Raw genomic sequence first — 72,089 nt, 5'->3', positions numbered from 1 at the left:
TTGGAGGGGAGAGTCCCCTGCAGGTCCCCTGCAAATTTGGGGGCTCTATCTCAAACCCCCTCCCCTCCATGCGGCTTCAAATATACCCTATTTGCCATTGATTTCAATGGCCCATAGGGTATAATAGGGCCGTATATTCGGTAATAGCCGTGCATCTACCGTATATGCGGCTATTCCGAATGCGGTATTCAGGAGTATATGGGGATTCCGAATCCCCCCCCCCCCGTATACTTCCGAATCCGTGTCAATCTGAATTTTTTTTTTTTTTTGCACATCCCTAGTGGTGACTGGCTATGATCTATGTCAAGACAGACACTTGAAGGAATAAAAGAACCAATGCTAATCCTTTGCCCTCTGTTCACATGCCAAGGGTGCACAAACTATAACTAATTGCCACAGTAGATCCATGTGGTTAGCTGTGTTGGTATGAAGCTGTGTGGGTGTGCAGCAATAGAACAAAGCTAGAGTCCAGTGGCACCCTTAAGACAAGCAAAAGTTTTGTTCAAAGTTTGAGTTTTCATGTGCTAAGCACACTTCCTCAGACAAAATGGAATGGAAACAGAAATAACAATCTGATATAAAGAAGGTGGGTAGTAAAAAGTTGGTGTGATTCTATGGGTGGTTTCACATGAGAGATTTGACCCAACCTAGCCCCGCCTCCCATTCAGATTAAAAGTGCACAATCACACTAGCTGCCTTCCAAGCCACACCCATTCTCACTCCATCTCCAGACTCTTCCCATCTGCATTTAAAAGTTACCTGGATCATCTTGGTAGCATCATGGGCAATATTGATAAAGATCTTTATGTTTTTTTGCACAAGGATCATCCCAGAACACCAATTTTGTACACTTTGCCTAAAGTTCACAAGGAGGGATTCCCCCCTCCTGGGAGACCTATTGTCTCAGGGAATGACTCTCTTTTGGAGTCAATTTCGCATTATATAGATTTCTTTCTTAAGCCCCAGGTTCAACAGCTTCAATCATACATTAGAGATATCAGTGATTTTATTGGGAAAGTGGAGGGACTTAAAGTACCTTCAGGATTCTATATTACTGACTTTAGATGTGACCTTGTTGTACACGAGTATATCATTAGAGGAAGCCCGCATGACTGTAGAGAGATCTTTGGAAATCAGATCAGAGAAGTATCTGCCTACTTATGTACTGATGGAACTCACGAACATCATATCAGAAAAAAACTTTTTAAAGTTCCTAGATGAGTTTTATTGGCAAAGCAAAGGGGTTGTGATGGGCTCTACCTTTGATCCCAGCTTGGCCAGTTTGTTTATGGGAGAATTGGAAAGATCATCTATGACTGTGAACTAAATCCATTTTTTTGATGATGTTGTTTGTATTTTTGCTTCATTGATGATGTGTTCATGATTCTTAAAGATCCATCTTTAGTGGAACCTTTTATGGAGTAGATCAATAGGGTTCACCCAAATATACAATATACTTGCAAAGCCAGCCAGCAGTCTATTGACTTTTTGGATGTTACGGTATATTTGGATTCCGTGGGTAGCCTGGCAGTTAAACCCTTCAGAAAAAGCATGGACAAAAATTCATATCTTTCATTCAAATCCTTCCATCCCCGACATCTTAGACAAAATTTGCCATTCGGGCAATTTTTAAGGATTAAAAGAAATGCGACAAGTCAGAGAGATTATGTCAGGAACAGGAGAGAATGACGAGATTTTCACAGAAATGGATATTATGGATCAAAAACTGGCTAATTAATAGGAAGCAGAGAGTGAGTATAAATGGGCAGTCTTCGCAGTGGAGAACGGTAAGCAGTGGGGTGCCACAGGGCTCATTACTAGGTCCCATGCTCTTTAACTTGTTCATTAATGATTTGGAGTTGGGAGTAAGCAGTGAAGTGGCCAAGTTTGCAGATGACACTAAATTGTTCAGGATGGTGAGAACCAGAGAGGATTGTGAGGCACTCCAAAGGGATCTGTTGAGGCTACGTGAGTGGGCGTCAACGTGGCAGATGAGATTCAATGTGGCCAAGTGCAAAGTAATGCACATTGGGGCCAAAAATCCTAGCTACAAATACAAGTTGATGGGGTGTGAACTGGCAGAGACTGACCAAGAGAGAGATCTTGGGGTCATGGTAGATAACTCACTGAAAATGTCTGATCCAACATGGCTTCTCTTATGTTCTTACGTTCTTATTATGTTCTTATGTATACGTAAGTGTTTTAAAATTATGTTATACAATGTGGCGATACCTTTAAGGAAATGTGTGGCATGGACACCTGATACAGATTAGTCCTTTTAGTATGGGAGCTTTCCAGTATGCTCTCTGAGCTGCCAGAGACGCCAGTCTAAATTTTGACTTGAATAAGGAGGTTGCGATCTGTATCGCTTGGTGAGCTGAAAATATAAAAACCTGGAAAATGTGCAAAATTTTATTTTGAATATGATATATTCCTTTGAATTTGTATGTTGTTTTTAGAAATTCTGTTCCAAGCGAGACTTCCGGTTTTGGCTGCACGCTATTGAAAGCGGCTTGGACCATCACGTTCTGAGCCGCTTTTAAATCGGCACGTTGAGGCGTTGCCCCCAAAGGATGACTTGAGTCTGGGGCCCAGGAAAAGTCCCAGAAGGCAGGGGAATCTGAACAGTAGATCGGGGGGTGTCAGTGGAGGTGGCTGCTCCCCGATCCCATTTTTCTCTAGCCTCATTGCTCCAATCGCCATCTTTAAATGGCAAGAGGGTCAGCCACTGGCTTCTTTCTTCCCGTTCCTACACTCTATATTCTGGCTCTTCAAGCTTTGCAATTTCAAGATAAGTGACATTGATTTCTCTACAGATGTGTCTCTTTTTTATACTATCTTCTGGATGGGTAATATCGTTGAGAAGCAGGAAAAAGGAGAATCAGGAGTGAAGCAGATTCCAAGTGAGGCAAAAGACTGAGAAAAGGGGGGTGGGAAACTCTCCCTTATTCTTTTTCAAGGCTTGCAAAAGTTTCTGCCTAACCTGAACATTGAAAATACCTTCATGAGAGTACACCAACTTGTATGTTTATAAGAGACTTGATGGCTGAATATAACTGATCTATTTTAAACCTCCTTGGTGGAGAAAAATGCTTTGGATTTGTGGAAAGATGCTTGCTATCAAGTATACATGGATGTGAACTTTTAAAAGCTGGTGGGTACCTGATATTGATTTATGAGGCATTGTAGGATCTTTGACTGTAAGAAGACTATCTTTACAAACTTCCAAAGTGGATTTTTATCTATTTCAGTGGATGATATGGATATAACCTTTTAAGCTGGTTTTTATTTTTCTCTCTCTTCCTGCTCTTCGTTCATCTGTGGTTGGATTATTTTTTTGATATGGTTTAAATATTTTTGGGTTTGTATTTTTCTTTTTATGCACATTTCATTTTTTATTTGTTTGTGTATCACCAAATAGGAGAATTTTTTCCCATTTTTGTTTATTTTTTGCTCTTATTTTTGAGTTTGCTGGATTTCTCTACCCTTTGTTTGGATTATTGGTTTATGGTTTAATTTTGGGTCTCACTTTTGGGTTACAAGTAGTGCATTCAGCCCTGGATTACAAATTTATACCTTACAGCTGCTGAACTTTGAAAATATTTGAAAGACGTGGTGGTGAGCTGGATTGCATCTGAATCAGTATTGCTGGAAGACACCTGACAGTGAATTGCTGTGCTGGTAGTGAACTGGATTATTTTGTCTATTGGTTATCCAGTGAGGTGAACTGAAAAGTTGTGTTTATTATTATTCTTAGCATTGTTTTGGATACCACAAATTGTTGATAGAAGCTAGAAGGTTGTTTTCTTTTTAGAACTATTTTATAATAAGGACATTGTTTGGAGGAGATTAGCCTATCTGTGACAAACAGGAACATAGAGTTTTAAAACAAATATTGAAGAGGCCTTATTGAACTTGTGGCTGTGAGTGTGCTTAATTTAATAAGAATGGAAACTAAAGGTGGGACTGCTCCCAAAGAAACTGTCAAAAAAAGAAAAGAAAAAGAAACCAAAGAAGGAAAGCCACCATTTCTTTCACCTAGTGCTCTACCCGGGCCAGGGAAATTTACAACCATGCAAGGAGACATGAAAGAATTGCAAACTACTTTAATGACTGCTATAACACGGCTCACAAGTAAAGTAGACAATATTGGTGAACAGATGGCAGAGATTAAACAAGAGCTTTTGGAGAATAGTAGACAGACAGCTGAGACCAATAAAGCCTTAAAAGTACTAGAGGGCCAGGTGACGAAAAATATCCAAAAGGTTGAACATCTGGGAAAAGAACAGAGTATGCAAGACTCTAGACTCTTGCAGCTGGAAGTAGATAAAGCCGCCTTCTTGTTGAAGTTTCAAAATATACCAGAAGAGAAAAATGAAGACCTACAGAAAATGTTAAGTGAAGCATTGGCTGAAATTTTACAGGTGACTCCTCAGAGGATGGAAGAAGAGTTTGATCAAGTTAGGCAGGTGCCAACGAACTATACAAGACAAAACAAATTACCTAGTGAAGTTCATTTGAGATTTACAAGAAAGAAGACTAAAGATGACATTTTGAAACAAAAGAGATAGACCTATGATGATAGCTGGAAACATGGTGAAAATTCTAAGAGAGGTCCCTTGGCTTGTGAGACAAAGGAGGAGAGAATATCAAGCATTAACAGATTTTTTGAGAGGAAGAGAAATACCCTACATGTGGCTAATTCCAGAGGTCTTCTTTTTACGTACCAGGAGAACAGATACAGGAACAACTCCATTTTCAAAGCTCAGAATTTTTTGGAAAGAATGAAGAAAAAAGAAGGCAAAGAAGAGGAGGAGGAAGAAAGTTCTGGTGAAGAAGATCCAAATGAACCACGGAGATACCATACCATAGCATTCTAAAAAAGATAAGAACGATAATGATAAGCAAAACCCATAATGGCTTCAATAATTTCAATTAATGTGAATGGACTCAACTCTCCTGCCAAAAGGAGAAAGACATTCAAATATTTGGCAAAAATGGAAATGGACATAATTTGCTTACAAGAAACACATATCCTAACTAAAGATCAACATTATTTGAAAAATAAAAAACTTGGCAATTTATTTACAGCAACAGATATGTATAAGAAGAAAAGGGGAGTGGCAATATATATTAAGGATAAATTTAACCCACAATTGCAGTTTGCTTCAGGAGAGGGAATAATTTTATTAGTGGAAATTACAGTGGATAACAAAAAAAAATTACTTGCCAATATTTATGCTCCAAATGATCATCAAGAGAAATTTTTTCAAGATTTGCATCTTAAATTATCAAATTTGGAGTATGAAGAATACTGTCTAATAGGAGATTTCAATGCTGTTTCTGACAGACTACTGGATAAAAAAATGCACAAGCAGATGAAAAGTAAAGGTCTACAGCTGCCAACAAGTTTTTGGAAATTAGCAGAAGAAATGTATTTAGTGATGTATGGAGAACAAGATATTCCAACTCCAAATATTTTACTTACTATTCCTCTAGTCACCAAACTTGGTCAAGAATTGATGTGTTGGCTTTCTGCAAGTTTGATTAAAGATTTAGTGGACACAGAAATTCAAACAAGATTCATTTCAGATCATAGCCCTGTAATGATAAAGCTAAAAGGCCCACGGATGATAAGATCATGGAAGTTAAATACTTCAGTTTTGAAAGATAAAGACTTTCTTAAAGAATCCAAGGCAGAAATGGAATCTTTTTTTCAAACAGAACACAACACAAGAGGTAAAAGATGCAAGTAGTTTGGGACACTGCTAAAGCCTTTTATAGGGGCCTTGCGATTAGATACAGTATTAAGTAAAAGAAAGAAAGAATTGAAAATTTCCAAAATTTAGTTTCACAAGCTGGAGAAGCTGAGAAGAATTTAAAAAACAACCAACAAAATATGGATTCCAAAATAAGGTGAAAGAAATGCAACACAAATTGAATTTAATTCTTATAGAAGAGGTGGAGATTAAACTAAGATATGCTAGACAAAATTTCTTTGAACATGCCAATAAGCCTGGAAGGTGGCTGGCTTATAGGATGAGAAAAGAAAAGGCCAAAAGAATAATTACGATATTGAGAGATGAGAATAACAAAGAGAAAACTCAAAAGCAAGAAATACATCAAATCATGGAACAGTTTTATAAAAAATTATATGAAGACAAGTTCATAAAATAGAGTTCATAAAATAGACTTAGAATAATATGTTAATCAAAATAACCTTGGCAAATTTACAGAAGAACAACAAAAAATTTTAAATGAGCCAATAACAATAAGGGAACTTGGAGAGGCGATGACATCTCAAAAGAATGGTAAAACTCCGGGTCCAGACGGATTACCTGCAGAATTCTACAAAACTTATGAAGAGTTTTTACTTTTACCATTTAAACGCCTTATTGAAAAGATTCAAGAGGAGGACCAAATTCGAGTTTCATGGCAAGAAGCTACAATATCTTTGATTCTGAAAGAAGATAATGATTTGAAAGATATTAAAAACTATCATCCAATTTCCCTTCTAAATGTGGATTACAAAATTTTTGCTGCAATATTGGCACAATGTTTGAAGAAAGTTTTACAATCTATAATACACTATGATCAAGCAGGATTCCTTCCTAAAAGATATTTGAAAGACAGTCAGAACAGTTTGTAATATTTTGTAATATTATGAGAATCATCCAGAGAAGCAACTGGCTTTAATTTGTTTAGATGCTAAGAAGGCTTTTGGCAATGTTCGTTGGCATTTTATGATACAGCAACTGAAAGGCATGGAATGCAGTGAAAACATTTTGAGAGAGGTAGAAGCAATATACTCCTCACAAAAAGCTAGGGTGACAGTGGTGAACTAACAGATGTAATTAACATTCAAAAAGGTACAAGGCTGTCCATTGTCCCCTCTACTTTTTATTTTATCTTTAGAGGTATTGAATAATCAAATAAGGGAAGATGCAAGTATAAAGGGAGCTGTGATAAAAGATGAACAATATAAACTCAGAGCCTTTGCTGACGACTTAGTTTTCATACTAGAACAGCCAATGAACTCAATAGATTGTCTTATAAATAAAATCAAACTATTTGGCTATTGAGCAGGGTTAAAGATTAATTACCACAAAACATAATTTTTGACAAAAAATATGACAATGGAACAAATTCAATTCTTCCAGCAAAAATCAGGATTTTTGTATGAAAAAAGAATTAAATATCTAGGTGTTGTTATTTCAAACAGATGTAGCAACTTAAAAGCAGATAATTATGACAAACTACTTAGAGAAATTAAAAAAGACTTGGAAAAATGGCACAATTTGAATTTATCTTTAATGGGAAGAATAGCCTTAATAAAGATGAATATTTTACCAAGGTTATTATTTCTGTTTCAAACTATCCCAATATTTTTAAATAGTGGATTTTTTCAAGAGCTAAACAAGATGGTTGCTAACAAGATGGTTTGCCATATGTGTGGCAAGGCAAAAAATCTAGAATTAAACTAAAGACATTGCAGGACTCTAAATTAAGAGCAGGTATGGGCCTTCCAGACTGGTAATTGTACTATAAAGTATCTGCACTTCTTTCGATAAAAGATTGGATATTGTTGAAGGTCAAGAGACAATCGTTGTTAGAAAGACATGACTTGACTATGGGATGGCATGCATATTTGTGGTATCAAAGAATTGAAGGCCACTCCTATTTTAAGAATCACTGGTTTCAAAAATCTTTATATCATATGTGGTCATGGTTAAAGACTAGAATTTACCAAAAAATTCCAAGATGGGTTTCACCAGTAGAAGCATTTACACATCCAAATCTTTAAAAATCAAATTAGAGCTATAGGTATGATGACTTGTTGGGAAAAGATAATCAACTGAAAACCAAAGAAGAATTGGAAAATATGCACATTAAAATGAATTGGTGGATGAGAATGCAAGTTGAATCCAGATATGCTAAAGACAAGGCAACTTTAATACAAAAGGATACTTACTTGACAACATTATTTTGGGCCCACAAGAAAAGTTAATCTCCGAACTTACTTCAAATGAAGACACAAGATGAAGTTGTAAAGGACTGTATGGTTCAATGGGCAAATTTTTTTGGTTGTAATATTACATTAGAAGAATGGAAGAAACTGTGGAAGCTTAATGATAACTAACTAGGTCAGTAGCCTTCAAAGAAAATCTTTACAAGATGTTTTATAGATGGTACTTGACCCCACAGAAATTGTGTAAGATTTATACCAATATGTCTAACAAATGTTGGAAATTTACTAAACAGATTGGTACCTTTTACCATATGTGGTGGACGTGTGAGATGGTGAAAGACTATTGGAAAATGGTGCATGAAATGTTACAGAAGATTATGAAGACTCAGATCCATTTCAAAGCAGAACTATTTTTATTGAACATATTTCCTGAGGACTATTCTAGGGAGATGAGACATTTGTTGGCACACTTTATCACAGCATCTAGGATTCTTCTGGCGCAGAGATGGAAATCACAGGAAATTCCCACGTAAATGAACTTGGTGGGATAACTTCTAAAGACAGCAGAGCTGGACTTTCTATCCCAGCTGATGGCTGGAAAATCTGAGAAGAAGCAAGAAAATATTGGATGAAATTGTATGCTTGGTTGGATATTCAAGACTCATTCTCTGATGTGAACTGATTTCTTTTTGCTTTTTTCCTGTATTTTATATTATAAAATTTACCTTTTCTGGAATTGTCAAAATTATTAGATAATAACAAAAGACTTATACTATAAAATTTTAAAATGGGTTATATTTAGACAAAATAATATTTATTTATTTATTTATTTATTTAGAATTTATATCCCGCCCTTCCCACAAGTGGCTCAGGGCGGCTTCCAACATTAGATCCAACATAAATTAAACAATATTTAAACATGTAAGGGAATAACTTTAAAACAGATAAAACAGATAAAACCATAAAAATTAATAAATATTCCAATATATACAGAGATCTGGCAGGTTGCATTAAAATTCTCAAGCTAGGTGTAGGCTAACCGGAAGAGGGTTGTTTTACAGGCCCTGCGGAACTGAACAAGGTCCCGCAGGGCCCTCACCTCTTCCGGTAGCTGAAGGCCCTTTCTCTTGTGGATTTCAAGCGGGCTTCTTTCGGCCCAGGGACAGTAAGGAAGTTTTGTGATCCCGACCTCAGTACTCTCTGGGGAACATGCGGGGAGAGATAGTAGACAGGTCCCAAGCCATATAGGACTTTAAAGATGATAACCAGCACCTTGTCCCGGTCTCGGTATATCACTGGAAGCCAGTGCAGAGTCCGAAGACCCGGCTGAATGTGCTCCCACTTTGGGAGGCCCAATAACAGCCGGGCTGCGGCATTCTGCACCAGCTGCAATTTCCGAGTTCGGGACAGGGGCAGCCCCATGTAGAGGGCATTACAGTAGTCCAACCTCGAGGTGACAGTAGCATGGATCACTGTTGCTAGGTCGTCGCGCTCCAGGAAGGGGGCCAACTGCCTTGCCCGCCTAAGGTGAAAAAACGCGGACTTGGCAGCGGCTGCTATCTGAGCCTCCATCTTTAAGGAAGGCTCCAATAACACCCCCAAGCTCCTGACCTTGTCCGCCGCTATCAGCGGTGCACCGTCAAAGGCTGGTAGGGGGATTCCCCCTCCCGGGCCGCAGCGACCCAAGCAAAGGACCTCTGTCTTCGCAGGGTTAAGCTTCAGCCCGCTCAGTCTGAGCCACTCAGCCACGGCATGCAATGCCCGATCTAGATTTTCCGGGGCGTAGGTCGGCTGGCCGTCCATCAGTAGATAGAGCTGGGTGTCATCAGCATACTGATTACACCCTAGCCCGTACCTTCGGGCAATCTGGGCAAGAGGCCGCATGTAGATGTTAAATAACATCGGGGAGAGAACCTCCCCTTGTGGTACACCACAATCAAGTGTGCACCTCCGGGACAGCTCCCAACTGTGACCCTTTGTCCTCGACCGTCAAGGAAAGAGGAAAGCCACTGTAAGGCCAACCCCTGAATCCCCGCGTTGGCGAGGCGACCCTTCTGTAGCCGATGGTCGACCGTGTCGAACGCAGCCGACAGGTCTAACAACATCAGCACCACCGAGCCACCCCGATCCAGATGCCGTTGAAGGTCATCCACTAGGGCGACCAGCACCGTCTCCGTCCCATGTCCCGGGCGACAATTTATGGGACAATTTATGTAAAGAAAATATTGTAGAATCATCCTTGTGTTTTTTGAAAGTATTTTATGTAAAACAAGGTCAGAATGTATTGTGCTTCCATCTTTCTTTTTTCTCTTATCCTTACCCCTATTTTTTCTGAAATTAATAAATTTTTGAAAACTGATAAATTCTGTTCCAAGCAATGGATGTGCACAAGTTGAAGCATTTGTGGGAAACGGAATGATTACTGGTTCACCATTGCGCTATTCTCATCTTGGATACAATAATTACTGAACTTACCATCAACCATAAAGAACTGTGTCATCAGTCACCATATTCCAAGCACAGGAAGGACACGACGAAACAGAGCGGTGGCTCTTTAAATACGGACATTTGTTGCAAGCAGTGGAACAGCAGGATTTCCTAGTATCAATTCGAGTCAACAGTGTTTCAAACCTGCAACTGTGTTGCTTTTGAATTCATTTTGTTTATTTGTGCATACTAGATATAAAATTGGTTTTAATTTTGCAGCATTTTGGTCATTAGCATTGGCTTTTTGTACAGTCTGAATGCCCCAGCATGACTTATAAATGGAAGAGCTGCGTGACCGCGCCAAGCTGTTTCCAGCACGGTTGGGTTCCTCCCCCCCAACCCCTCTCTGAGGAGTGCTTCTCTGCTTCAGCATACACACTGGAGGTCCTTTTAAAAAAATAAACAAACAAACAACCCTTTCCACAGCAGGTTTGTGGTTAAGGCATGCTAGCAGTGTGAATGGGCAACCATGGACTGCTACTGGGATCCTGCCACTTCAGCAGCAGCTGTCTGATAGCCCGAAAATGGATCAAATTCAAGAGGGGTTTTTTTGCAACTGTATAAAATAGCATCAATTTCACAGTGTGAAACCAGCCTATGATTCTCCCTGGGTTCTGCTTCAGGGACTCCAGATCTATCTTGCACATCTACTTTGGCCCACAGTCACATGGGACAAGAAGGTATAGAGTGACAGCAAGGCCCAAGGCAGCAGAGACTATAGTGCAAATGATGGTTTTTTTGGAAGTGCATTGGTTTCTAGAAGTGAGTTGTTTCTAGAATTGTACCTGCAGGAAGTATACACTATTTGGAGCATTCCCTTTTTAATAGTTATTTCTTGATCTTTGTAATGATATGTAAATATTATTTTTCAAGTGCGGGTTTGCATATATGAGAGATTTTTAAGATGTATTCTAAGTGTTTTATGATTTCAGCTTGAACATAGCTTGTATAAAGCTTCAGTAAAACTAGGTGTGAAATACAGGTTTGCCTCTTAGCTAGCTACACAGCAGGAATCAATTTTGACTGGAGTCAAACTTCTGAACTATTCACAACATTCTACTTGGAGTGGAAGATTTCCAACCTTTGAGAAATTTTTGCCTTAGGACAGTACTATGATTTACCTGTTGGACATGATTGGTTTCTCCATTCCACTTTTTGTCAATGGTGATTGTTCCTTGTTGTGCACTATTTTTATATGAGTTATTGCTATTATTCTTGAATCATTTTGCTAATTTATTATATCAAAGGATTGAATTTGTATTAGTTGTGATATACTGTGACCTGACAAGAAACCTGATAACACCCTCCCTTTTTGCTGCCTGCCTAGGATTTGCAATGACAGCAATTGTTAAGCACCCAGAAATAATGATGAGATACACTCAACTGGGTGATTCCACAGGTCATGTAGATCTTTTGCAAAGACTACTAGTCCTTTGAACATCCTGAAGTGCTATATCAGTTCTGAGTATTATTAGGTTACTAGCATTTCAGGCTGAAGTAGAGAAAATTATCTCAAAGGCAGATGCCAAAAGTAACGTTAGGCTTTAAAAGATAAGCAGTAGGCCATAAGAATCAGCTGAAGTGGATGCAGTTGCAGAGTGTCTTGTGCTCAACTGCTTTATTTCACTTACAGTCACTGATGGCTTTGTGCTCCCCAAAGATTTAGTTCAAAAATACCAGGCATGGAATCCCACCTGCAGAGCCAGGCAATTTTTTCATCTGCAGCAACAGCTGATGTGAGCTCAGCCTGTGTGCAATCTGATGTTCTCATGTTTGCTTATGAAATCAGGAACAATCAGCTCCAAGCTGTACGCCAACATGGTTCAGGAGTAAATTTTCCCATTTTCAATATAATTTACACTATTTGCCTTATAAGTAAAATCAAGATGTTCAAACAGAGGAAAGCAAACCACATTTGACAGTCAACCTGTGCCCTTCAGTTTTGCGAGCTGATCACAAGCACTGTCTAACATGAGACGTTAGCTGCTCTGAACTGACACATAAAAGCATAAACTCTTTGAAATTCATTTCAGATGGAGGAAAATATTCTCAATGGAGTTAACATTGTTTAAAATGAACCAGCATGGTCTATGTTTCCACCTTGTTTTGCAAAACTCTCCCTAGGTTTGTAGGACTAGTAGTGCCATACAAAAAGCCCTCTCAGACATTTCTAAAATTCTCATACAGGAAAATACTGTTTAATGAGATTTCATGCACCTGGCTATGCTCTTATATGAAGCCTAAGGGGTTTCTGCCACCATCTCTCTGCTCTGCTCCAGATCATCCCTGGCACTTCTGTTCACCATATGCCATTTATAAAGCAACAAGGGCTCCAAGCCAGAGATCCTCCTGCTTAGTAGTGAGCGGCGCTCCTACTCCTGAACATGAAGATCTTTCCTGCTGAAGGTCAGCGCTGTTAAGTTTGACAGTGCTGATCACATGCTAAAGAAAAGGGAAATGGGGAGGGGGTGCTTAAAATTAGTACTTGCATGTGCCAACAGATGACCAGTCCTGTCAGAAGTGACAGTACCCACCTTGTGTTTGCCTGTGTGATTTTTAATTTTTTTTAACACTTTCATTTGAGGATCTCCAAAGAAATTTCTGAGGACTGGTTATAAGATTATGTTGTTTGAAAAGATTAAACAATACATCCAGGGTCACATAATAAGTGAAAGAGGCTGTTATATATATAAAGATTTCATACATTTTTAATATATAAGGGAGTGCATGATATTTTAGGTAGAACAGTAGGCAACTATTTTTATTTATTTATTTTATTCCATTTTTATTCCGCTCTCCCCGCCAAGGCGGGCTCAGGGCGGCTCACATAGACATGCATGTGCATGAGTAAATACAATAATACATTAAAACCATAAACAATAGAATAATATAAAAGCATAAAATACATAAAAATATTTCGGCACTTTAATCTTAGTTTCCGATTCTCTGTAAACCAATCTTAAATTGTGATTCTTGAATCACTTTACAAAAATGCCAGCTTGCTTTCTGTGTATGTGTGTCTACTTTGTGAACATTTTGTTCTCCACAAATATACCAGTCTTTCAGACGTACATGCAAAGGAAAATAAAAATGTCCACTTTCCCTTTATGTCCCTTTTCTATATACCTCCTTCTTTCACATCTCTTAGCTTTCCCAATCTGTTTGCAGCCCTGATCAGCAGCTGCTTCAGTGCTATTTTCTAAAACCTAATTTCCTAAAAACAGTATGGCAAGAGTCTCAACATGGTTCCCATGGGCACCATGCTGCCTGCCAACACCCTTCTTGGTGACCACCAAGTATTTTTAGAAAGTGGGTGGGGCTATGTGGGGCTCTTCTCTGCCAGGGTTTCTGATTGGCCACAGGAGATGGGATTGGATGTGCAGATGAAAGTACCATTGCTACAGCAGCAGCTGCCACCATAATGATGGTTTTATTCTCTCTCATTCCTTTTTCTCCATGTTGGAAAATTCCAGGAGATTCCAGGAGATTTGTGGACAGAGCCTGAGGAGGGCAGAATTTGGGGAGGTAAAAGAATGCAGTAGGAATGCCATTCCATGTAGTCTGCCCTCTGATCTGTGTAGTCAGAATCTTAATGTTAATGTTAATGTTTAATGTTAAATGTAACTTTGTCTTTTGTATAATGGTAATTTGAATGATGTTGTTAGCCGCCCTGAGCCTGCTCCGGCGGGGAGGACGGGATATAAATAAAATTATCTATCTATCTATCTATCTATCTATCTATCTATCTATCTATCTATCTATCTATCTATCTATCTATCTTAGGCTCCATCTGCCATTTCATAGCCCTTATTGTTGTGGAAGGAACTATGAAGACTAAGACTGAACCATCCAGCCTGCAGACAGGCTTTTGTATATACAATCCCTGACAAAATGTTGATAATACTTCTAATTATCTATTCTCAGGGGTTATTATGTAAGTGCACTTCTAACAAAATCCATGGCCTCAGAATCAGAGAATCAGAGCCATGATATATCCATGCTCTGTACTCAACAGAACTCACCTCTTCTTTCACTGCAATGCATCAATTATGACACAGAGTGGGAGACTTGTGTGCCCTTCCCAAATATTCATCAAGGCACTTTGATTTCCCCTAAGGCCTCTGGGCATGCCAGAGTCCGACATTCCAGGCATGGGGAAGGAAGAAATAAGGATCTATAAACTCTATGCTAATCCTTTCCTGTGCAACTGTGCCTGTATGGGGAGAGATCATGCCCCAAATGATTTGAGGATAACAGTAGAACTAATTTTATGATTGATCATAGAATTTGAGCTAGAGAGCCAGACACATCCAACCTGCCACCAGTCACCATAATATACAATGAAAGGGATGTGCAACATCTTAGTCACAGGACGCTCTGAGAAATCAGTACTCATAGGAAGCCCTTGAAGAAAACTAATCAGCAAGTCTGTCATTGTTCATTTGACACCACTGTCATTATTTGATGTCATTGTTCATCAGTGTTCCATTTGTCACATTTCAGATGTTTAACAAGATCGGAAATGAAGTGAGATCCTATTAAAGCAATGGAACCAAGTTTAAAAAAAAATAGATATAAAAGCAAGTTTATTTTCCTTTTGAAAAAACATGAGAAATTAACCCTTTTATGTAATGAAAAGCCTGGATAAGTGATAGGCTTCACTGATTTCCAGTATCTGTGTTAAATATATACCCAGAAATTGGTCTTCATGAAGATCAGTTCCTGAAGGTAATAGAATCTGTACAGGAGACGGTGGTGGAATGAGCCTGCTCTAGCCTGCAAGCCCTGTTCCACCCTCCCCTCCAGGGTTTTCCCAACACCTGGAGAGGTTTTTCTCTCTCTCTAGTAATCCATTACCACCACCTGACCTTTGTAGGAATTACCCACTGGGAAGTTCAGGAGTCAGGTCTACCAGATTTCCTTCCAAGTTCTGAAACCTTGTCTCTAATTCTGCCCAGCGCTTGGTCACCATGGGAACAGTTTACTGCCTTGTGTGCCCTTGGAGGAATAGCCACTTGCCAACTACCTCCCTCCCTCCTGGCACTTCTTTTAAAATAGCGTGTCCAAGTTTGCGGAGGTTTATGTGATACAGAGAATCACTACCAGCATCAAAAGTTATAAATTATTTATTAAAAAGAAAATGTTCACAAATATACTTTTAGCACAGCACCATCCTGAGCAAGGAATTAAAAAAAATGGGTAAAATGCAATTCCTCTATCCCTCTCTCTATACATGCCCTATCAGATGTTAAAATATAGGACTGGTTTTTTAGTTTAGGTAGTTACAGATCTCTACAGAGGAATCTTTACCTTGAAGCTTGCTCCAGCTCTGCAGACCTGCTCATGGCTGCCTTAAGTGTTCTGTCCACTCTCATGGATGCAGCACCCAGAGGAAGACAGCTTCCTCCTCAGTCCCCTGAATTATATCACCTCTCTATCCCCCTTCCACTGAACTGGTCAGGCCAGGTCAACTAAACTTTTTTCTGACATCTCCTGAAATTTCTTCCTGAAAACTTTCTAGCCTTAAGTCCTCCAAGTCTCTGTTCCCTGCTTGGAAGGGGGAGAAGATTGACCTTACCACTGTCAAGACCCATTAGCATTTGTATGAAGGTGAGTTGAGATAAGTCTGGAAAGCCATAGAACTGGCTTCCCCCACTTCCTGCCTGTACTTTGTCTAGGGGAAGTAGAAATTTTAAAATGCAAAGCAATGATTTTACTCATTTCAAACCACCCCCCAAAATTCATTTCTTCACAGAAACCATCTGGAAAACTTCTATAAACCCCTCATTACTTCTTGTAGGAAGAGTGGACTGTAATTTAAATATATCAAATAAAATGAAACCAGTCAAATACTGTAGAATCTGTTTTAGATATGTTTGCATTTTTTCAGCTTCACAGTATTGCGGGTAGAAGACCTGTTAAAACTCATGGAAGTGTCCAGGAAGAGTCTGACTACACCACTTCTCTTCCTCTTGGTTTTTCCCCCTTTCCCTCTCCACCATTGCTTTCAGCCTCTTGCCTTTCCTACTGCTCCATCCACTCACATATCTACAAATTTGCCCTTTTCCGTTTCCTTTAGGCAGCTTGTGTCCCCAGTGACTCACCTTTTTGTTTCCCATTTCCTGCCTTTCTGTTTTCATTTTTCACTTTTTTTTCCTTCTCCCCATTAAAGTTTATTTCTTTTCATCTTATCTTTTATTTTGGCTCTCTGCTTTCTCCTCCTCTACTTCCCTCTCATCATTGGCTTCTCTCTGCTTGCTTCTCCCCCATCCTCAACTCTCTGATTACCTGTTCACTCCCCCTCTCCAATCATTGAGTCTTTGCTTCCCACCTGCTCTCCCATCCTCAATGTGCCACTCACCTGGCTGGTTCTTCCCATTCACCCCCCAGCAAACATTCCTCCAAGGAAAACATGACATTTTAATTTTACTTCATTTTTAGAGTCCAGGTAAGGATTGACCATCATATTGGAGAAAGTAAGCTCAAACTATTATTTGGCTGACTCTGGCTTTAGGCATTACTACTTTTGGTTTGTCAACACATGGTCTCACAAGATCTGTGTTTGTAAATACACTAACAATTTGAGTCTTTCCCCTCCTATCCCACTTTGAGTTTAATGTTTAATGAGTTTCACATACCTATTAGTAATAACATTCACATGAAGCTGCCTTATACCAACTATTGCTCCCACTAACAAGTGTCACCTACTGACTCTGGAAGTAACTCTCCAAGAACTCAGAGAGATTAACCTTTTCCAACTCCTGCTTATGTAATTGGAAATGCCAGGGATGGAATGTGAGACCTTTTTCATGGAAAATGTGCTCTTCCACTGATCAACAGCATTTTGACTGACTTGGTGCATAGAAATTTGTTGGAAACAGATTTTTTTAATCAGTTAGGGCTTGTGCCTAGATAGTCTTGATAGACTATACTGACTTTGCATGATAAAAGTACATGATCAAGAACAAGTGTAACACTTGTGTAATATATTGGCTAATTTTCCTTCAGCCATTAGCTCACAAGTGGCCTTAGGCAACCAATTATTACCTCAGTCTTCACTTTCCATTTGAAGAGAATGGTAATGGTCTACCTTTCAGGACCTTGTTACTGAGAAAATGTGCATGACTTGAAACCTTGATAAATGCTTTATAGCTTGTTAATATTCAGTGTACTTTTTTCTTTCAAGGCAGCTACTTGGTGAATTTGTTCTTGACTTGTTGCTTCCTGTGTGGCACTTGGACAAATAATAATGTAACTATAAAATTACCATACTGATATACTTTGTTTATTTAAGAGTCCCATATTATGGATGCTTAAGATTTGTTGTACCAATGCTAATATTTTTGGCTTAGCACAGATGTGAATCTGACAGTCTATGATCTCATCAGATATTGGGTTGCATGGTATTTATTATCTATACAATGAATTTTATTTTGATAGAAAGGAGAGGAATATTTGCCATCTTAAAAATCACACTTAATAAATCCTATTAAGCAAGTACTTCAAAGTCAGCACAAACAATGAATAACCAGGGAAAAAATGGATTGGCCTGGAAGAGAAATATTCATTAAAATATTTTGACAATCACATAGAATCCTTAAATTAAATCAATATGGATTAAATCATTCTTGATAGCACAAGTTTCTGACCATGTCAGAAAAAAATTCAATTACATCATTTAGAGCAGGAATGAGCAACTCACAATTTCAGGGCCATATCCAGTCTTGCAATTGCCTGCTCAGAGGTAAAACAGAGACGTAGCGGGTATAGCAGTTATTGCAAAGAAGCCCACTATGAGAATGAAGAACTTGATTCACACATGCCAGTCTCTTCTTAAGCTGTGTTTCTAGCACATTAAATGGTCATTGGAATCTTAATGGAGAATTTGTTTTGCCAAGCCATTAGGAAGTATCTCAAGTTTATTTATTTATTTAGAGAATGTTTAGGCTTCTACTCCAGGAATCTGCCACACTTCACTGTTAAGGTGCTGACGCAAAGTGATAAGACATCTGAGAGATTCTAGCAATGAATTCAGATCCACACCAGCATGCCTTCCACCCTTTTCTTGATATACATATACATTCAAGTCAGTGCAAATCTACAGAGGTTTATGAATGAAGGAATGAATATTTATTTATTTACAAAATGTATCCCTACCCCTCTGCCCTCATCAAGGCCGCCAAGGTGGCTAAAGGATTAAAAGCATACACAATAAAATACATCTTAAAAGCTATTAAAACTAAATAAAAGCACATAATTAAAAAAGCCACTGCTTCAGCTGGGGCTTCTCTAGACCTGTTTCTTTATGATTTGGCTCTATTTTCCAAGTGCTCCATACAACAGGGGTGACCAATGGTATCTCTCCAGATGTTTTTTGCCTACAACTCCCATCAGCCCCAGCCAGCATGGCCAATGGCTGGGGCTGATGAGAGTTGTAGGCAAAAAACATCTGGAGAGCTACCGTTGGCCACCCCTGCCATACAGAACTTAGTACAGCATTGTCATGATCTTAGCAAAATCTAGAGTCAGCTACTTTCTCTTAAACCCAACACACTGCTGCAAAATCTCTATAAGCATCGCTGAAGACTATAAATGCAGAATTTGCTCCCAAACTTCCAAGCATAATTATTTGTATGTAGACCTACTGTAATTCAATTCAGATGTTACAAGCCAAATGGAAGTTTCAAAGAATTTCCACATGTGTGTGGGTTAACTTTTTACTTTTTTAAAAATTGAACAATATGATTTGATCACTGACATACTATGTGAATTTTCTTCCATCAGCTGCATGTGGACTTGGACATTAATATCAACTAAAGATGAAAAGATTAAGTATGAGAATAGTATTGGGATGGAAGTCTATAACAAGTCTGTATGCTACTATGCATGGTAATTTTAAGGATCATACAATTTGTTCAGTCAGCACAGACCTATCCCTTTTGTTTACCAATTGCAATATGCAATGAGACTGTTTTGAAATGAAATGTTTAGGACTCCCAAAAAATAAAGATTTCATGGGAAGTGGCTGTTTACTGAAAAGCAATCAGAATGAAAATCAGCAGCAGATGTTTATGCATTACAATTAAACAGAAGAGGAAGAAAGGGGCCTTTATTTATTGAACACACTTCTGTCATATTGCTTGCAGACCACTGTAGCTGCAAATTCACTGGTGTGGCCATCAAACAGCAACTGTATGGGAGAATCCCTCCTTCCACATCTCATACTTCTCTGGCCCAGACAAGAATAGAACATACTTTTGAAAATAGAAAAGGATTATGGGAAATGAACCATATTTGTATGTGTTTGTGTAATTACTGTTTTAACGAGAAATAAGTTGGTATCACAATCCTATGAATCACTGCAGTGGTGTAGGTAGTGATTTTATCACTCTAACTGAAGCACAGTCTTAAGATATTGTTAGATGATTCTGGCTATTGCTGCCCCAGCTTTTTGGAACTTCATATTCCATTAGTTGCACATGGCCCCCAAACTACAGAACTTCTAAAATCTGTTATTTGGAGAGCCTTTTAATCTAATCCTACCCTGTTTTTAATGTGTGGTTTTTTAATTGGTTTTTAATCTCTTTCTTTATGAATGCTCCCTCACCATAATCAGTGACATTCGGAAACAGAGTAGAAGATCATTGTGAGTGGACATATGAAAAACTAGGTTGTATGCAGGGCCTAAATTGTAGAAAAAGCCAACAGGAACTCATTTTCATATTAGGCCACACCCTCTGACATCACCATTGTTTAGCATAGGGCTTTTTGTAGAAAAAGCCCAGCAGAAGCTCATTTGCATAAAAGGCCACACCCCCTGATGCCAAGCCAGCCGGAACTGCGTTCCTGTGTGTTCCTGCTAAAAAAAGAGCCCTGGTCATATGTATGGTCACATCCTGGTTACAATTGCACAGAGACACAGTACAACCAGCATACTCCCATCTGCTCTCAACTTCTACTGCCCTGGTCAATGGTCTAGCTGAATATACCTGAATAAAAGCTGGAAAAAAATCCAGCTTTTATTCAGCCTTGGCTATACCAGTAGCAAGTCAGGTCCTCTGATCTGTATTCGGCTTAAATATTTTTGGGTATTTCTTTTTGGCTCGGTTTATGCCAAATGCACATTCCTACTGACCAGTGGTTCAGGATTTTGAACCAAGGGGAAAAAAATTATACTTGTGGAACTTTTTAAACCCTTCTTTCCAGTAGTGTTGGAAAGAAGTGCTGGTGATCATATCAACATCTCATTGGGCAATAATATCTTGGTCTTAAATGCCAAGTCAGAGACAAGCAAAATATAAGCCATCCAGGATTTAATTCTAGATGAGAGATTTGACCTTGCGTGTATCAGTGAGACCTCACTGGAGGAAGAGGGAGGAGTTGATCTCTTCCAGTTATGATCCCCAGGGTATTCACAGATGCATCAGCATAGGCATGGCAACTGGGGAGGAGGTGCTGCTATAGTCTATTGGGGTTCTATCGTTCTGGCTCACTGCCTTGTTCAGGACTCTGCTGGTCCTGAGAGAGTGTATCTTGTGTTGGAAGTGATAGACAGGATTGTGATATTGTTGATGTAGTGCCTACTCTGCTACTCAACCACTGGTCTCTGAAGTGGTGTTGTGGACTCCTAGGCTGGTTGTTTTGGGGGACTTCAACATCCATGCTGAGGCTACCTTGTCAAGAGTTGTTTAGGATTTCATGGTCTCCATGAAAACTATGGGCTTGTATCAGGTAATAATAGGCCTCATACATTGTGCATGTCACACTGTTGATCTGATGTTTTGCTTTGGACAGGAAGACGGTGGTCTGGAGGTCAGGGAGTGGAGATGATCTCCTTGACATGGACAGATAACTACTTGTTGAGGGTTAGACATTTAGGGATATCAATACAAGCGTGGAGGAATCAGTCAAGTTGATCTGCCCCCATAACCTGATAGATCTGATTTGTTTTTAGATGTCATTAGAAGATTTTTCTGCTGATATGGTTGGTGTTTCTGTTGATGCCCTGGTTGACTTCTGGAATGAGGAAAATATTTTCCTTTATTATAATTTGGCAACAGCCTAGAGCAGGGATGTTGAACTCATTTGTTATGAGGGCTGGATCTGATATAAACGAGACCTTGTTGGGCCGGGTCATGGGCTGGGCCATGTTGGGCCAGGCCATGTGTATACCTATTTAAGATTAGGTAGCAGAGATATAAATTTTATAAAGGACACAGACAGACAATTAAATATATATTTTTAAAAACCTTAAAGCATGCTTACAACAGCACTTGTTGGTATTAAAGGTGCTTTCTTTGTATCTCTCCCATGGGATTCAGGCAACCGGGCAAAGGAAGCTCTGGCTCCTTCCTTCCCCAGGGGACCAGGAGAGGGAAGGAAGAGAGGCTTGACTCAGTAGCTCTGCTGTGTGATTGAGAAAGCCTGAAAAAACAAGCTCTGCCTCCCCCCTCCTCCCCAAGGGAGAAGCCTCAGCCAATGGAGAAAATAGAGGTTTTGCTGTGTAGCTCCTGTGCCATTGAGCAAGTCTTGCAAAGCAAGTTGTTATGCAGAAGGAAGCAAGAGATAGGGAAAAGGAAGCAGATGACAGCCGGTTGCTCAGGGGCCTGATAGAGCCCTCCAGAGACCTGATTCAGTCCCCTGGCTGCATGTTTGATACCCCTGGTCTAGAAGTATGTGGAATCTGGCACCCACTGCCAAAAGATGAAAATTCACAAGCTTTAATTTTTTTCAATTTCCCTTGAAAAATAGTCATACTGGAGGAGGCATTACCAATTATACTTCAGATTTTGCTTCAAGTGACATTTCAGTGGCAATTCAGAGGTCAACTAAAATAAATAAATAAGCTAGGAGAAAGTAGAGATAAATAATATAGGCAAAAAAGATGGCATACACTATGGGTGAGATGATGAGCCTGAGGGAGGATAATGGCTTTTGGTCAGACAATGGCAGCAACTGGTAGGGTTACCAAGTCCAATTCAAGAAATATCTTAGGACGTTGGGGGTGGAGCCAGGAGCAAGGGGTGACAAGCATAATTGAACTCCAAAGGGAGTTCTGGCTATCACATTTAAAGGGACTGCACACTTTTAAAATGCCTTCCCTTCATTGGAAAAAATGAAGAATAGGGGCACCTTTTTGGGGGGGGGGGGCTCACCGAACACCCTAATCCAATCTTTTTGTGAAACTTGGAGGTTATTTTGGGACTGAATGCTATGCTGAAAATTTGGTGCATCTACCTCAAACAACAGCTCCCCCAGAGCCCCAGATACCCATGGATCAATTCTCCATTATAGCCTATGGAATTTGGTCTCCATAGGGAATCATGAAGTGCCCAGCAGATATTTCCCTCCTCCCCACTTTCTAATGACCCTGAAGCAGGGGGTGGGCCTCCAAACTGGGGGATCACCTGCTCCCACCTGGGGATTGGCAACACTAGTGGCTGGGTAATGCGAAGCTAGCAGTAGGGGTACCACACATATAGTGAACATTATTGCTTGGAATTGCTGTATCATTTATTCCCCCAGCTTTTCCTGGAACTACTGGTGGAGATGTTTTCAGAGATTTGTCTGACTTCATGAAGGTGCTGTGCTCAGTACCAGCTTGGAGACCAGCTGTGGGGAATTACATACATACACTCACAAGACTAGCATATATTCATTCTTCCTGAGTCTTAGTTTATTTCCTCTTTGGCTTTGATCCAATTACGACAATTATGTTTTAGTTTTATATTTACTTCCTCAGAAGAATGACAGTTAATTAGTTTATGTTTACATACTACCTTAAGAATAAACACGTACATACATACACATGCAAGTATCTCCATTGGCCAGATGTCATTCCAAATTAAGCCAACCAAGTTTATTTTCAAAAGCATTTTTAACCTGTAGTCCCTAAACAAGTTTCTTCACAGTTGTCTTGGAGAAATTCATTGGAGTCAAAAGGAATAACCTGTCATATGATGAACTTTTCATTACATCTTCTAATTACCATTTTTTCTTTATTGTTAACTCATTATGGTTAAAGAAATCCCATGCCAGTATCTTCAGATATGCATTCTTTATATGGAAGTTCTGTAGAACTGATATTGTCTTGTAGAATAGAAATTCTATTCCTGTTCCAAAAGGGGCTGTTTTATATTTCAGCTCTTTTCTTCTTCTTCTTCTTCTTCTTCTTCTTCTTCTTCTTCTTCTTCTTCTTCTTCTTCTTCTTCTTCTTCTTCTTCTTCTTCTTTTCTGTGATAGTTAATAGTTTTCTGTTTCTGATACCTTTAAATTAAAAGGAAACTGCCTTGAATAATAGGAAGGCATTTTCATTTTTATGTCCATGAGACACTGGATCCCTCATAAATCATAAGAAACTGTGCCAAACTAAGATTGGAATCTGAAAAGAAATGTGGATGTGTACAAAACAACTACAAAATAACCTGTTGCACAAATATAAACCAGGTGAAACATACAGAATAAAATGAAAGCTGGTAGAAAAGTGCCACGGGGAAATTACTTTAAAAAAAGAAAAAAGGACAAAGCCCAAAGTTATGATGGGTGATCTGCCCCCAACACTATTTGAAATAGAACACATTTCATTTGAAATGTGATGTTGTAGGAGAGCTTTATGGATACCATGGACCACCAAAAAGTGGCTCCTAGAACAAATTAAGGCTGATCTTCTCATAGACGCTAACATGAGTAAACTGAGGCTATCACACTTAGGTCACATTCGTGAGAAGACAAGGCTCAGTGAAAAAACAGCAAGAAAAGAGAAAGACCAAACATGAGATGGATTGACTCAAAGAAGCCATGGCCACCCTCAGTTTGTAAGATCTGAGCAAGGCTGTTAATGATAGGACATTTTGGAGGACATTAATTCGTAAGGCTACCATAAGTTGGCAGCAACATGACATCACTTCACAAACTCAAATGGCAAACTAAAATATTTTTCAAATAACCTTTTTGATGCATCTAATACAAAATTTGGGAATTCTGCCACATTTCTGATCGTATTATTGGGGACACAGCAAGATTTGGGAACAGTATCATAATGCCCTTGTATAAATCGATGGTGCCACCTCATTTGGAATACTGTGTACAATTCTGGTCACCTCACCTCAAAAAACATATTAAAGCATTGGAAAAAGTGCAGAAAAGGGCTACTAGAATGATTAAAGGGTTGGAACACTTTCCCTATGAAGAAAGGTTAAAATGCTTGGGGCTCTTTAGCTTGGAGAAACGTCAACTAGTTGCCATTTTCTGCACTTTTTCCAATGCACTTTTTCCAGAATTATACACAATATTCCAAATGAGGCCGCACCGTAGATTTATACAGGGGCATTATGATGCTGGCTGATTTGTTTTCAGTTCCCTTCCTAATAATTCCCAGCATGGCATTGGCCTTTTTTATTGCAATCACACACTGTCTTGACATTTTCAATGAGTTATGTCTCTTTTGGCCAGTCTCTGCCAGTTCACACCCCATAAACTTGTTTTTATAGCTAGAATTTTTGGCTCCCATGTGTATTACTTTGCACTTTGAACCTCATCTGCCACGTTGACGCCCATTCACCCAGCCTTAACAGATCCCTTTGGAGTGCTTCACAATCCTCTCTGGTTCTCACCACCCTGAACAATTTAGTGTCATCTGCAAACTTAGCCACTTCACTGCTTACTCCCAACTCCAAATCATTAATGAATAAGTTAAAGAGCATGGGGCCCAGTACTGAGCCCTGTGGCACCTCACTGCTTACCATCTTCTACAGGGAAAATTGCCCATTTATACTCACTCTCTGCTTCCTATTAATTAGCCAGTTTTTGATCCACAAGAGAACTTGTCCTTTTACTCCATGACTCTCAAGCTTACTAAGGAGCCTTTGATGAGGAACTTTATCAAAAGATTTCTGGAAGTCAAGGTAAACAACATCTATTGGGTCTCCTTTGTCCACATGTTTGTTCACCCCCTCAATGAACTCTAACAGGTTAGTGAGACAAGATCTTCCCTTACAGAACCCATTCTCTGTGTCACACAGTGGCCAAAAACCCAAGTGCCGTCAAGAGGTCCACCAGTGGGGCTAGAACATGCAGACAACATAATTTAGGGGAAAAGCCTCTGTGCAGCCACAGGATGAAAATGATGGATGCTTGGGAAGTAAATGAGGAAAGATGGGTGCTTGGGAAGTAAATGAGGAATGATGGATGCTTGGGAAGTAAATGAAGAAAATAGGAGGGAGCAATTCTTGAACAAATAAATTTATGGCTACTTTAGAAGAGGGAAATGATTATAAGGCTTGGGTAGCAGATTTAAACCTGCATAAAGGGGAATGGATGGGAAGGTTCACACTTTCCAACTGGCTTCAGTTTGCAACGGGGGAGTTCAGACACCCAGGAATGTGGGATGAAAGTGCTGACATTCGAAAGGAGCAGACTTTCCCCAGTGCCTAATAACTCTGCTTCATAGGTATGGTTGCCAAGTCTAATTCAGAAAATATCTGGGGACTTTGGTGGTGGAGCCAGGAGATTTTGGGGCGGAGTCAGACTTTCCCATTTCCAAAATAAATGCATAAAAATACAGCAGTGCAGTTCACCTGAATAGTCATCATTTTCTCATCCCCCAATAGCTGCAATTCTAGTAAATGAAAGTGTAAACCCACAAAAAGCAGCCAAAATGCACAGAGTTTGCAAACTCACATTTTTGTGATCTCACTGGAGCTTTACTCAGAGGAACTGCTTTTCTTCAGCCTAACACAGGCAAACAAAAGAGAGAGAGATGGAGTTTTCCTCTATCCATAAACAGGCTCCTACACAAAGACTCTGAAAACAATGCAAAACAAGTACAGAGTCAGACACACGCTATTACTGTCTTCCCTACAAAGACTTCAAAAAAGTACTCTCTCTCTGTCTCTCTCTCTCTCACTGGGTCTGGTTCCTCCACAACTGACATCTGACAATGACAGGGGCAACTCTGCTCCCTCTCTCTCTCTCTCACGCACACACTCTTAGTTGCTGTGAAAGGAAAGCAAAACAAACGGAGGCTCTGCTTCTGACCCTTCCCCATAAAGTACTTCCTGCTTCCTGATCAACTTTAAAGGGGCACACACACACACAAAGAGGCATTTTAAAACGGGACCTGTTTGCAGGTTTCTTAACCTGCGGGAGATATAGAGGTACTGGTGGCTTTGGAGGCATGGCTTCCCCCCCACTGGCCAGCTGGCTGAGGGTGGGAGGAAGCCTGTAAAACCGGGGGATGCCCCGCTGGGACCTGGGGGTTGGGAAGCCTATTCAAAGGTGGGTCAGAAAGGGGTGCCAACAACTGGGGAATGGGAGGCAGATGTCACTGTCTGATTGTGCACTTTAAATCCATAACGGAACAGCAATGACTTCAGATCAAAGTGCTTGTCTGACCACAGCTCTGAGGATTCTTTGGGGAGAGGGGGAGTTAAACTCTTCCCTGACTTTTGGCCTGGTGTCAGTTGCCTTATAGAAACTTATAAGGCCTCAGAGACATCTTGTTTACCCTTCTCACTCTTCTCTCCTGTGCTGCCAGTAGTAGTAGAAGAAGATATTGGATTTATATCCCGCCCTCCACTCAGAGTGGCTCACAATCTCCTTTATCTTCCTCCCCCACAACAGACACCCTGTGAGGTGGGTGGGGCTGAGAGGACTCTCACAGCAGCTGCCCTTTCAAGATCCATACTGCATCATATTCCATAGCAGCCCTCTGGACAGTCCAGACCCCAGATGCTGCTTATTCATTCCCAGATAGCATGACTGAGTCAGACACGACCCTGCTTTTCCCCATCACTCTTCCTTCATCCTTTTCTTCTGTGCTGGCCTGAGACTTGCTCTAACAAAAAGACTGAAGAAATCACGGAATCACAGAATCCAAATAGTTATTTAAAGGAGTTTTTTTAAAAAACAAAACAAAACACCCCCCCCCCACACACACACACACCTCTCAACCATATCTGGTACCCGGGGTGGTTGGCTATATAATACAAATAATCAGAAACCTTAAAAACAATGTATAACATATGGGGGGAGGGGAGAGAACTTTTCCCAGCAATGCCAACCTATAGCCCACCATAGCATAGCAGCTTCTCAGCCCTCATCTCTGTGTAACTCAGAAGACTGCACAGGACCCTGTTCTGTGGACAAAGATAGAGGTGGCCGAAACAAAATGAAGAGTGTTGAGACAATGTATTCATTCCAAGTAACTCTAATGAACTCATCCACATGGTTTTCTTAAACAAGTGCCAATCAGTACTTGATAGAGCACACAATTTCTGTAAGGCCACCTCAGCCCACAATTCAATGCACCCAGTCAACTGTATAACAAACAAGAAAAATGATATTTCTGTCACTCTGAAAGGAAATGCATCTTTAATATAATATCTGCTCCCATTAGCTAGCTGAATAATTGACTCACACTGTATTGCTTTGGGCTTACTCAGCACAGAGGTTAGGTGCTTGATACAGCAGTACCTGATCTAACCAGACACAATGTGACCCATGCATCAAACTGCTCCAAAAGAGATTTGTTTTCTTAATAGACAAGAGAATGCAATGTCTTTGACAAGAGCATTTGCTGCTGCCCTTCCTTATTAAAGGTAACTGCTTTTTAATAGGTACTTGGCATTGGATCCTCATTCTATAAATGCTGGTCTATTTGAAATAATGTGAGGGATGTTTTTCTGTATAGCAGAAAAAGCTAGTGAGACAGGCTGGGAGATGGATTTGACATCACAACAACTTTCATAAATGTAATGTGGAAAATGCAGACTGTTCTTTACATTCAGATTGCCCTTTCCCATCCCCAGTAGTGATTTCAATTCAGTATGCCCACAGTGTAATTTGATATCAAACTACAATGAACCCTGTGTATAGCCAATGTTCCATGAGCACATTAATCCATGCTCTTCAAAAGCAGATGAGGGATCAGCAAGGACTTGGTTTCTGTGAAGAAAAAGTACAACATGTTAAGAAACATATTTTAGGTAACAAAATTTTCATTGTTGAGAGCCGCCCTGAGCCACTTGTGGGAAGGGCGGGATACAAATCAAATAAATAAATAAATAAAAATTGCTTCAGATTCTTTTTTCACCTTGACTTATGTTATATATCCCTTAGTATATAACTATGTTACAGACAAAAGAGAACTTCAGTCTCCTAGGACATCCTATAGCTGAAAGTAAAAACCCAAACTACCATCCATAAACAAGAACACATTGAAAGAGAGTCACCACTGTATGAATTCCCTGATTCAGAATTCAATAACAAATTTGAGCTCGAATCTGGACAGGGTTCTCAACAAAGGAATTGAGTATTTTGTGGGTGTGTGTAAAGTGCCATCAAGTTACAGTTGAACTATGATAATCCATATGGTTTTCAAGGCAAGAGACATTCAGTGGTGCTTGCCCCTGCAAAGTGACCATGGACTTCCTTGGTGGTCTCCCATCTGAATACTAACCAGGGCCATCCTGGTAAGGACAAAGAAACTAAAATTGTAATGCATTTTGTTTTGTCTGGTTGGGTGGGGGATGCAGTTTATTCTCCCTAGAAGATCAAGTGATTAAACTGAGGCTATCATACTTCAGTCACATTATGAGAAGAAAAGAATCATTGGAAAAGACAATCATGCTAAGAAAAGCTGAAGGTGGCAGCAGCGGAAGACTCAGCATGAGGTGGATTGACTCAATAAAGGAAGCCACCACCCTCAGTTTGCAAGACTTCAGCAAGGCTGTAAATGATATGACATTTTGGAGGTCATTCATTTATAAAGTCGTCATAAGTAAAAAATGACTTGATGACACTTAACACACATACTATTTATGCTGATTCTGCACTTTGAAAAGGACCGAGATACTACCATCCTGCAATAAATGAACTTCAACATTGCAATCTTACATGACAATAAAGCAGTTAATATTTAAAGGAGTTATGATAAAATCTGCTGTTTTAAATAAAAACAAGCCAACACAGGAGTTCTGTTATGTACTTATTCTGCTGTGAAGCATTTCCCTGTGTAATTCCCTATGAACAGATTTAATCCGCCTACTCATAAACAGAGAGGTTTGAACAGCCATCAGGTCAGTTTATGATACATTTCCCAAGCATGAACAGGGAATTTTGTTGACAATGATTCAGCTATTTGTCAGCAGTTTAAGCCTGTTCATCAGGTTTACTTTTTGTATATTAATGTACAATTTCACATAGTTCAATGAGAGTTCTAGTTTCCCCCCTTTCCACAGACCTTATCATTGTATTGCATGTAACTCCGCGACAATTAAATAAACAGTTAGAAAATCAGTTAGTTGGCCAGTGATTACAAATGCTCTGTTTTTAAAAGTCTTAGTTTGCTGTTCATATAGATCTAAGTCACTGAATTTATGAATGCATCTCTTCCCACAACCTTCTTAGAGGTGTCTTTCCCTTCCCGTGTCATTTAATTAGCTGATTTAACAATAAATGATCCTAGTGGAGAATCAATTTCACTTACTGTGCAGATGCAAAAGTCTGTAAGGCAAGGACATAAAACACACAAGTGATCATGGCTTTCAAACATGGTATGTTCCCCAACAGAACCTATTTGCAGCAAAGTTTGTGGCATCCATAGTGATAAAGAGTGCATCATATCTTGTGGTTGTTGTGGGCAAAAAAATGCTGAACTAAAAGACAGAAGCATGACTGACCACAGTTGTTACACAAAATAGCTGTACTGCCTGGGAGCTGAGAGGGAAGAAATTATGGATGTTCACACATCTAGCAGTATGATTCATATCCTGTTTGCCAGTTGCAAAAGGGTAGCTGATTTTTTTTATTTTTAACAATTTGGGTTACAGCTCTTCAAACATGAAAACAAAAGGTATAATACTTAGGGCCATACACTCATTGCTTTGGCAAAATAAGGTGATCTAACTCCTTCCATTCATTTCTGAGACTTTTCATATCATATTTGGCTCAGTGGCTCAGCTGCAGTAGAGGAAGGTGCTTGGAGCTAGAACAGAGCTGCTGGTAAGGTGAGTGAGAGTTGATCTGCTTTTCTAAAACTGCTGGGGAGCATTACCTAGGGTTGCTGTGGGAGGAATTGTGTGAGTGCTTGGTGCCTGCTGGAGAGGGGTTTCTGATTGCTTTTGTGTGTCTTTTGTGTAGCTGTTGCTGAGTGAGGAGAGCTTGTTTGCCTCAGGGTAGTTGCTGGCCCCACCCTCTGCTGTTGCTCTGGCTGTTGAGTCAGGGGCTTGAGCCTTTAATTTCATGGCTCATCCTTGCCAGAGGTGCAAGCCTGTGGCTTTTAGCCTGAGGGTCTAGCCTGGGGGTTCTGTAGAAAGGTGGGTAGCTATTCACAAATAGTTTCAAGTGGCAGTTGGTAGTGGGATTTAAAGAGAAGTCAAAATAAAGAAAATTTGGAAATGGATTGCAGCAGTATGGCTGGTGAGGGAGCAGAGGCAGTGATGTGTAAAGACTGTGGGATGTTTGTATTTCTACCTGAGAGTAGCAGCAATTACACTTGCAGCAAGTGTAAGTTAGTGACTCTGCTGGACGAGAAGATACAGGGACTGGAGGCACGATTGTCCACACTGCAGTGTATAAAGGAAGGTGAGGATTTTCTTGACAAAAGACATGAGGCGCTCTTGAAAGAACAAGAGGAGGGAGAGGAAACGGTATCTCAGCAATTAGAAGATAACCCAACACAGGAGGAGGGTTCCTGGAAAAATGTAACCTGACGGAGAAAGAAAATCAGGAGATGTTCTGAGCCTCTGCTGCTCAGCAATAGGTTCCAGGATCTCCCCACAGTAACTGATTCTGAACCATTGGAACAAGGGCTACTTTCCCAGCCTCTGCGAAGCTTCAAGAAAGTTTCTCAAGATCCTGTGGATAAGAGGCCTGAAGCTTTTGCTCCCCAATATAGGAAGAGGAAGGTGGTGGTGATTGGAGCTTTCTTGCTCAGAGGGGTGCAGCCCAAAGTGTACCAACCGGACTTGTCATCCCAAGAGGTCTGCTGTCTGCTGGGTACATGCATCCAGCATGTGACACAAAGGACTGGAAGATTTATCAAGCCCACAGATCCTTTCTTGATGATCCACATGGGAATGAATTATACTGCCCGTCATAGACCTGAACATATTAGAAAAGACTATGTGGCTCTGGGTCAGAAGGTGAAGGAGCTGGGTGCACAGGATGTGTTCTCATCAGTGCTTCCTGTTGAAGGCTGTGGCTTATGATGAGAAAGAAGAATACTTCAGATAAATGAATGGCTATGTTGATGGTGTCGTCAGGAAAGATTTGGATTTCTGGACCAAGGTTTACACTTTCGAGATGGTGATCTTCTATCAGGAGATGGTTTGCACCTATGGTGATAGGAAAATGGGTGTTTGGTAACAGCCTTGCTAACCTAATAAGGAGGGCTGTAAACTAAATTGTATGGGGGAGTGACAGTAATTCAAAGCCTCGTATGATGCTAGAAACTGGGGATATGAACATTAAAGTTTTGCAGAGAGTGGAGCATATGATAGGTAATGTTAACTTGCAGGTTTGTACAGAAACTAAACCCTCAGGATGCATAAAATGGGGAGGGACGGTGGCTCAGTGGTAGAGCATCTGCTTGGGAAGCAGAAGGTCCCAGGTTCAATCCCCGGCATCTCCAAAAAAGGGTCCAGGCAAATAGGTGTGAAAACCTCAGCTTGAGACCCTGGAGAGCCGCTGCTAGTCTGAGAAGACAATACTGACTTTGATGGACCAAGGGTCTGATTCAGTAAAAAGCAGCTTCATATGTTCATATGTTCAAAACATAGATTCCGATGTCTCTACACTAATGCACAAAGTATGGGAAACAAACAGGAGAAACTGGAAGTCCTAATACAGGAAGGAGACTATGACATAATAGGCTTTACTGAAACTTGGTGGGATGATACAACTGGAATATTAGGATTCAGGGTTACAGCTTATTTAAAAGGGACAGGCAAATGAGAAAGGGCGGAGGCGTAGCAGTATGTGTGAAGGAGGTATATCCTTGTGAGGAAATATGTGAATCTGAGCATGGCAGCTCAGTTGAGAGTCTCTGGCTAAAAATCAAAGGAGTAAGAAATAATAGTGATATTATTGTGGGGGTCTGCTATAGATCACCAAGCCAGGCAGAGAACTTGGCTAAGATACTCCTACAACAGATTGCAAAGTTCTCCAAGAGAAGGAATACAGTGATCATGGGAGATTTCAATTACCCAGACATCTGTTCAACTCTGCTAAAAGTGAAAAGTCAAATAGATTCCTGACTTGTCTTGCTGACAACTTCCTTTTCCAGAAAGTGAAAAAGGAAACAAGGGGATCTGCTACCTTGGATTTGATTCTCGCCAACAAGGAAGAATTGGTTGAAGAAGTGGAAATAGTGGGCACCCTGGGCTGTAGTGACCATGTGATTTTGGAATTTACAGTCTTAGGGAAGGGGAAAGCTATACACAGTCAGACATATAGGTTGGACTTCAGAAAGGCAAACTTCGATAAACTTAGAACTATGCTGGGTAAAATCCCATGGTCAGAAATACTTAGGAAGAAGGGGGTTCAGGAGGTGTGGGAGTTTCTTAAAAGTAAAATACTGAAAGCGTAATCACAGATGATTCCTATGAGGAGAAAAAATGGAAAAAGCTTAAAGAATCCGAGTTGACTCCATAAACAGCTCTCTAAAGACCTGAGAAATAAAAGACTCCTTTAGGAATTGGAAGGAGGGCCTTATAACCATGGATGAATATAAACAAATCACCAGTGTAGAGAAAAAGTTACGCAAGCTAAAGCGCAGTATGAGCTTAGGCAGGCCAAAGATGCTAAAAACATCTTTTCTTATGTTCAGAGTAAGAAAAAGAGCAAGGACACGGTAGGCCCATTGCGAGGGCAAGAAAGTGAAATTGTAACAGGCAATGAAGAGAGGGCAGAACTGTTGAATTCCTACTTTTCCTCAGTCTTCTCTTCTGAGGGAAACGATGCTCAACATGGCAAAAACAGAACATACAAGGAGGGTATGATGTTCCAACCTAGGATCAGCGTTGGGGTAGTACATGAACATCTAGTTTCTTTAAAGGAAACTAAGTCCTCAGGGCCAGATGAATCGCATCCAAGGATTCTAAAGAGCTTGTGGATGTAATTTCTGAGCCTCTGGCTATTATTTTTGAGAATTCTTGGAGAACAGAAGAGGTGCCAGAAGATTGGAGGCGGGCGAATGTTGTCCCCATCTTCAAGAAGGGGGAAAAAGACAATCTGGGTAATTACCGACCCATCAGCTTGACGTCTATACCTGGAAAAGTTTTAGAACAAATCAAACAGTCAGTCCTGGAACATTTAGAAAGAATGGATGTGATTACTAAGAGCCAGCATGGGTTTCTTAAGAACAAGTCATGTCAGACTAACCTGATCTATTTTTTTGTGAAAGTGACTACCTTGCTGAATCAGGGAGATGCTGCAGACATTGTTTATCTTGAGTTCAGTAAGGCTTTTGATAAGGTTTCACATCCTATCCTTGTTGACAATTTGGTAAAATGAGGATTGGATCCTGTTACTGTTAGGTGGATCTGTAACTGAATTGTGACAAAATTCACAGCATCTGTAGAAGAAATGATAGAGGACAAGTTGTCATCTTATTCAACTCCTAGAAGACCCCTTGCAATAAGTGTAGATCATAGGACTTGCCTGTAAACTAAGAGAAATTTAGTGGCTATCTTGACTGTAGTTAGAGGTGGCAAGAATCATATCTGATCCTGCAACATAGATGGCAAAGTAAGAAAGGAGTTGTGGGTTGTTAACAGAACCACAGTAGAACCCCAATGACTTGCAGAAGCTGGCTCCTAGCAACACCAGCAGCATAATGCCATGCATCACAATAACTAGGACAAATCTTCACAGTTCAGGTTCTCTGAAGTGCAGCTTTTGCTACACCTCCCAATGTGATTGAATAGTGCTATATTTCTGTTCAATTAAAGCACTCCCCCTTAGTCTCATCCCATTGCCATGCTAAAGAGTATATATATATATATATATATATATATATATATATATATATATATATATATATATATATATATATATATATATATATATATATGTATGTATATTCCTGCTATAGTTCAGAGACAACTGCACATCTTTAACAGTGCATCATAAAGCACACAGCAGTATAAATATACCACTCTTGGTGCCTGCCAAAAGAGCAGCTGATGACAACAGGAGGCCAGAACCTTACTAAGGCATGTGTGCTGCTGCTGCATGTCCATTGTTGTTGATCAGGGCCAGTAGTTCAAGTAGTACTCATAATGTATTGAGGCATAATGAGAGATGGCAGGGGGAAAAACTGGGCCTTTGCAGTACCTTCATCTGTTGCTTTAGCTTCCAGATGCCTGCTGCTTGCACAACACAGAGAGCTCAAGGAGCACACAGTACAGTTCATATCTTGCTTCAAGCAAGTGTCCTGTTGAACCCTTCTGTGATCTCTTTCTTCCACTTTTGCTTTTTTTGTTCATGGCATACCACAGAGGCTATTCAGAAACCTTTTAAGACAGGACATTTTAATCTGTTGTCTTCATCCCCAAGAAGTTTTGTGCCTCTGGATCTGAAGACACAAGCTTACACAGAAAGGAAATTACACTGAGAAAGTAGAAAGAGGTTCATCTTTGGATGCAGGGTGACGGAAATAATTAGTTGCTATGGAACTGGCTGTTTCATTCCTTTGCCATCAAAAAGATTAAGTGCTTGGATTTTTTTCTAAGAGCTGATTTGGAAAATGACATCAATTTTTAGTGCCTCTAGATCTGTCCTAAGACAACAGGAGCCCTTGAAATATATTTTGTTGAGGGAGGAAAAACATTGGTATGTTCTGTTCATAAAGTTTCCGAACTCCAGATGGGGCCTGGAGATGTCCCAGAATTACAGCCACTCTCCGGACAACAGATATCAGTTCCCTTGGAGAAAATGGCTGCTTTGGAGAGTGCAGTCTATGACATTATACCTTCTGTATGCTTACAACCTGTTGGTCTTCAAGCATTAATAAATGACCAACTAAAAATACCCCACTGAGGCCTGTTCCTTCCTCAAATCCGCCCCTCCCCCGGCTCCACCACTAGTAGGGTTGCCAAGTCCAACCCCAGAAATATCTGGGGACTTTGGGGGTGGAGCCAGGAGACTTTGGGGTGGAGCCAGGAGACACTGGGGTGGAGCTAGGGGGAGGGGGAGAATGGCGCCGGGAGCGTGGCAAGCCACCTCGCAGCTGCCGCCTCTTCTCCACTCGCCGTGGCTGCTCCTCTGAGATGGGCTCAGGCTGAGCCCATCTTGGAGGAGCAGCCATGGCGAGCAGAGAAGAGGCAGCCTCGGCATGGCGGCCTCGCCCGCTCCTTCTCTGGGGTGGAAGCGGAGGGGGGGGTGGAGGCAGGCCGGGGGTGTGGCGAGCCGCAAGTCCGGGTCCTAGAAGGGCCCGTATTCACGGCTCACCATGCTCCTGGCCTGCCTCGCCCTCCCCTGCGCTGCTGCCGCCTCTTGGCTGCTCCTCCAAGATGGGCTCAGCCTGGGCCCATCTCAGGGGAGCAACTGCAGTGGGCGGGGAGGGGGCGGCAGCGGCACGGCGCGGTGGCCTCGCCCGCTCCAGGATCAGGCGGCTCTCCATGCTCCCCGGTGCCATTTCCCCCCTCTCCCCCCGCTTCCATTTTTTTGGGGAGCGGGGGAAGAGGGTGGAAATCCTGGGGTCCCCCGCCAGGGCGGGAGGGTTGGGAAGCCTAACCACTAGATCTCAAGGAATTTCTCAACCTGGAGTTGGCAATCCTGTCTGTTTATGAGAAAGCAAAAAGATAGTAGCAGTTCAGTGAGGAAAAGTAGAAGGAACAGAGGCATGCCAGCCATTCCGCATGGACTAACAACAGATACAGGTTTGGATCCATGGTAGCATTTCTCTTCAGGACAGGCAACATATGATTTTCCTTCTCCCTATATTTTGCTCTTAGAGTCCCTAGTCACACCTCAATTAGGCAATAGCCAAAGAACAATATTGCAAGGATTCTGTTACTGTACTGCTATGTTGTTTTATTCTTCTTGCTTTCCTTTGTATCTCATTTTCTCTCTTTGTATATTGATAGGGTAATAAAGATTTTCCCATTTGAGATTATCTCTCTATCTCATGTTTCTAAATGTATTGTGCTACAAAAGCATTGTGTATGCAATAGAATGGTACTGTCCCCAAATAATTATCCTTGAATACTGTAGGGTATTACTTATGTAGAGGATTCTGAGCACGTGACAGGCCTGACATAGAGACCAATTTGGGTAACAGCATGCATGTGTGTGCACACACACACACAAAAAATGATTGTACCCAATAAATATGCTTGTATATTGTAATACACTAGGAATTGTATGGTAGTGAAACTTCTGGTAGTGATTGTCTAAGCTGATCCAGTATCACAGATGTGTGGCGAAGACAGAACAGGCTTCACTGCCATTAGCTGAGCTGCTTACAACCAAACTTGCCATGATACTGAGACATCCATGAACATATGAGCAATTTGAAAGGTGAATGGCAGCTGAAATGGTATTCAGTTAAGATGAGGGAAGAGGAAGTTTAGTTTTCTCTGCTCATGTTTTTTAAATAAAAGCCTTTTGCTTTTATTACAGGCAAAGACCAGAACCATGCAGTCTGCCCTTGGGAATGAAGAGCTAGAAGTCTTAGAAAGGAATAGGATGGCATCCAGCACATATCCAGAGACTTCAGCTGTTTTCAAAGTGTATGATGGTTAGAGTGTAGGAATAGGGCCATGGGTCCAAATTCCTGCTTCCCATGAAATTTATAAGGTGACCTTGAGCCAGTTGTTCTCTTTTACTTTAACCTATCTCACAGAATTGTGATAGAAAATGGAAGGAAAATGGTGAAAGGACATCACCCTGGTTGGGATAAAAATACATTAAATGCATATATCAACTCTGTGATCACCTTTCTCTGAGGAAATCATAGCACAAGTTTTGATTTATAAAAGCTCAATGACAGGGCTGGAGTACCAATTAAGTCAAGTAGGCATTGGCCTTTAGGGGCCCCAGGCTGGCTTTCTCTCCCAGTTTCCCCCTGCTTGCAGCCCTCCCAGCCTGCACACGCAGCCAGCAACTGAGCCACTCTTTGCCCAACTTGCCTGGTGTATCTGCTGCTGCCCTGAGCCTGCCTTTGGCGGGGGAGGGCGGGATACAAAAATAAATTATTATTATTATTATTATTATTATTATTATTATTATTATTATTATTATTATTATTATTATTATTATTATTATTATTATTATCATTAAGTTTGCCTCTCTCTGCCTCTCCCCCACAGCTTTGTCAAAGGGGCTTTTGAGAAGGTAACTGCAGGCTGCAGCTGGGGCTACAGGCAGTGGGGTAGATGCTCTGACTCTTGAGAATTTGTGAGGGGGGGAGCAAGATTTTGACTGCCTAGGGGCCTCCACAGGATTTAATCTGGCACTGCTCAATTACCGTATTTTTCGGACCATAAGATGCACTTTTCCCCCCCAAAAGGGGGGGGAAAGTGCGTGCGTCTTATGGTCTGAATACTAAAAGATGAGGGGGGGAGGGGCCTGCAGCCCCCAGGAGACAAGCAGCGAGATCGCTCCCTCCGCCCCCATCGCCAACCCAGAACTTTGCAGGGAGCGATCTCGCCGCTTGTCTCCCAGCCAGGCGTGCTTGCCCCGCGCTTGCGTGCCTGGCTGGGAGATAAGCGGCGAGATCGCTCCCTCCGCCCCCATCGCCAACCCAGCACTTTGCAGGGAGCGATCTCACCGCTTGTCTCCCAGCCAGGGGTGCTTGCCTCGCGCTTGCATGCCTGGCTGGGAGACAAGCGGCGAGATCGCTCCCTGCAAAGTGCTGGGTTGGCGATGGGGGCAGAGGCAGCGATCTCGCCACTTGTCTCCCAGCCAGGCACGCAAGCGTGGGGCAAGCACGCCTGGCTGGAAGACAAGTGGCGAGATCACTCCCTCCGCCCCCATCGCCAACCCAGCACTTTGCAGGGAGCGATCTCGCCACTTGTCTCCCAGCCAGGCGTGCTTGCCCCGCGCTTGCGTGCCTGGCTGGAAGACAAGCGGCGAGATTGCCCTCACCGCAAATCCTGCACTTCGCAGGTGCCGGCATGCTTCTCCCGCGCCTGCGTGCGGCCCCCGGCCGAGGCGGCCCGAAGGCTGCAATGGCGCCCGCATCACCGAAGATGGCCATTTGCACACGTAGACGAAGGTGCGTCTTATGGTCCGGTGCGTCTAATCGTCCGAAAAATACGGTAGATGGAATGAGACTAAGAAACAGGATATTGATGAGCTTCATGACTGTACAGGGATTTGAATATGGAACCCATACATATCCATATGCAATGTATACTGGGCTGTTTTGCGGGACTTGCCACAGTAAACCAGCATTATCATATTATGATGATTTCATAGTCAAAAGCTGGAGAAGATCAGCTAAAGTTTCCCAGAAGACTGTTTGATGAAATAGGCAAAAAAAGGCAAAGAAATTTCAAATTACATATAGAGTTGCTCTTTTAAATTTTTTAATGTCATGTGATGCAGAGTTTATAGCCAACTAATTTTTTTGCATGAGTACTAAGTGAGTGCCCACATCATCTGTTCATAAAAACAAAACTCACAATAATATAATGCATAGAATTTTATGTCAATACTAGCGGACCTTCTTTTGTCAACTCCAATCAATCATCTGTCAGAAATGGTACATCAAACGTACAACCCCCCCTCCCTCTTCTTTCAATAATTTCATATTCTCTAGAACAGCTCTATAAGAGCCTTTATTGAGTAGGTTTCCTCACTTTTTGCATGGGTTTTCATCTATCTTTTCTGTTGATATATCAAATGTTAGAAAGAAGGTTTTGGAATCACTGAAGAGGTTATTAATTTAGATCAGGAGGTTATTAATTTAGATGCTAGAAGATGTTGTTCCCCCCCCTTTTTTGGGGGGGGGTACTTTTCAGCCCTTTTAATTCATTTTTGCAGAGTTATTTTACTTTTTTTTACAGACCCAACTTTTTCTCTTGGTTAGAGTAAATGCTTTACAATTTGAGAATTGCCAGGTCACTGTGAGGGTATTAGCTGTCCCCAGAGGCTCTGCTCTTGATGTACCACTGTAATTGAAACTTTACATAATTCTATATTTAGTAGTCTATAAGAGCTCAATATATATTGCCTTTATTGAGCAGGTTTCCTTGCTGTTCACATGATTTTCATCAGTTATATTTTTTGGCTGGTAACAATAGGTGGTAAAGTTCATATTTTGTGCTCTTAGAATTAGACAGGCATATGTCAAAAATATATATAGGGTTAAGTGTTAGTGGGACTGTTGTATTTTTGTTTAACTAAGGTTCTTTGGGGGATGTAGGTACTTGGATTTTGAAATAGATACAACTGCATATTTGGAGGTGTGTTTGAAGCATATCTTCAAATTAAATGGGAGAGAAAAGAGAGAACATTTAGGTGGGTATACAATATACTTAGTGCAACCCTAAGAGCACTTTCCTGGGAATAAGTCCCATCGAATAGACCTTAGTAGAATTCAGAGTAGACCTGCTTAGGATTGCTCTAACTATGTACCAACACTTGTATTCTCTGGAAATATTATGTGCTGTCCAGTTAGTGGTCTAAGGCATTTTTCTCTGTACCAATGGACCCCTCACAAGCACAGAAACTTTATAACAGACTTCCGTATAGAAGTATATTCATTTCTTTTGTTTTGGTTATTAATTACAAATGGGACTGCTTTGTTTTTGGGTTGTTTTCTATGGTTTGTTTTGTTATTGTTTCTTGCATTATTGTTGCTTCATTTTCATAACTCTATTTTGCAATTATTTCCCGCCAGTTTCAATGGAAGATCCTTGATCTGTACTTTCATGGTTTCCTATACATAAGAACATAAGAGAAGCCATGTTGGATCAGGCCAACGGCCCATCAAGTCCAACACTCTGTGTCACACAGTGGCAAAAAAATTTATATACACACATACACTGTGGCTAATAGCCACTGATGGACCTGTGCTCCATATTTTTATCTAAACCCTTCTTGAAGGTGGCTATACTTGTGGCCGCCACCACCTCCTGTGGCAGTGAATTCCACATGTTAATCACCCTTTGGGTGAAGAAGTACTTCCTTTTATCCGTTTTAACCTTTCTGCTCAGCAATTTCATTGAATGCCCACGAGTTCTTGTATTGTGAGAAAGGGAGAAAAGTACTTCTTTCTCCATCCCATGCATTATCTTGTAAACCTCTATCATGTCACCCCGCAGTCGACGTTTCTCCAAGCTAAAGAGTCCCAAGCGTTTCAATCTTTCTTCATAGGGAAAGTGCTACAGCCCTTTAATCATTCTAGTTGCCCTTCTCTGGACTTTCTCCAATGCTATAATATCCTTTTTGAGGTGCGGCGACCAGAACTGCACACAGTACTCCAAATGAGACCGCACCATCGATTTATTATGATACTGGCTGATTTGTTTTCAATTCCCTTCCTAATAATTCCCAGCATGGCGTTGGCCTTTTTTTATTGCAAACGCACACTGTCTTGACATTTTCAGTGAGTTATCTACCACGACCCCAAGATCTCTCTCTTGGTCAGTCTCTGCCAGTTCACACCCCATCAACTTGTATTTGTAGCTGGGATTCTTGGCCCCAATGTGCATTACTTTGCACTTGGCCACACTGAACCGCATCTGCCACGTTGACGCCCACTCACCCAGCCTCAACAGATCCCTTTAGAGTTCCTCACAATCCTCTCTGGTTCTCACCACCCTGAACAATTTAGTGTCATCTGCAAACTTGGCCACTTCACTGCTCACTCCCAACTCTAAATCATTTATGAACAAGTTAAAGAGCATGGGACCCAGTACCGAGCCCTGCAGCACCCCACTGCTTACCGTCCTCCACTGCGAAGACTGCCCATTTATACTCACTCTTTGCTTCCTATTACTCAGCCAGTTTTTGATCCACAAGAGGACCTGTCCTTTTACTCCATGACTCTCAAGCTTTCTAAGGAGCCTTTGATGAGGAACTTTATCAAAAGCTTTCTGGAAGTCAAGGTAAACAACATCTATTGGGTCTCCTTTGTCCACATGTTTGTTCACCCCCTCAAAGAAATGTAACAGGTTAGTGAGGCAAGATCTTCCATGCAGAACCCATGCTGAGTCTTCCTCAATAACCCGTGTTCATCAATGTGCCTACTCATTCTGTCCTTGATAATGGTTTCTACCAACTTTCCCGGTATTGAAGTCAGACTGACTGGCCTGTAATTTCCCGGGTCTCCTCTGGAACCCTTTTTAAAGTTGGGGGTGACATTTGCTACCTTCCAGTCCTCAGGAACGGAGGCAGATTTCAATGAAAGATTACAGATTTTTGTTAGAAGATCCACAAGTTCAACTTTGAGTTCTTTCAGAACTCTCAGATGTATGCCATCCGGACCCGGTGACTTATTAGTTTTTATTTTGTCTATCAGTTGTAGGACCTCCTCTTTTGTCACCTCAATCTGACTCAGGTCTTTCAATACCCCTTCCAAAATTAGTGGTTCTGGGGCGGGCAAAAAGTTCTCATCTTCCACAGTGAAGACGGAGGCAAAAAATTCATTTGGCTTCTCAGACATTTCCCTATCCTCCTTCAGTAATCCTTTTACCCCATGGTCATCCAAGGGCCCCACTGCCTCCCTGGCTGGTTTCCTGCTTCTAATATATTTGAAGAAATTTTTATTGTTGATCTTTATGTTTTTTGCAATATGCTCCTCATAGTCCCTTTTTGCCTGCCTGATCACAGTCATGCATTTGATTTGCCACAACCTGTGTTCCCTTTTATTAATTTCACTTGGACTGGTTTTCTACCGCTTAAAGGAGTCCTTCTTACCTTTTACAGCTTCCATTACTTTGTTTGTTAACCATGCAGGCCTTTTCTTATGCCTGTTTGTGCCTTTCCTAACTTGTGGTATGTATTTTATCTGAGCTTCTAGGATTATAGTTTTAAATAGTCTCCAAGCTTCCCCAAGGGTTTTGACCGTATTTACCTTTCCTTTCAGTTTCCTCCTCACATGCCTCCTCATCTCAGAGAATTTACCCCTTTTAAAGTTAAACGTGGTTGTGGCGGTCTTTTTGGGCGACTCCCTATTTATACAAACGGTGAAATCAATAACATTATGGTCACTGCTCCCAAGTGGCACAATCATTTTTACATCGCTCACCAAATCTTGGGCATTACTTAGGACCAAATCCAGGATCGCCCCACCCCTGGTAGGTTCTGAGACCATCTGCTCCAGTCCATAGCACAGTCATTGAGAGCATCAAGAAACTCAATCTCTTTCTCTCAACCAGAACACATATTGACCCAATCAATCTGTGGGTAGTTAAAATCACCTATTACGACACAGTTTTTATGTTTAGCTGCTATCTTTAAGCCTTCCAACATATTGTAATTGTCCTCTCTCTTTTGATTTGGTGGGCGATAACAAACTCCCATAGTTAAATTTCTTTTTGGGCCCTCTATTTCAACCCAGAGCATTTCTAAAAGGGAATCGAATTCTCTTACCTCAGTCTTTATTTATTTATTTTTTTCATTCGATTTATATCCCGCCCTACCCCACCAAAGTCTTACTGGACCGTATATCCTCTCTGACATACAGAGCCACTCCACCTCCAGCCCTTCCCTCCCTATCCTTCCAATATAACTTATATCCAGGAATCACCGTGTCCCACTGATTTTCCTCATTCCACCAAGTTTCTGAAATTTCCACCATGTCTATGTTTTCTCCCAACACTAAACATTCCAATTCACCAATTTTACTTTGAACACGTCTAGCATTTGCATACAAACATCTATAATTTCCCAGGCAAGCTAGGCCCGCCACATTCCTTCTGCCACCTCGAGACTCTGGCAGACAGTCCATACTGTTTGTCACCATCACAGTGGACAACTCTGATCTGTTACCCGGTAGAAAAATAGCAGCCAACCCTTCATCTCTTTGAGATGAGTCCTCCCGAACCAGAGACATTTCATCTCCTGTTGGCTTTCCCCCAAGATTTAGTTTAAAAACTGCTCTACCACCTTTTTGATTTTAAGCGCCAGCAGCCTGGTTCCATCCGGGGACAAGTGGAGACCGTCTCTTTTGTACAGCTCCCACTTGTTCCAGAAAGCATCCCAGTGCCTAACAAACTTAAACCCTTCCTCCTTACACCATTGTCTCATCCACACATTGAGACTTCTAATTTGTGCTTGTCTCTCCTGCCTTGCACGTGGAACAGGTAGCACTTCTGAGAAGGCTACCTTGGAGGTCCTGGCCTTAAGTCTACTGCCTAGCAGCCTAAATTTTTCCTCCAGGACCTCACGACTGCATTTCCCCACATTGTTGGTGCCAACATGCACCACGACCACAGGCTCTTCCCCAGCACTATCAGCCTATCTACTACACGCGTAATGTCCACTACCTTCGCACCAGGCAGGCAAGTCACCATACGTGGTTTCGCCACCCAGCTGTCTACTTGCCTAAGGATCGAATCACCAACTACCAACCCCCCCCCTCTCCCCCTGCCCAGGGATGGTTCCTTGGTGCGAAAGGATTCCCGCTCACCAACCAAAGAAGAGGTCCCTTCTGAGGGCGTATTCCCCTTATCCTCAGCATGGTGCCCTGTTTCCTCTTAACCCTCATGCTCTCTGGCAGCAACGGGGCTGCTACATTCAGAGCGGAGCTCATCCAATATGCCCCCGAGAGTCTTCCCCAAGTGCCTAACTGACCATCTCTGCTTCTCCAGGGCAGTCACCTCGGACTCAAGGGTACGAACTTGTTCCCTGAGGACCAGGAGCTCCTTGCATCGAGCACACACCCTAGACTTCTGTCCTTTGGGCAGATAGTCATACAAAATTTATGTCCCACTACCCTGCACTCACAAGGGCCACCAAAGTGGTTAACAAATTAAAATATACATAATAAAATCACATATTAAAACCAACCCCAAACAACATAATGCCATTAAAACAATTAAAACCAGAGCGAATATACATACAAAGAAATAAAAGCAACAATTAAAACCTTGGGCAGGAATGATGGTCAGCTACATTCATAAGGGAGTAGGTGGTCTTTCAGGTACTTTGTCCCAAAACATGTAGAACTTTAAAGGTCAGCACCACAATTTGGTTAAAAGGCTTGAAATTTACATCAAGTTTTAATCTTAAGGAGAATTTTTATAAAACAATGTTTCATTGGTATAAGTCTTAGATAAATTGGCTAAAATGTAGAAAAATATTTTGAATAAATGTTGGAAATGTAAGCACCGTGAAGGGACTTTTTATAATACATGGTAGACTTGCAATAAAGCCAAAAACAATGGATGCAAATACATTTATTAATGCAAAAGATTTTTAAAAATTAATTTATAAATGAAACCAGAAGCTTTTCTTCTAGAACTGATGAATTGACAGCCTAAAAATAGTCATGGAATTTGTTTTTATATATGACAATAGCAGCAAGGCTACTTTACACAAAGAATTGGAAGCCTACAAAAATACCCACAGTAATGGTTGTTAAAGATGCTGGAAAATGCAGAGATGGCTAAACTTATTTCTTTGAATAGAAAAAGGCACTACCTACATTTTTTGGTGGACTGGAAATGCTTTATTGGTTTTTTGCATTCAAGGGAAAAAATGACTTGATGATTTGCAGATCTGATTATTAAAGATAATTTTAAATAATAGAAAAGGTAGGTGACAAACCACAATACATTAGAGACCCCACAAGCCAGCCACTTCCATCCTACACTTCTCCCAAAGAGATGAGAAAAGATGACATGTACCTCAGAATCTCAGTGGGAAAAAAGAACTGTACCTCTGAGCAGCAACTTAGCTGTGTGTAATTTATTTATTTATTTGTAATTTATATCCCGCCCTTCCCACCAGGTGGCTCAGTAATGTACTGAGTTACTAGACTAGTAGAAGATAACATGCTTTATCGGCGAGTACATCACAAAGAGAACATGGAGAGGCCAGGACCCCAATTATATACATCTCCTGGAACAACCCTCTTACCTGGCCAGGTCTAATCCTGGCCAGTTAACTTCCCGCCACAGATCTTCATAGGTGGAGTGTATTTACGTCTTTACATCCGGTGACCTGCGGTCTCCCACTGGTCACCTCTTCATGCACGCACATGTGCTGTGTTGTGAATTCAGGGACCGAATTGCAAGACACAACACTCCTCCCCACCTTGTTCAAGATACATAGTCTTTCAAGTAAGCCGGTGCCCTTTGTTCCCTAGTCGACCTCCTAGGTTTTATCTGGGGAACTGGAGCGGCTGCTGTGACTGCGGGGGCCGCTGGTTCCTCATTGTGGGGTGCCTGCAGCTGCTCCGGGACCTCTCCTTGCACCCCCACAGGGGAGGGGTCACGCCAGCTGCTGCTGGGCTTCTCCACTCACAGAACCGGAGTGGCTAGCACTGGATAGGTGGCTTCTGGTGGCGTTACTGCTATTACCACGCTACCTGCTCTCCTGGTCTCTGCCTGTTCTTCTGGCAAGGTGTGGCCGGGCAGCTGATCAATGTGCCTCCTAAGGATCTGCCCCCCCTCTGACGACACCTTGTAAGAGCAGGCCCCAGTGACCCGCAGCACCCAGGCTGGTAACCACTCCCGCCCGCTTGCAAAGTTCTTCGCGTAGACAGGATTCCTTGTGGATTAGCACCTGCGGTTGGTCTTGGCCCTGCAAGCGCGCGCAATGTGGCCCACTTTTCCGCAGTTCCTACAGTCCCATCGCTTGTGTGGGTCTCCACAGCTGGCACACTTTGTGCTGGCAGGCCTCTCTGTAGCTCGTGGCCGGGTGAAAGATTTCAGGCCGTTTCCTGGTTGGCAGCCGAGCTGGTGTGCCTCTTCCTCCTCGGGGTCGCCCGACGCCATCTCCTCCTGGTGGACAGCTTCCGCTTGAGGGCTGGAGTGAGCCTTGGCGGCTCTCTCGAATGTGGTGGCTTCATTGAAGGTGAGTTGGAGGGTCAGCTCTTCCTTTGCAAAAAGCCTTTCGTCCCGGAGGCCCCGGACAAATCGATCTCTCAGAGCTTCCTCCAGCTTGTCGAAGCTGCAGTTTTCCGTGATTTGGCGGAGAGCGGCCAGGTAAACAGTGGCAGTCTCTCCCACCCCTTGATCTCTCTTGTGGAACAGGAATCGGTGGGCAATGATGGATGGCTGGGGCGAGAAATGCCCGGTCAGGAGTTTGATTACCTTCTTGTATGTTTTCGCAGTTACCTTCGCGGTGGCCGGGAGACCTTTGGCAATCTTGAATGTGGCATCCCCACAGACACTCAGGAGCATGTCTCGCTTCCGGCTGTCATCTGTAATCATGTTTGCCCGTAGGTAGCAGTCGACCCACTCTGCATAGGTCTCCCACCTTTCAGGTTTGACAGGGTCGAACTCTGCGATGTGGCCCGTCATTCCGCTCGGGGTTGCCATGGCAGCGGCGGGTGCTTCTACCTCTCTGGGTTGCGTGCCTTCTTCGTCCCCGGTCAGGTCGGCAATTTCCCGATGAGGAAACTACCTGGCTAGGATCCCACCTTCGTTGCCAGTGTAATGTACTGAGTTACTAGACTGGTAGAAGGCAACATGCTTTATTGGCGAGTACATCACAAAGAGAACATGGCGGGTCCGGGTCCTCGATTATATACATCTCCTGGAACAACCCTCTTACCTGGCCAGGTCCAATCCTGGCCTGTTAACTTTCCACCACAGATCTTCATAGGTGGAGTGTATTTACGTCCTTACATCCGATGACCTGCGGTCTCCCACTGGTCACCTCTGCACACACACACATGTGTTGTGTTGTGAATTCAGGGACCGAATTGCAAGACACAACACTGTGGTAGGCAATGCAGGGCTAGGTGGCCAACAGAACAGCCAAGAGGGGTGGGTAACCTGGTGATTGCCTGGACAATGACCATTTCCCAATGCTGGCTGGAGCTCATGCAAAACCCGTTTTTCCTATTACTCAAGCAGCTGTGCTATTGCAAGTCCTTAAGACCTTGCGACTGGTCAACAGGATGGGGAAGGCACAGTGCCTGAGAGGGGGATGTAAAGCACGTAGATGACATATCTCCCCCATTTTCTCCCTATTAGTAATTCAAGTAGTGGCAGGGGGGTGAGAGGTGGTGGTAGAGGAGAATGTTCACTATAGAAAGTAAGTTGGCAAGCCTAGTTGTAGTCCAGCTCAGGTTTATGTTGAAAATACCCCAAGGTTAGGAATGTTCTGGCACTATCACTACTTGGACCTAGGAATAAGTTGGCATTCCATATGGGTTTGTATTTTCTATAGTTTTATGACAGTAAAGAATATAGCTAACATTCCGACTACTGATTTTCATGACAGGCTTTTCAGGATAGGCTGCTTCTTGTGAAAATCACTTCAGTGACTTTTCAATACGTTTCAATATGGTAAAGTAGTTGCAGACATCAGGTTAATGGAAAGATCATTTATTATGTTCTTCAGGTGTCCTCTTGCGCTTCTATCTTTGACATACTGTAGGTAGGAAGTTGTGTTTGCAGTAGTTAGAAAGGGACAAATTTGGGATACACTGTTTTGAATTCCCCAGTCTGCCATGGAAGTTTGCTGGATGACCTTGGGCCAGTCACACACTCTCAGCCAAACTTGTTCCTCAGGGTAGTTGTGGGGATAAAACAGAGGAGAGAATGATGTAAGTAATTTTGGTCTCCACTGGAGAGAAAGACAGGATATAATGATGCAAACAAATATATGGCTCCTCCCTGACAGAGTTCCTGCCTGAGACTTTCTGGTCCTTTCCCTTGCTTGCCCTTTTGGAGCCTGAGTCCATATACCTACTTACCTTTCATAACACAAGAGGCTATTGACTTGGTCCCTAGGTTATTTTTACTGGAGGAATACTTGCCAGAGAAAGGAGAATATGTATACAGTTTGCATTCCTGTTCCATGTTGCTTGGCATTTTAATAAATGTGTGAATATTAAATGAATTAAACTATTTGTAAATTATTGTCTTTTAATTTATTACAGAATACTCACTGCACTTATGAGATGGCTTCCTTGCTGAGCACATCATAATACTGCCTGTTAATTTTTACAGCTAAAATTTGGTTATCATCAAGAAAAGCAAAAGTTAAAAATAAAACACAAAAAGGCAGTTGTTATAATTAATGGGAGCGGTAGCAAAGCACATAGAATTAATGAGAAAGATTACCTTTTTTAGTGCTCATATAAACTGCGAGATTGAAGGGATGTGCAAAATGAATAATGCATTTGCATAAATATCTACCAAATGATTATGCATTTTCTGATTTATGTAAGGCACTCAGATGCTATGGTGATGAGCAAAGTATAAATAAAATAGAAAGGTGATTGGTAGATAGTCAGCTCAATGAATATCAATTGAAAGTCAACACTAAACAGAATATCAATTGGAAAAGCGAATGCTGCTGGATAGCAAGGTAGGTAAACACTAGAATCAATTTTTTCCCCCAGCTTCTCAGACTATGTCCCAGTCCTGCCTCTTGACAATTTGTGGAATAAATTAGTGGCTTATAATGTCCCATTTGTTCTGAAGATGCAGGGAAAGAGTACAGGTTGCCCTGTGCCTGGCAATCTATGAGGTCACAGGGTATGGAAGCACACCTGGCAGATATTGCCCTTCAGCTGGAGTTACTCAGTAGCAGTAACACATTCCAGGAATACAATAGGGCTTGCAAGATATAGGAGAGCTCCCAGGGAAGGCAGGAATCAATGCAGTACAGCGTAAGATTTAACTGAAACCTTTTTTTTTGTTATGGTATGTTATTAAGAAAGGGACGTTTGGCACCCCCCCCCCCCCCTTCATGAAGATGCCAGACACTGGATTTGGGACAAATGAGAACCTGTTAATTAACAGGCGAAGTGTACAAGTATGTAAATTTTGCCATTCCCATAGTGCAGGTTTCCCAAAAGGCTTCACAATGGGGTCACTGCCACTTGGGGAATCCAATGCAGGTTCCAAGGTCAGCCCAGCATACTGGCATACCTCAGTGTTCATTGCATGCACAAAAAGGTGCATAATAAGGTGCACATGACCCCTTATACCAGTCAGCATAAGGGCTCAAACTCAATATTTCTTCAAAATGTCCTTTAAAAATAAGCATTTCTTCAAATTTATCAAGAGCCAAAGACAAACTTGGGGTGAGGTGAGTGATAACAAAGAAGTGAAAGGAGTGTTTACAGGATATTGAGAGACAGGAATGAATTCTTTACATCTGTTTTCCCTGTGAACAATGAAGAAAATGTAATCAAGTCAGAAGCATTATTTTGGGAAAAGTGCCTGAAGAACTAAATCAAAGCAAGGGGGTGAGTGATAAAGTTCTAGGTCTAGGACTACTTTAAAAAAATAATAATAAGTAATAATAAAAAAACCCATAGTAAATCGCCAGGTGTAGATGGTATTCAGCCAAGGGTTCTTGAGCAATGAAAAATGCTAAACCTCGATCTTGCAATTAGTATATGTAGCATGTTGCTTAAATCAGTCTCCATACTGGAGGACTTGGAATTAGCAAGTATTGCACAACTCTTTAGAAAGGGATCCAGAAAAGATCCAGAAAATTTCAAGCCAGCTGACCTAGCGTCTTTTTTTAAAAGACAGAATGTGTAGAGGAGCAAAGCTTGCTGTGCTGAGGACAAATCAGCATGGTCTCTGAAAGGGCCAGTCCTGCCTCACCAACCTTTTGAAGTTCTATGAGAGGGTTAACAAGTATCTGGGTAAGAGTGATCTGGTAGATATTTCACACTTGGGCCCTGTTCAAATGCACAGTATAATCAGATGTCACTGCTGTTTCCTTCCAGATTTAAAGTGGCTGATCAGACAACAACATCTGCCTCCTGGTATTAACTCATAGTAGCCCCCCCTCCAATCCTTCTCGGAACTGGATTATTTTGCTACCTGCTCCTCTGCGGTGTTTTTTGAGTTCTCTGGTTTCACTTCATCGTTTTCTCCATCTGGATAGTTCTGCTATGATATTAACCAACTTCTGGATGTCTGAAGGCTGTCCCAGAGCAAAAGGAGCCTCAGACATCCGGTTTATGGTCGCTATATTTTTTTACTACTTAGCAATATGCGCATAACCGCATAACTATATAATGTTTCAACCTATGTGCATGCACATATGCACATAATGTGCACATGCGCATAATGCGCACATGCACATAATAGTGGAAGAGAAAAAAGAACTTCATGGTGCCATTGTGTGGATGGCAGAAGACAGTTTCACCGTGGAGTGATTCAAATTGCAGTATGGCAGTCTGATCGATAATATCCAGAACAAAGATATTCAGAAAGAACCGGGTCAGTTTAACATGGACTCAACATGCTGTGTGAATAGGGCCTTGGACTACCAAAAAGCCTTTGATAAGGTACTTCACCAAAGGTGCTTGTCCTGAGTAAGCTTAGCAGACATGGAATAAGGTCCTCTTGTGGAATAAAAATTGGTTAAACAACAGGAGGAAGAGAGCAGGAATAAATGGACAGTTCTTAAAGTTGGAAGGAAGTATGCAGTGGGGTTCCACTATGATCATTACTGGGGCCTGTGCTATTTAATTTATTCATAAATGGTCTAGAACTGGAATGAGCAGTGTAGTAGCCAAGTTTGCAGGATGGTGAATTCTGCAAAATTCATTACTCAGGATGGTGAAAACCAAGGCAGAGTGTGGAGAAAATTAGTGGGCAATAACATGGTAAATAAACATCAATGTAAATTAGTGCAAAGTGCCTTCTCCCTTGACTGCAGCTGCCTCCTCCATGCCACCAATGGAGCCAAATGGGGCTGGGCAGGCAGAACAGCTGGCCGTACACTTGGCGCACTCCAGTGGGGCTGGATGGGTACTGCCATGCTGTCCTGGGCAAAGCAAGCAGCAGTCGGTCTTTCCCCACACCAGCTACCCATCCCCCTGCCTCCATCACTGCCATGTCTTGCCTCACCTTGCCTGCTGCAATGTCCATGTTGGGCACTAGCAACCCTGCCCCCACCCCTGCCACTGTCAGTCACATGGGGGCACCCAATTTGGCACCCCTGAGGGCTGCCACTCTAGGTGACAGTCTAAGGTCGCCTAGCGGGCATGCTGGCCCTGGACATATTCCTACACCCATGCTGTTTTATTTTGTATCAGATCAGAATTGTGATGACTGATGTAAGTAAGGCTTTTATGGTAGTAGCCCAGAGGGTTAGATTGCATGGCCTACTGAGTTAAGGTGGTCTAAGGTGGTCATTGGTTATTGTTCACAGCACTGTAATACTTTTTTCAATTCACTTTTTAAAAAATCTATCCCATATATTATTTTCTACCCACCCCTCCCCCCGTTACTTGACCCCTGCCGGTGTTATATACTTAAAATCTTAATATTAAAGGTACCCTTAATTAATAAGAACCAAAATTAATATCCTCCTCCCTCTTGTACTTAGTCATCAAAAATTGTCCAATGTCCTTTTATTTTCCACTCCATCTTAAATACTTCTAAATCATAGTCTCTTAAGGTCCTTGTTAACTTGTCCATTTCACTGCATATCATAACTTTTACAATCCAATCCCATTTCTCTGGTATTTTTTCTTGCTTCCACAACTGTGCATACAATGTCCTAGCAGCTGAGAGCAAGTACCAAACTAAAGTTCTAATCTGCTTTTGGAAATTTTTCCATTTGTAATCCCAACAGAAAAGTCTCTGCAACTTTGTTAAATTCGTATCCCAAAATCTTAGAAATCTCTTGTTGAATCATCTGCCAGTACTTTTTCGCTCTTTCACAGGTCCACCAAATATGGTAGAAAGAACCTTCATGTTTTTTACATTTCCAACATCTATCTGGCATCTTATTGTTCATCTTTGCCAACTTTTTAGGAGTCATATACCATCTGTACATCATCTTAAAACAGTTTTCTTTAATACTCTTTTTTCAATTCACTTTTGAACTGATTGGGTGGTTTGTTCCATGGATTCTAGTATGTTTTAATAGTACTTTATTTCCTCTGTTTTGTTTACATTAAAGTAAAATGTCTTATTCTTTGATGTCTTGAACACTGGAAAAAGTGAACTTATGTGGTTTAGATAAATTATTGGAATGATGCCATATTATTTGGTTTGAATTGTTCAGGTTTTGTGTGGTTAGAGAAGACCACTTGGTCTCTAACCTAGTTCTCTCCATTGACAGGCCAGGTTTCCCATTCATAAGAGGGGAAACTACAGCTATTAGGTTGTCAAGGCTGGTAACAGCTGGTAAATGTATGCTTATGTTGGATTGGTACCTGAACCTTTCCCTTTTCTTCTTGACAGCAGAATCTCTACATTTAAGATTGCCAATTTGGCAGATAATCTGCAGACTCTAACATGTTTATCTCTGCACTATGAAAAGTCCCGCCTGCTTTTACACTCACATGGAAAGCTGTACTAAAGGCAATAAAGCAGGCAAGGACATTTCCCCCCTGATCAGTAGGCAATACACCTGTACCACATTCCAAGCTGCTTTTAAAATATGGGTAAATTTAGAAAGAATATAGCAAGTGGGCCTACAAGAGGTGAAAGAAAACCAGGAATACTTGCTGCTCTGAGGTATAAAATATTGCATGTGATCTTTTTGTGTATATCTTGAATTAGGTCTGCTTATTACTAGACAGCAGTCACAGGTAGAATGAAAGGGTTTAATAACAGACCGCCTTACATAGCAGTCTTTTTATTTCCCAGTTTCATATAGTTTTAAGTAACAATAACAAAAATGGCTTTTTAACCCACAAAGCTAGCAACAGACCCACAAAGAGTTTGGGACAAACTAGACATGATGTTGGCAGGGCCGGCTCACCCACTAGGCAACTAGGCAATTAGGCAAACTAGGCAGTTGCCTAGGGTGCTGGGAGGGAGGGGGTGACGAATTGGGCTTCCCCCCTCCCAGTGCCCAAGACAACCACCTAATTTGCCCTCCCTCCCCCCTGCCGCTGCCAGCTTCTTTCCACCTGCTGCACTCATGCCTGTCCCAGAAGTTTGCCCTGCCACCGCAGGCAGCTCCCTCCTACCCCCCCCCCAAACTTGCCCTGCCACCAGCTCCCACCTGCCATGCTCCTGCCTTCCTGCTGCGCTCCCACCAGTCCCCCCAGAAGCTTGCACTGCTGCCCCCCACCCCCAAAGCTTGCCCTGCCACCACTGCAGCCATCTCCCACCCTCTGCTCGCCCTGGTGCAGCCGCCAGTTCCTGCCCGGCCTCGAGAAGCTCACTGGGAGGGCACCTAGCCTCCAGAGGTCTCTTCAAAACACATGCAGATCTTGAAGCTGGTATGGCTGGGTGTCCTCCTGGCGAGCGGGGGGGGGGGGGGCGGCTAGCGGGGGGGACCTGCCTTTTAGGGTCGTAATTATTCTTTTGGCCTTTTCTCATCCTATAAGTCAACCATCTTCCAGACTTGTTGGCATATTCAAAAAAATTTTGTCTAGCATACCTCAATTTAATCTCTATCTCCTCCATAAGTATCAAATTCAATTGGTGTTGCATTTCTTTCACATTTTTTTTTTGAAACTCATGTTTAGTCTGGTTTTTTTAAGATTCTTTTCAGCTTCTCCAGCTTGTGACATTAGATTTTGAAAATTTTCAGTTCTTTCTTTCTTTTTCTTAATACGATATCTAATTGCAAGGCCCCTGAATTAAGCTTTAGCAGTGTCCCGAACTACTTGCATCTTTACATCTTGTGTTATTTTCTGTTTGAAAAAAGATTCCATTTCCACCTTAGATTCTTTAAGAAAGTCTTTATCTTTCAAAATTGAGATATTTAGCCTCCATGATCGTCTCGTTCGTATACCTTTGAGCTTTATCATTACAGGGCTGTGGTCTGAAATAACTCTTGTTTGAATTTCTGTCTCAACTAGATCTTTGATCATACATGCAGAAAGCCAACACATATCAATTCTTGACCAAGTTTGATGGCTAGAAGAATAGTAGGTAAAATCTTTAGAGTTTGGATATCTTGTTCTCCATACATCAACCAAATCCAGTTCTTCTGCTAATTTCCAAAAACTTATTGGCAATTGAAGACTTTTGCTTGTGCATTTTTTTGTCCAGTTGTCTGTCAGAGATTGCATTGAAATCTCCTATTAGACAATATTCTACATATTCCAGATTTGATAATTTAAGGCACAAGTCTTGAAAGAATTTCTCTTGTTGGTCATTTGGGGTATAGATATTTGCCAGTAAAATTTTTGTATTATCCACTGTAATTTCCACTAATAGAATTCTTCCATCTTCAGAGGCATAATGCAATTGTGGGTTAAATTTGCCTTTAATATATATTGCCACTCCCCTTTTCTTCTTATTCATGTCTGTTGCTGTAAATAAATTACCAAGTTTTTTATTTTTCAAAAGATGTTGGTCTTTAGTTAAAATATGAGTTTCTTGCAAACAAATTATGTCCATTTCCATTTTTATCAAATATCTAAAAGTCTTCCTCCTTTTGACAGGAGAGTTAAGCCCATTCACATTAATTGAAACTATTGAGACCATTATGGGTTTTGCTTATCACTATCTTTCTTATCTTTTTTGATTTGCTGTCTTCTGGGGTATCTCTGTGATTCATTTGGATTCTCTTCACCAGAACTTTCTTCCTCTTCCTCATCATACTTCTTTTCCTTGCCTTCTTTTTCCTTCACTCTATCCAAAAAATTCTGAGCTTTGAAGATGGAATTGATCCTGTATCTGTTCTCCTGGTAAGTAAAAAGAAGGCCTTCTGGCATTAACCACATATAGGGTATTTCTCTTCCTCTCAAAAAGTCTGTTAACGCTTGGTATTCTCTCCTCTTTTGTCTCACTGGCCAAGGTACCTCTCTTAGAATTTTCACCATGTTTCCATCTATCATCATAGGTCTGTCTCTTACTTGCTTCAAAATGTCATCTCTAGTCCTCTTTCTTGTGAGCTTCAAATGAACTTCACTAGGTAATTTATTTCGCCTTGTATAACCTAATGGCACCCGTCTAACTTGATCAAACTCTTCTTCCATTCTCTGAGGAGTCACCTGTAAAATTTCAGTCAAGGTTTCACTTAATTTTTTTTGTAAATCTTCAGTTTTCGCTTCTGGTATATTTTGAAATTTCAACATATAGGCAGCTCTGTCTACTTCCAACTGCAAAAGTCCACAATCATGTATATTCTGGTCTTTTCCCAGATGTTCCACCTTTTGGATTTTCTCTGTCACCTGGCCATCTAATACTTTTAAGGCTTTGTTAGTCTCAGCTGTCTGTCTGCTGTTTTCCAAAAGCTCTTGTTTAATCTCTGCCATCTGTTCACCAATATTGTCTACTTTACTAGTCAGCTGTGCTATAGCAGTCATTAAGGTGCTTTGCATTTCTTTCATATCTCCCTGCATGGTTGTAAATTTCCCTGGTCCCAGTGGAGTACTAGGTGAAGAAATTGGTGGCTTTCCTTCTCAGTTTTCTTTTTCTTTTTTGACTGTTTCTTTGACACCAACCCCAGCTTTATTTCCCATTCTTATTAGAATAAACACACTCACAGCCAAAAGTCCAATAATGCTTTTTCAGAGTTTGTTTTGGGACTCTATGTTCCTGTTTATAACAGATAAGCTAATCTCCACTAAGCAACGGCCTTATTATGAAACAGTTTTAAAAAGAAAACAGCCTTCTAGCTTCTATCAGCAATTTGTAGTACCCAAAACAACAGTAAGAATAATAATAAACAAGACTTCTTAGCCAACCATGCTTAATAGTAGGTAGGCAAAACAATTCAGTTCACAACAACAAAAGCAATTCACTATTACAAATCCTCTGGAAATAATAATTCAGTTCAGATCCAAGTCACTACAACGTCTTTCAACAACTTCAAATTTCAACAACTTCAAGGTATAAATTTGTAATCCAGGGCTGAATGCCCTATTTGTAATCCAAAAGTGAAATCAAGAATTAAAAATTAAACAGGCAGTCAAAAAAAAAAAGGAAACCAGGCACTTCCAAAGAGAAAAGCAAAAAATGATAGAAAATAAAAAGTTTCCATATTTTGTAATGCAGAAAAAGGAAGGGTGAGTAAAAAAAGAGAAAAGAATCCAGAGCCAAAAATATTTAAACCATGTCAAAAATATTTCAGCCACAGATAAAAAGAAGTGGAAAAAAATGAAAACAAGATCAAAGAGTTATATCCATAACATCCAACAATAATAAGTAAAATCTACTTTGGAAATTTGCACAAATGTTCTTCTTCCAACCAGAAATCCTGCTATATCTTATAAGTCAATATAAAATACCCACCAGCATTTAAAAGTCAGGTAGGGACTCTTATAAGTTCATTCAGAGCACTTCAATTTAAGCTTCAAAGTACTTTTTAAAACCAGCTGTCCTTCACATCCATAAAGCAAGTCAATTAAATTCAGCCATCAGGTCTCTTGTATAACTAAAGATTGGTGTGATTCTCCTCTTACAGGTGTTATAAATGTTACCAGGATAGGCAGAAACTTTTCCAAGCCTTGAAAAAGAAGGAGAGCGAGCTCCCTCCCCCCACTTCTTAGTCTTTTGCCTCACCTTAAAGTCTGCTTCAGCACTGGTTCTCCATTTCCCTGCTTGTCAGAGATACTGCGATTCGCATCAATAATATGAAGAAAGAACACTTACAGTAATAGCAAGATAGATGCAGCTTGTCTTGGTAATGCAGAGTTTTTAAAGTCCAGAGTGCAAAGTGCAAGGAGAAAGAGAAAAGCCGGTGGTCAACCCTCATGCCATTTAAAAATGGCGATCAGAGCAATGAGGCTAGGAGCAAGCGGGATTGGGGGGGGGGGGCAGCCGCCTCTGCTGACACCTACCGCTCAAGCACCCTGCCTTCTGGGACCCTTCCTGGGCCCCAGAGTTGAGTCGTCCTTCATGGGTGACCCCTCAAATGGTCCGATTTAGAAGCGGCTCTGGACGCACCGGTCCGAGCCGCTTCTAATCACGCGTTGCCGAAACTGGAAGTCCTAGTGGTGTTAAGGAATATAGTGGTGTTGAGGAATTTCAAGAACCAGAGGAAAACTCTCCCTCATGATGTTCTGCTAGTCCTTCTCCTGATGCTGTCATTTGCTCCAGAGGGGAAATCACAAGGGTTCCTGGTTTCCTCTCATGAGTCAAGTGAAGAGAATTTAGATCTGGAAACTGGCACAGGGGAAGGATTTATTACCCCTTTTATTCAGCAATGCTTCTGTAGTTGCAGTTTGTGACCTACTGTTTTCCTACTCTATTTAAAAGTAGAGGATAACAGATCTCCCAATACATGTCACATTAAGTCCAAAGATTGCTCCATCATGTTACAAGCTTCACCATCATGTGCAGACATAAATAAATAATGCTTATTTCCAGGCTATAAAAAACAGCACCTACTGGTTCCTACAAATCAACATACTGTTGATGACATGACACTGAAATCCAAACTGTGAGAAGCCCTAACAGAATCCATGTCTATCTTTCCTTTTTTGTGAGTTAAAATAGTATGTTGGTAAGCAAGATGTAACTCCTCACCTTCTCCAGATTTCCATTATATACAGATTATATACAGAAAAGTGGACCAACAGCACAGCAGCACAAAGGTTAACTTGAACATGTAGCAAGAGTCACAGGCCAGTGCCCTTCAGATACATTGTCAGTGATGACAAACTACTGGGTTTGAATCAGGAGTTAGTGTGCCATATCTTACAAACTCTTTGTCTAAGGTCTGATTTGCTTGCATCTAGTTCTATTGCCATCAGAGCTGGACCTGAGGACAGAAGCACAGGGCCCCAGCTCACAGGTTCGACAGGGTCCCTACAAAAGTGGGTTGCAGCCCTAGGGAGCATGGTAGGATTTACTTCCACTTGCTGTCATGTTATACCACGTGTGTTTATCTGTGGAGATGATGTGATAAGGCTTCCTGAATATTCAATCTGTGCTTCACATCTGAAGTATACATAACCATTTTAAAAGCAGCTCCAATGAAATCTAGGGTATAGAAACTGAGGTGCAGAAGAAAAAATGGCTTCAACATAGTGGTGATGTATGAATTTCCTATATATAGACTAGGCACTCTACAACATCACCCAGAAGTGACATCACATCCTCCTCAGACTGCCCTACTCTGGTATTGCCCCTTCAAATCTCCCAAGGGATTGTTAGGAACCCTGAGTGGCATGGGCTGCAAGTGTTGGGCCAAATGCTTCCTGGAACTTATTTCTCCTTTTTAAAAAAAAATTAAAGAAAGTCACTGTGATATTCATGTAACTCATTCATGTAACTTTTTATGTTTTCCCACATGCAGGGTTTTTAAAAAAAAAAGAGAAGAGGAGATTGGATTTATACCCTGCCCTTTACTACCCAAAGGAGTCTCAGAACAGCTTACAATCTCCTTTCCCTTCCTCTCCCCACAGCAGACAAGCGGTGAAGTAGGTAGAGCTGAGAGAGCTCTCCCAGTACTGCTCTTGAGCAGAACGGCTCTGTGAGAACTTGTGACTGACTCAAGTCACATCAGCAGGTGCATGTGAAGGAGTGGGGAATCAAACCTAGTTCTCCCAGATAAGAGTCCACACACTTAACTACTACACCAAATTTAACCACTACACCAAACACCAAAGAAAATAACCTTGTCATGTCTCTCAGTTTTAGAATTTTAATCTTGCAACTTCAAGTACAAACCTATTTGCTGTAAATAGATCCACTGAATTCCATGCTTTATGATGCATCACTGTTATGTTTTAGTTGTTCATAAAGGGAGCACTCTTAAGCAGGACTGTCCATAAATAAGTCCCGTGTTAATCAGCTTACTCTCAGGAAAGTTTATAATCACTCATCTTAACAGAATGCACTTTAAAGTTTTGTGCTAAAATCTTTAAGGCAGCGAATAAAACTGAATGTTGTCGTATTTGCACTGCAATAACATTAATTAGCATGTTTTGTCCCACTGGAAGTCCACAATTTAAAAAAAAATTCTAGAGTCCTGAGATACATTCCTACTAAGATACTTCCTAAATTTAAAGCAAGGTAACATTTTTCCTAGCGTAATTTTTTTAAGAAGACAATTTTCCATAGGACACTGCGCTGTTCACCATCTGTTCATTCAGTAGATGCCAGCATTCTTAATTTATGAATGCTGCTCTCTAGTAATTAAAGCAAAACTGCAAATCTAAAACTTTATTTTATGGTTATCAAATTCACAGCTATTAAATAACTATGTATGGTATTCTTGCTTTATGAGAAGTTCAAGCTGAAATCCAAAAATAGAAAAAACATCATATTTTCAAGAATTCAGTCTAATCTTTTGATAAAATTTTCAAGCATGATCTGACTTTTTCACAGTGAGTTCACACATGCAGAATAATGAGGATGCAGAGCTCTGAAGTGATTAAAATGGAAGCACCACTTCTGAAGGCACTGCCAATGTGGGCCTCCAGATACATATCCAATTCATTCTACCTCCTTAGGGCTCTGTCTGCTTGTTAAGAACATCAGAGAAGCCATGTTGGATCAGGCCAGTGGCTCATCCAGTCCAACATTCTGTCACACAGTGGCCAAAAAACCCAGGTGCCATCAGGAGGTCCATCAGTGGGTCCAAGACACTAGAAGCCCTCCCACTATTGCCCCCCCCAGCACTTGTTGTTGTCTCATTTTCCTGTTTGTGACAACCAGTCTTAAACAGAAGAATTCTTTGCAACAAAGACTTATATTAGACTAGCTGGGACCTGTGAGGAATTGTTGGGAGGGGGACAGTTTGGAATTTCCCTCTGATCACTCCCTCCCAAGGGTTTGAATGGATCCATTTCTCTCCCCACCCCTCCCTATTTTGCCTTAATTCACTCAGCTGCTCTCAGCATTGTTCAACACGCGATGCTGGCATAACTTTTTGAATGATCTTTTACTCACAAATTGTTAGAAGCATTGCATGAAGGAAAAAAGTGCCTGCAATACAGGTATGCACATTCTCCATGATTCTGGCATACAATGTGGTTTGTATTAGACCACAGCTCACATTTCAATCTCAGTCTCATATAGTTTTCATGTATGACTTTCTTTTTTCCATTATTGCAGAGAAGGGACTCTTAATATGTTAATGAAAAGAGTATCTGTAGTTTTCAAATAGTAGTACTGAAAAGAGATGGCTGAGTGGCCTGAAAAATAAAATATATACAAGTAACCAAATTTCACCCTAAAAGTTGCTTTTAAAACATATGAAGATCTTTTCCTAGTGCATGGCTGCAAAGAATCCACCTGTATTTCAATTAGCCTACTGCTAATTCATCTGTGATATACCTAATTTATTCATTTACAGTGATTAAACCTTCAGCAGATACTTTCTCAAAGTCGATATTCACACCCTCTGGTACAGCATCTGTAATACTCAGAGCACTCTTATTTGCTTAGAGTACCACATTCATTGTGGAGTGGCAAGTGCTGAGGTTTTAATATGGATTGCAAGTATGCTCTTCATGTTCGCACAGCAACTAATAAGTCAATAAGACAGGTGGCGATAGGTGCTTAGCATGCCTTCCTCAGACAAAATCTTTGAAAGCATGGACAATAAAGTCCGCCCCCCTCAGTGTCAGATTTCAAATGCCTTAGCACATCCAAATTGCAGACTAGCAGACTATTACTCAAAAATGAAGAAAGCTGGAGAAATGAAGAGAACAAAGAAAAAGCATTAATATTCTCAGCCATGCCACATTTGCAAGGCTTTTGTGTCAGCATGTTTCTAATATGTGTGTGTATATATATACACACACACACATATTAGAAACACACTGACACATATATAAATGGCAGGAAAAGAAGAAAAATACTATTTTAAAGGGAGGGAAGTAGGCATTGGGAGATTGACTTCAATTATTCTCCATGTGATCCAGTCAATGTCCTGCATACACACTACCAGCATGCTGACGAAGGACAGAAATTAGCAGTAGAAGAATCCAATGCATGAAACTCAGAGCATGAGAAGAAGAGGAAAGGAAGAAGCAAGAGATTAATCACACTCAAAGACTGATTATACTGATTATATTTGTTGAATATATTTACAGGTGAGTGCTGACAATCCAGGTTGTGTTTGTACCTGCCTGTAAAGAAGAAAATTACATTCAAGTTTGTTGTTTAAAAGGTTCGCTGATATCTGGAACTCCCTCAGCCATTCGGTTCGAAAGTTGCCAGATCAGCTGAACTTTAACGTGGATCACTTTCAAATTGTCAAGCATAGGAATTTCAAAAGAACCAAACGATGATTTTGAAACAAAGTATTGGTTTATTGTTAATCCATTGTGCTCATGGTAAGACCATATTGAAAGTGATACAGTTTAACACATAGTAGCTGGCTTTAGGGGGTGGTGGGGGGTGGGCTCCCTCTGGGAATCCTACCCCCCCAGGGAAAGTGCATGTGCAATACATAGCCTCTCCTCTCCCGGTGTAGTGAACGCCGCGTGGTCACTGTCTGGCTATGCCTGGCAGATGGTCACTGCAATGGCCTCTCCTGCATTACTGCATCCGTAGCAACACCTTCTCGCTGGTCCCCCCCGTTTTCACAGAGTTTGCTACGTCATGGTGCGACCGAATTGTCCGGCGGTATAACTGGATGGGCAGGCTGGGCCCACCAACCTCGTCAGCCTAAGAGAAGGAAAACTCTAACATCAAACCCGGGCAGATAGAGCTCGTTAATGTAACACCTACCACCTGGAGGACTCACTGCTGGCGTCCCGGCTTACTGGGCCATGGCAGATGACCCCCAGGTGAAAGGGTGGAGCCAGTACCGCGCACACTGCGCTTCACCTAAAAAATTCCTCTGCGCAGGCCTGAAGGGCATATCCACACACACAACCCACAACGCATCAAGTCCTGCAGCGATAGGCAAGGGGCGAAACGGCAGGTGGAAGGTGCCACTGGAAGCCGCAGTCCCGATCCTGCATGTAGGCGGTTCAGGATATTGGTCGCCTGATGCTAACCCGGAGACGAAAGCATCTTTCGGCAGCACCCTGAACGACCAAGCAGCTTTATCTAGGGACAGCACTGCTTGCTCCACACGGAGAGGGGCCTAGAAAAGGTGGCCTAAACAAAGCTCGTCTCCCCCACCCCAGTTGGCTAGCCGCGGTCAACGGGCATCCTTACTTGCGGTCGAAAAATAACAACAAAGAAAAGGCATGCACCTGCCTCACAAAGTGTGCAAAGACTAAAGCTTGCGTGTTGGAACATCAGAAGCATGCTTGACACAGTAGGCAGTGGTCGCCCTGAACGACGCTCTGCTCTAGTTGCCCACGAACTTCTCAGGTTGAATATCGACATAGCAGCTCTCAGTGAGGTCCGTTTCCCTGAGGAAGGTAGTCTTCAAGAACACGGTGCTGGCTATACCCTCTACTGGTCGGGTAAGTCAAAGGCTGAGAGCCGCCTTTCTGGCGTTGGCTTCATGGTCAGGAACTCCATTGCCTCCAAACTCGAAAACCTTCCAACAGGTCACTCAGATCGCATCATGTCCATGCGCCTCCCACTTCAAAACAAGCAGCATGCAACACTCTTCAGTGTGTATGCCCCAACCCTTCAAGCAGATCCTGCAGAAAAGAACAAGTTCTATGCTGATCTACGCAACCTCGTACGGAAGACCCCTACAGAGGACAAGGTGATCATCCTTGGCGACTTCAATGCCAGAGTAGGTAAAGACTCGGAAGCCTGGAAAGGAGTACTTGGCAAACACGGCATTGGCAACTGCAATGACAACGGGCGCCTCCTGCTAGAATTCTGCATGGAGCACCAGCTCACCATCACCAACACTATCTTCCAGCAGAAGAACAGTCTGAAGACAACCTGGATGCACCCACGGTCCAAGCATTGGCACCTTATCGACTACATTCTGGTGCGCCAGAGAGACCTTCGAGATGTCTTACACACCCGAGTAATGCCCAGCGCAGAATATCATACGGATCATCGTCTTGTACGCTGCAATCTCCGTCTTCACTTTAAACCCACACCCAGGAGAGGAGGTATCCCTCGGAGGAAGTTTCAGGTTGGCAGCCTTCAGTCAGCCGAAGTTAAAGCTGCCTTCCAGGCAAAACTCCAGTCAAGAATTGAGGACCTCAGTTGCCCCACAGACCCTTCTCCAGAAGCACTCTGGGAACACCGAAAAACTACCGTCCTGCAGATCTCTGAAGAAGTCCTTGGGTTCTCCACAAGGAAGAACAAGGACTGGTTTGATGAGAACAATCAAGAGATCCAAGAATTACTGGCAAAAAAGAGATCTGCCTACCAAGCACATCTTGCTCAGCCCTCCTGTCCTGGGAAAAAAGCAACCTTTCGTGCTGCATGTAGCAACCTCCAGCGCAAGCTTCGAGACATTCAGAACGAGTGGTGGACCAAGCTCGCAGAGAGAACCCAGCTGTGTGCAGACACTGGTGATTTAAGAGGGTTCTACGAAGCCCTGAAGGCAGTATATGGTCCATCATATCAGGCTCAGAGTCCCTTGCATAGTGCAGACGGCCAAGTGCTCCTCACAGACAAGGCATCCATACTGAACCGCTGGTCGGAGTATTTTCAGGTTCTCTTCAGTGCCAACCGCGTAGTTCAAGATTCAGCAATCCATCTCACCCCACTTCAACCGGTGAAAACAGAGTTGGATGAGATCCCCACCCTAGAAGAGACTGTTAAAGCCATCAAGCAACTGAAAAGTGGCAAGGCAGCAGGAGTTGATGGAATTCCACCAGAGATCTGGAAGCATGGGGGCACAGTACTACATAGCTCACTTCACAAAGTACTTGTCACCTGCTGGGAACAAGGCAAATTACCACAGGACTTTCGCGATGCAATCATCATCACCCTATACAAGAACAAAGGGGAAAAGTCAGACTGCTCCAACTACCGGGGGATAACCCTGCTCTCCATCGCAGGCAAAATCCTTGCCAGAATACTCCTGAACAGACTGGTGCCCACCATTGCAGAAGAACTCCTCCCAGAGAGCCAGTGCGGCTTCAGAGCTAACAGGAGCACCACCGACATGGTATTTGTTCTCAGGCAGCTCCAAGAGAAATGCAGGGAACAGAACAAGGGTCTGTATGTGACTTTTGTCGACCTTACCAAAGCTTTCGATACCGTTAGCAGGAAAGGCCTGTGGCAAATCTTGGAACGTTTAGGATGTCCCCCAAGGTTCCTCAGGATGATCATCCAGCTACACGAAGACCAGCGAGGCCAAGTCAGACACTGCAACGACCTCTCGGAGCCCTTCCCAATAGGCACAGGTGTAAAGCAAGGCTGCGTTCTCGCGCCAACTCTCTTTACGATCTTCTTTAGCATGATGCTTCAAAGAGCCGCAGTAGATCTAGATGAGGACGATGGTGTCTACATCCGCTATCGCACCGATGGCAGCCTGTTCAACCTGAGGCGACTAAAGGCACACTCCAAGACAATGGAAAAACTCATCCGAGAGCTACTGTTTGCTGATGATGCTGCACTCGTCTCCCACTCGGTATCAGCTCTGCAGCATATGACGTCCTGCTTTGCAGAGGCTGCCAAGCTATTCGGCCTAGAAGTTAGTCTGAAGAAGACAGAAGTTCTCCACCAGCCTGCACCCCAGGAAGATTATCACCCTCCCTGCATCACTGTGGGTGAATCAGTTCTGAAGACAGTCCAGCAGTTCAGCTACCTGGGGTGCATCATCTCCTCAGATGCCAAGATCGACAAGGAGATTGACAACAGGCTGGCAAAGGCAAACCGTGCATTTGGCCGACTGCACAAAAGAGTGTGGAGCAACAAGCATCTGAAAAAAGGCACAAAGATCAATGTTTACAAAGCGGTTGTGATGACAACCCTCATCTATGGCTCCGAATCGTGGGTTTTATACCGTCATCACCTGCGACTCCTTGAGCGCTTTCATCAGCGCTGCCTTCGCACCATCCTCAACATCCACTGGAGTGACTTTGTGACCAACACTGAAGTCCTCAAGCGGGCAGAGGTTACCAGCATCGAGGCACTGCTGTTGAAGACGCAGCTGCGCTGGGCAGGGCATATTTCTAGGATGGAAAACCACCGCCTTCCCAAGATTGCCCTGTATGGCGAACTCTCCACCGGCCATCGAAATAGAGGGGCACCAAAGAAGAGGTACAAGGACTCCTTGAAGAAATCCCTTAGCACCTGTCACATCAACCATCACCAGTGGTCTGACCTAGCCTCAGATCGCAAAGCATGGAGGCACACCATCCACCAGGCTGTCTCTTCCTTTGAGAACACACGCATAGCTGGTCTTGAGGACAAAAGGAGATTGAGGAAGAATCGCACTGCTACAGGACCAACCCTAAATCAGACTTTTCCCTGCAGCCGCTGTGGCCGGACCTGCCTGTCCCACATTGGTCTTGTCAGCCACCAGCGAGCCTGCAGCAAACGTGGACTATTGCACCCTTCTTAAATCTTCGTTCGCGAAGCCAAGCCGAGAGAGAGAGAGCTGGCTTTAAGGGATACATTAAAGAGATACTAAAGAACATTAGGAATTCTAGCATATGCATGTGAAAAGCTACAATCACAGGTTCGGTTATCTTTTGTTGTTAGCAACATTCTGGGTCCCAGGCTTAGGCCTGGGAATCATCCCAAGGAGGCGGAGTTCCACTCAAAACCAGATAAAGTGGCCCTACAGGACTGGGGATCTATTTGGGAAACTGAGAGGCTTGTGGGGTGTTGAGGGATGCATTTGAACCACATTGTACTCTGGATGACATATGCAGGAGCATGATGAAGTCAGAATTAGGTTCCAAATAAACCACATTTTTTTTCTTTTTGGCAAAATAACTACACTTTCCTGGGACTAATTCCAGGGTATCAACCTGTAACCCATGAGATTCCTGACTATTTGGGGGCAGTGCTTGAGGAGGGTGGTCTTTGGGGAAGGGAGGGAGCTTTGGGGAAGGGAGTGGGGAAGTGATATTACGTCCATTCTGTTATGCAATGACTAGAACAAAATGGGAAGATGACCAGAACAAAGGCAAGGCTCTCTACATCCTTCCTGGTAATCACTTTCAGCAAAATTCAAATTTAAATTTCTGGCTTTGCATCACTTCTGTGTGCCTTTTTCCTCCCATCTTGCATAACATTGCCTTTTTTTTGTGCATGTGATCTATATGTCATGTTATCCCTTCAATGCAAATTATTTGTACTGCTATAACTTGCTGCTATATAGTTATGTTCCCTTCAACTTTTTAAAAAAAACCCTCTCATAATCATTTTCAAGCTTTTCTTAGTGTTAAGGAGAAAAATCTTCAAATGAGGAATAAGTCAGAGAAAAAGTGCAATCCATTGAGACAGAAGTGTCCAGTCTTCCAGATGTGAGGCCTAAATAGCAGAGAGGAGCAAAATGACAGCTTTCTGTGGGTTAGTACAGTGCAGCATGGGTTACAAAATAAAAGGAGATTGGTCTTCTCTTCTGAGGGAAACAGTACTCAGCATGGCAAAAACAGAACATATAAGGAGGGTATGAAGTTCCAACCTAAGATCAGCATAGGGATAGTACATAAACACCTAGTTTCTTTAAATGAAACTAAGTCCTCAGGGCCAGATGAATTGCATCCAAGGGTTCTAAAAGAGCTTGCGGATGTAATTTCTGAGCCTCTGGCTATTATTTTTGAGAATTCTTGGAGAACAGGAGAGGTGCCGGAAGATTGGAGGCATGCGAATGTTGTCCCTATCTTCAAGAAGGGGAAAAAAGACGATCCGGGTAACTACCGACCCGTCAGCTTTACGTCTATACCTGGAAAGTTTTACAACAAATCATCAAACAGTTGGTCCTGGAACATTTAGAAAGAATGGATGTGATTACTAAAAGCCAGCATGGGTTTCTCAAGAACAAGTCATGTCAAACTAACCTGATCTCTTTTTTTGAGAAAGTGACTACCTTGCTGGATCAGGAAGATGCTGTAGACATCGTTTATCTTGATTTCAGTAAGGCTTTTGATAAGGTTCCACATACTATCGTTGTTGACATGTTGGTAAAATGTGGTTTGGATCCTGTTACCATTAGGTGGATTTATCACCGGTTGACAGATCGCACCCAAAGAGTGCTTGTGAATGGTTCCTCTTCCTCTTGGAGAGGAGTGACAAGTGGAGTGCCTCAAGGATCTGTCCTGTGACCTGTTTTGTTCAACATTTTAAAAATGATTTGGATGAAGGAATAGAGGGAATGCTTATTAAATTTGTAGATGATATGAAATTGGGAGGGGTTGCAAATACAGAAGAAGACAGAAACAGGATACAGGGTAACCTTGACAGGCTGAAAAACTGGGCTAAAATCAATAAAATGAATTTTAACAGGGATAAATGTTTTGCATTTAGGTAGGAAAAATCCAATGCATGGTTATAGGATGGGGGAGACTTGTCTTAGCAGTAGTATGTGTGAAAAGGATCTAGGGGTCTTAGTGGATCATATGCTGAACATGAGTCAACAGTGTGATGCAGTGGCTAAAAAGGCAAATGCAATTTTGGGTTGTATCAACAGAAGTATAATGACCAGATCACGTGATGTGATGGTATCGCTTTACTCTGCTCTGGTAAGACCTCAGCTGGAGTATTGTGTTCAGTTTTGGGCACCACATTTTAAGAAGGATATAGACAAGCTGGAACAGGTCCAGAGGAGGGCAACGAAGATGGTGAGGGGTCTGGAGACCAAGTCCTATGAGGAAAGGTTGAAGGAGCTGGGGATTTTTAGCCTGGAGAGGAGGCGGCTGAGAGGAGATATGATCACCATCTTCAAGTACTTGAAGGGCTATCATATAGAAGATGGTGTGGAATTGTTTTCTGTGGCCCCAGAAGGTAGGTCCAGAACCAATGGGTTGAAATTAAATCAGAAGAGTTTCCAGCTCAACATTAGGAAGAGCTTCCTTACCGGTAGAGCGATTCCTCAGTGGAACAGGCTTCGTCGGGAGGTGGTGGGCTCTCCTTCCTTGGAGGTTTTTAAACAGAGCAATGAAGATCCTGTGAATTTAGGGGGAGTTGTTTGTGAGTTTCCTGCATTGTGCAGGGGGTTGGACTAGATGACTCTGGAGATCCCTTCCAACTCTATGATTCTATGGTCAAGACGGAGAGTAAAGATATACCTCTCCTAGTCTGCATAGAAATCAGGTGAAAAAAGGAGGCATCCAGGGTGCTAGGAGCCTCACTTGAAGTTCAGTTGGTAGTCAAGATGAATTCCTGGCTCTAAAGTCAGGGCTATATGGTTGAGGAAAAAGGTACACTTGAGAGTTGGGGAATTTATCAGAAAAAAATTCTATACAACTGACTCAGTGGCACCAAGAAGAACGACAGGAAGTGAAGTATTTAATTGAATTATACTTCAGGATTACAAAATTAGACACATGAAGCTGAGTCATATATTCAGAAGGAACTTCGGGGATAATGAGAACATCTGAGTCAGAGGTTCCAGATTGTCATAGGGCACTAAATGTCTGCATTGCTTTAAATGGTCAGTGAAGGAACACAGGAAGAGGCATCTTTGTCTTCTAGCCTGGCATAGATTTATTGCTTTTGTCCTTTTGGCATTCCCTGATTTCTCCCAAAAAGGCTTCATTGGAAGTATATGCTGTGGTTGTAGCTGCAAGATAGTCGTGTTCATTACTGCAAGATCAATTACGTGATACAAAACATGATGATTGCTCCCCATGTACTGTGCATGCCTTGTGAGACTTGGTCACACTTGCACTACATACATTCAGGCTGGGGGGGAGGCTGTCAACAAAGTCTCAAAGAAAAAAAACTGAGAACATGATTCTTCCCCATCCCCCAATATTTTTCAAGAAAACTAATTAAAAATGAATAGATTCCAAGAATGAGCTTGCCCATCATTAACTGTTGTAGAAATAAAATTATTTAACCTTCCAGATAGATCACTTGAAAAACTTGGAAGAAAGGCAAGAAACAAGTGTGATAAATAAATGAAGTAAATAAATGAACAAGATAGGAGAAAACTCACAAAACAGTTCTGTGTTATAAAAAAGAAAAATATTATACTGCTTTATTCCTAAAGCTCCTGAATAAATCAAGACACACTGCATGAATGATTATCTGCACTAGACCTCAGGTTTTCCTATCATAAACTCGTAATCTTAAAACCTATCCTTACAACCCATCCATTAAACTACAAACCAACCTATCATCCCTGGAGTACAATGGCTGACAAAGGGATGTCTGAATCCTTAATGGATAACGTGACAATTCCATGTGTAAAAAAACTTAAATGATGTACAGATCCAAGCAATAAGGAAGGAAGGAAGGAAGGAAGGAAGGAAGGAAGGAAGGAAGAAAGAAAGAAAGAAAGAAAGAAAGAAAGAAAGAAAGAAAGAAAGAAAGAAAGAAAGAAAGCCCTCACAGTCACATCTGTGTGAGCAGCTTGTACACTAAGTTCCAGGCTAATGAAATTTCAGTGTGTGTAAATTATTACAATGTCCTAGCAAAGTAAGTTTCTACAATGCAAAGACTGAGCACATCTAACTATAGTTGAGAGTCTGGGCCATGCCATGATAACAGTGGCAGTGATGAAAGAAAGTTCTATGGAACAGCTGAGTGGTTACACACTGCATTTGGATGTAATTACAAAACAGCTGTGAAGGGGGAAGAAATCAATTGTTCCTGGTAGTAAATGGCTAATTTGCTACAGTCAGAATAAAGAATACAATATGAGATGTTTTAAATGAGGAAGTAATTGTTGCTGTTCTGTTTATTGTTTTAATACCACTTCATCTATTTGCTTGAGCTGCTACTTTTTACTAGTTCTTAGTCTCTTTCACTGTCATAAATACACAGGCAGCTTGATCCTATAAACATGCTATGCTAGCAGCTCCTATAATCAGCATTACGTAGGTGAAATATAGTTGTGATCTTATACACTAAGAATGAGTTCAGATCATAATTTGACTGCAAATTGTGAGCAGAACTTTCAAACACAGAAAGCTTCTCACTGAAAATGCGTGAAATTGTTTATTTGTATTGCAAATATTTTGTACATTCTCATGCTGCTTTCCTTGTTATGGTCCCTTTCTATCTTTGACCAAAACCATTCTGATATAATGATTAACAACATACATATTTCATTCTTGCTTGAGTTGTTTCCCTATTCTAGTCTTACTTATTCTGCCTGACTAAATGTTGGTGAGGTTCACATTGAAAATACTTGGTTGATTGGATATGAATTCTTGCACTGTTTTGCCATGGCTATTCTCTTATAGTTTGGTGTAGTGGTTAAGTGAGTGGGGCTCTTATCTGGGAGAACCAGGTTTGATTCATCACTCCTCCATATGTACCTGCTGATGTGACCTTGGGTCAACCACAAGTTCTCTCAGAGCTGTTCTGCTCAAGAGCAGTTATGGGAGAGCTCTTTCAGACCCACCTACCTCACCTACCTCACCAGGTGTCTGTTGTGGGGAGGGGAAGCAAAAGAAGATTGTAAGCCACTCTGAGACTCCTTCAGGTAGTGAAGGAAAGGAAAGGTTCCCTGTGCAAGCACCAGTCATTTCCGACTCTGGGGTGACGTTGCTATTACAACGTTTTCATGGCAGATTTTGACGGGGTGGTTTGCCATTGCCTTCCCCAGTCATTTACACTTTCCCCCCAGCATTTTACCAACCTCGGAAGGATGGAAGGCTGAGTCAACCTCGAGTGGGCTACCTGAAAACCCAGTTTCCACTGGGGATTGAACTCAGGTTGCGAGCTTAGGACTGCAGTACTGCAGCTTTAACACTCTGCGCCACAGGGCAGGTAGTGAAGGGTGGGGTATAAATCCAATCTCTTCCTCCTCCTCCTCTTTCTGCATCTATTTGCCCAGATCTCCTTACAAGAAAAAAGGTATGTTCAAAAAGTAGTTTTCCTTAGTTAGCTGGAGCCTGTTAAGAGCAAGGAAGCTGAATGACTTGTTTTCTAGTATTCCAGTCTTGATGGTTTTGCTTGATTGATTGCCAGTGTTGTTTATATTAACTGAATGTTCTAAATTGCACTGCAAATGTTTCCTACACTTATGCACTGCCAACTAGGAACTGTCATTCATTCAAGTCAGTTCTGAGCACTCACCAACAGGATAAATATCACTGCCTGATGAATTCTGCCAAAGTGGTGGTGGAAAAGCAGCCCATATACTGAAAAATGTCGTTGTTTTTAAATGGTGCCTATGATGACCTTGGGACATACACAGGGCTCCTTTTCAGCTGGAATGCACAGGAGTGAGGTCAGGGAGAGAAGAAACAAAGTATTTATTTATTTTTTAACTTATAAGGTTGTGCACATTGTGAAGTTCTCTGAGTCTGTCACTACTCCAGCTCTGCTTCAGCTGAAGCTTCACAGGCTACAGTATTGCTCTTTTGAAATCTTGTCCCACCCCCTCAGCCCTGTAAAGGCAGAAGTTGGGACATGCTTGGAGTTTCTGCTTGCCTGGTGAATCAGCTACTGCTTTGTAAGTTGGGGGTGGGGGTGGTTTCCTGGACTTCTTTGGATGGGGGAGGAGGGACTTCACCTACATTGCAAGGCAGGCCCTAGCCTTGCGTGCTCTGCCATGGTGCACTCGCCTTGGAAAGAGAAGGGGTCCTCCATTCAAGGCAAGTGCACCGAGGCACATCAGAGTAAGCAGCCCAGGGCTTGCCTTGCAAAGTGCGGGCATCGGTGGTGGAAGGGGTGGGTGCCTTTAGCTTACATTGCAAGGCAAGCCCCAG

The sequence above is a fragment of the Heteronotia binoei genome, chromosome 1 (assembly GCF_032191835.1).
Source record: "Heteronotia binoei isolate CCM8104 ecotype False Entrance Well chromosome 1, APGP_CSIRO_Hbin_v1, whole genome shotgun sequence".
NCBI classification, from domain to species: Eukaryota; Metazoa; Chordata; class Lepidosauria; order Squamata; family Gekkonidae; genus Heteronotia; species Heteronotia binoei.
Note: the sequence above shows the minus strand (reverse complement) of the source record.